This window comes from Heterodontus francisci, chromosome 21 (assembly GCF_036365525.1).
Source record: "Heterodontus francisci isolate sHetFra1 chromosome 21, sHetFra1.hap1, whole genome shotgun sequence".
NCBI classification, from domain to species: domain Eukaryota; kingdom Metazoa; phylum Chordata; class Chondrichthyes; order Heterodontiformes; family Heterodontidae; genus Heterodontus; species Heterodontus francisci.
Window position 1 is genome coordinate 41,572,511 of NC_090391.1, and position 72,089 is coordinate 41,644,599.

The window sequence follows — 72,089 nt, forward strand, 5'->3', positions numbered from 1 at the left end:
ACTATCCACTCTGTCCATGCCGCTCACAACTTTGTAAACCTCTATCAATACGCCCCTCCACCTCCGTCGTTCCAGTGAAAACAATCAGAGTTTATTAACCTCTCCTCATAGCTAATGCCCTCCAGACCAGGCAAAATCCTGGTAAACCTCTTCTGTACCCTCTCCAAAGCCTCCACGTCCTTCTGGTAGTGTGGCAACCAGAATTGCACGCAATATTCTAAGTGCAGCCTAACTAAAGTTTTGTACAGCTGCAGCATGACTTGCCTATTTTTATACTCTATGCCCCGACCGATGAAGGCAAGCAATGTGTATGCCTTCTTGACTACCTTATCCACCTGCGTTGCCACTTTCAGTGACCTGTGGTCCTGTACGCCCAGATCTCTCTGCCTACCAATAATCCTAAGGGTTCTGCCATTTACTGTATACTTCCCACCTGCATTCGACCTTCCAAAATGCATTACCTCACATTTGTTCGGATTAAACTCCATCTGCCATTTCTCCACCCAAGTCTCCAACTGATCTATATGCTGCTGTATCCTCTGACAATCCTCATCACTGTCCACAACTCCACCAACCTTTGTGTTGTCCGCAAACTTACTAATCAGACCAGCTACATTTTCCTCCACGTCATTTATATATAATATAAACAGCAAAGGTCCCAACACTGATCTCTGCGGAACACCACTAATCACATCCCTCCATTCAGAAAAGCACCCTTCCACTGCTACCCTCTGTCTTCTTTGACCGAGCCAATTCTGTATCCATCTTGCCAGCTCACCTCTGATCCCATTTGACTTCACCTTTTGTATCAGTCTGTCATGAGGGAACTTGTCAAAGGCTTTACTGAAGTCCATATAGATAACATCCACTGCCCTTCCTTCATCAATCATCTTCGTCACTTCCTCAAAAAACTCAATTAAATTAGTGAGACATGACCTCCCCTTCTCAAAACCATGCTGCCTCTCGCTAAAAAGTCCATTTGTTTCCAAATGGCAGGAAATCCTGTCCCGAAGAATCCTCTCCAATAATTTCCCTTGCCACTGACGTAAGGCTCACCGGCCTATAATTTCCTGGATTATCCTCGCTACCCTTCTTAAACAAAGGAAAAACATTGCCTATTCTCCAGTCCTCTGAGACGACACCTGTAGCCAATGAGGATGCAAAGATTTCTGTCAAGGCTCCAGCAATTTCTTCCCTTGCCTCCCTCAGTATTCTGGGGTAGATGACTGAACAATGAACTGCCCTAACCAAAAGCACCAACATAAAACATCCAGTTTAAGGCCGGCACACGCCAAAAAATGGATTTAAAAAAGTTATAATTAAAAGGGCCAGTCATGCTCTGAAATTATTGAACTCAATGTTCAGTCCAGAAGTCTGTCGAATGCCTAATCGGACAATGAGGAGCTGTTCCCCGAGCTGGCGTTGATGTTCACTGGAACACCGCGGAAGGTCAAACGCTGATTGCGTGACCACCTGGTGGAACACCTTCGCTCAGTCCAAAAGCATGACCCCGAGCTTCTGGTCGCTTGTCATTTCAACACCCCCTCCCCAATCCCTGTTCTAATGCTCACAATTCTGTCCTTTTGATACCACCTTACCCCCGCTTTTTTTGCTTAAAACCTATTATATTTCTTACCTTTGCCAGTTCTGATGAAAAAATCACAGACCTGAAATGTTCACTCTTCTTCTCTCTCCACAGATGCTGCCGGACCTGCTGAGTATTTCCTGCACTTTCTTTTTTTATTTCAGATTGACAGCATCTACAGTATTTTGCTTTGATTCAACTACATCTTTTCTTCAGCCCGAAAAGCATTCATTAATCACTACTCTCTGTTTCTTGTCACATAACCAATTTGGTTTCATGTTGCTACTGTCCTTTTTAGTCGATGAGCTATAACTTTGCTCACAGATCTTTTGCGTGGCACTTCATCAAAGGCCTTTTGGAATTCCATTTCCACAACATCAACAGCATTGCCCTCATCAAGCTTCCGTTTTACCTCTCCAAAAAACTCCAGCAAGCTAGTTAGCCAGTTGCACAGTGGTGCAATGGTCAGCAACGCAGCCTTCCAGCTCTCGCAACCCAGGTTCAATTCTGGGTATCTGACAGTGCGGAGTTTGCAAGTTCTCCCTGTGACCATGTGGATTTTCGCTGGATGCTCTGGTTTCCTCCCACAGCCAAAAACTTACAGGTTGACAGGTAAATTGGCCATTGTAAATTGCCCCTAGTGTAGATAGGTGGTAAGCAGTGTGGGATTACTGTCGGATTAGTGTAAATGGGTGGTTGTTGGTCGGCGCAGACTCGGTGGGCTGAAGGGCCTGTTTCAGTGCTGTGTCTCTAAATAAATACATGCCATTTCCCCTGAACAAATACGTGCTAGATTTCCTGAGTTAACCCACAGTTTTTCATGTGCCTATTAATTTTGTCCCGAATGTGACACTAAGGATGCCAACAGACTGGCTGAATCTCAGACTGTTACCAGGCAGAAAGATGGAATCAATAGCAAGGGAACAGAGTTCGAGTGGGGAATGAAAACAATGGCTTCAGTCTTCCCAATATTTAATTGAAGGAAATTTCTGCTCATCCATTACTGGATGTTGGATAAGCAGTCTGATAATTTAACAACAGTGGAGGAGTGTAGAGAGCTGGTGGTGGTGAGGTAAAGTTGATGGAGTTCTTTGATAAAACAATGGAGAGGGTTGATGCGGGTGATGTGATTGAAGTTAAATATATGGACTTTCAAAAGGTGTTTGATCAAGCGACATTCAATAGACAGGTGTGGAAAACTCAAGTGGGTGTCCTGCACAATGTGCTCGATGTGGCAGTGCAGCTCACGCCATTTTATGGATCCAAACTTCCACAGCACCAGTGGAGCTGGGGAGACGGACTGTGTGGTCAGGGAGAGAGACAGAGGGAAAGAAACTCACTTGAAAAAGGGGAATTAGAAAAAGCCTTTAAGATGAACAAGTTTCAGGAATATTGGAAATGGAAAGGAGATTGCGATAATCAAAGCGGGGAGGCCATGAAGAGATTTGGTCACACAAGCGAGAATATTAAAAATGAGGCGTTACTGGACCAAGAGCCAATGTTGGTCAGTGAGCACAGGGATGTTTGGTGAAAAGAATTTAGTGTTTATTAGAAGATGGCAGCAAAGTTTTGGATCATCACAAGGTTACAGAATATGGTAGACCAGCCAGGAGTATGTTATAATAGTCAAGTCGCGAGGTAAGAGTCAGGTCCGATAGCCAAAATGGACAATTTCTCCTTTTGACACATTATACTCCATTTGCCAGATCATTGCCCACTCACTTAACCTATTTATATCCATTTGTAACCTCATTATGTCCTCTTCAGAACTTACCTTCTCACTATCTTTTAGTCATTAGCAAATTTAGCCAGCATACCTTCGGTCCATTCATCAAAATAATCTGTATAAATTGTAAAACGTTGAGGCCCCAGCACTGATCCCTGTGGCACACCACTCGATACATCTGGCCAAAAAGAAAATTACCCATTTCTGCCTCCTTTCTGTTTCCTGTTATCCGACCAATCTTCTATCCATGCCCATATGTTAACACCTAAACCATGAACTTTTTATTTTCCGCAATGACCTTTGAAGTGGCACCTTATTAAATGTCTTCGGGAAATCTAAGTACTGTACATCCACCGTTTCCCCTTTATCCACTGTACATGCTACTTCTTCAAAGGACTCCAATAAATTGGTTAAACATGATTTCCCTTCCACAAAAACATGCTGACTCTCTCTGTTCACCTTGATTTTTTCTAATACAACGTCTCTAATAATAGCTTCTAACATCTGATCCATAGCCAGAAATCCTTTCTCACCTGTCACAGGTCATATGTCTATTACGTCTATCCTGATGTTGTGCTGTATTTGAATTGTCATTCCTCAATAAACTGCTGTTGACACTTCGGCCTCCTTTTGGTTAATCTGTGACCCTAGATCAGATCTTACAGTGGTATCGGAGACGGAACAGAGTTCATGTCAAAGTCCTGCCTACCTTTTATATGATCCTGCATAATGGATAGTGGTTACGGTGCAGTAAGTAATGTGCTCAAAGGTTATCAGCAGTAATTGATTATTCATATATTGTATATTGTTGAACATTAAAACATACCCCTACTCTGGTGTCCAGTGCACCCTCAATATTCATGATTAAAATATCAGAGGAGTGTGACCAGATACCTCTGATGACCCTCAGGGGCAGGCGATACTCGGGTCGGTGCTGAGTGTATTCACAACCCATAAAGATAACTTAAAAACATGAGCAGACCTGAAGAAATTAACTGACCATTGCATGCTCCATGAAGCAGTATTCTTACCGAGCTGAGATTATATCATATATTCCAGACACTATCAGGTCATTGTTATACCAGGGTGTAGTTCACAAAGGCACATTCACTACTAACTGCCCGATTTAGCCGGTTAGAAAACCGGATGGCAGCTGGTAACTGACTATTGACCACCACAAACTCAACTCAGTCACACATGTGTGGACCCGGTTGCCTGAGAGGCACCCACCCTACTCTGCCGGATTCCCAATTGCAGGGTCGTCTTCTCCACCTTGGATATCTCTAATGGTTATTGGAGTATCCCAGTTAAACTAGAGAAGCAATTTAAATTCACACTCACGTCTGAGGGCCAGAGATATCCCTGGACATGTCTGTCACAAGGGGTTGCACAATAACCCCACTATTTTCCACAAACGTATGGCCGGGGCCCTTATGAGCATTTCACTGTGTTCCTACTTTCTGCAATATGTCGATGATCTTCTCCTCATCACCACAGACCGTGTCCAGACATTTAACCCTTTTACAGGAACTACTGCAGTTACTTTGGGAGCTGGACTAAAAGACCATCCACGTAAGGCCCAGCTGGTGTTAGATCGTGTCACCTTTCTAGGTGCCCAGATTGGATCATCCAGCGTCAGCCAGAGCAACATCAGGTTGATACCATCCAGTGTCTACCCCTGTCCACCTCAAAGACTGCCCTGTGTCCTATCCTCAGACTGGTGGCGTATTAGTGGATCTTCATGCTGTGTTTATCCCTGTCCACCTCAAAGACTGCCCTGTGTACCCTCCTCAGGCTGGTGGGGTACCAGCAGACCCTCATCCAGTGTCGACCCGTCCACCTCAAAGACTGCCCTGTGTCCTATCCTCAGACTGGTAGGGTATCAGTGGACTCTCATTCAGTGTCTTACCCCTGTCCACCTCAAAGACTGCCCTGTGTCCTATCCTCAGACTGGTGGGGTATCAGTGGACCCTCATCCAGAGTCTTACCCCTGTCCACCTCAAAGACTGCCCTGTGTTCTATCTTCAGGTTGGTTGGGTTTTAGCAGACCCTCATCCAGTACTACCCCTGTCCACATCAAAGGCTGCCCTGTGTCCTATCCTCAGACTGGTGGGGTATCAGTGGACCCTCATCCAGTGTCTATTCCTGTCCACCTCAAAGACTGCCCTGTGTCCTATCCTCAGACTGGTGGGGTATCAGTGGACCCTCATCCAGTGTCTACCCCTGTCCACCTCAAAGACTGCCCTGTGTCCTATCCTCAGACTGGTGGGGTATCAGTGGACCCTCATGCAGTGTCTATCCCTGTCCACCTCAAAGACTGCCCTGTGTCCTATCCTCAGACTGGTGGGGTATCAGCGGGCCCTCATCTAGTGTCTACCCCTGTCCACCACAAAGACTGCCCTGTGTCCTATCATCAGGCTGGTGGGGTATCAGTGGACACCCATCCCTAGATTTTCAGAGACTGTGACTCCTCTTTCTGAACCACCTAATGGTGAGGCTGACCAGGTTTAACCCAGACTGAAGAGAACACGGAAGCAGTAACACAATTGAGGACATCTGTCGCCCAGGCAACATGTCTTATCTCACCTAACCCTGACAAGACTTTCCACATGGAGGCGGGGGACACACATAAAAGCCTTGCTGCTATCTATGCAGAGAAAACCAGGAGAATCTAATCCCCATTGTGAATGACTCCAGAATTTTGAGTGGGTCTGAACTGATTTATTCTGTTTGTGAAGGAAAGTTGTTAACCACGTTCTGGGGCATCAAACATTTCACTTACATTATGGGGTTCAACAGGGTGATACTGCCCAGTCCATTATAAACGTTCATGGAATATGAAAGCTATGATAATTGTATTCCCCTGTCATTGACCCATGAAGTCATAACGGCACAGAATGAGGCCATTCAGCCCATCGAGCCCATGCCAGCACTCTGTAGAGAAATCCAGTCCGTCTCATTCTCCTGCTCAACTCCTGTAGCCCTGCACAGATATATCGCTCAAGTCTCACCCAATTTCCTTTGAAATCAGTGATCATTTCTGCTTGCACCACCCTCGTAGTCAGCGAGTTTCTGGTCATTACATACGAACATTCGAATTTGGTGAGTTGTAGGCCATTTTCCCGCTCGAGCCTGCTCCACCATTTGAAAGGATCATGGCTGATCTGATTGTATCCTCAACTCGACTTGTCTGATCACTTACTCTAACCTTTGACTCCATTATCAATCATAAATCGATTGAACCCAGCCATAAAAATATTCAATGACCCATCCTCCACTACTGCCAGGGAAGAGAATTTCGCAGACTAAAGAGTCTCTGAGAGGAAAATAAATCTCCTCATCTTATTCTTAAATGTGAGACCCCCTAATTTCAAACCTATGCCCCCCACCCCCTAGTTCTAATCTCTGTCATAGGGGGAATCATCCTCTCCACATCCACCCTGCCATGTCCCCTAATGAACTTACCTGTTTCAATGAGATTACCTCTCATTCTTCTGGACTCCAAGCGATACAGGCCCGACCTGTCCAACCTTTCATCATAACATATCCCCTTGAGTCCTGGAATCAGTCGAGCAAACCTTCTCTGAACTGATTCTAATGCAATGTTTTACTTCCTTCAGTCAGGAAATCAAAACTGCAGCCAGACCTGCTGAGTATTTCCAGCACTGTGTTTTCATTTCAGATTTACAGGCTCTGCAGTATTTTGATTTAATTTCCCTTGAACGAAATCCTGTTGACGCTACCTGATCACATGAACAGTTTCTCAGTGCAGTACTGTAACCTCCTTCATAATAGATTCTTGCATTTTCCCTATGGCAGATGTTAGGCTAACTGGCGTGTAGTTTCCTGTTTTCTGTCTCCCCCCTTCCTTGAAAAAGAAGTTACATTGCAATTTTACAAGCAATGCATTCACTATTTCAGCAGCTACTTCTTTCAAGACCCTAGGATGCAGCTTTTAGTTCTGATAGTTTGCTCTGCACCCTTTCCCTTGTGACTGTAACTGTTTTAAGTTTCTCCCTCCCTTTCACCTCCTGTATTTCTGGGATATTACCCGTGTCTTCTACAGTGAACCAGGCACAAAATATCTGTTTAACGCTTCCCTCATTTCCTTATTTCTTATTAATTCCCCGTATCCAATGTCTATAGGACCAAAGCTAAATTTAGTTATTCTTTTATTTTAAATACCTGTAAAGATTCTTACTTTCCGTTTTCATATTTCCAGCTAGCTTTCTCTCATACTCTAATTTTTCCCTGTGTATTTTTTCTCGTCAATCTTTGCTGGTTTTTACATTATGTCCAATCCTCTGACGTAACAACAAACTCCCTAAAATGTTTTGTTTTTTTTCGTTAATTTGGTGCGATCCATAACTTTCTTAGTTTGCCCTGGATGGTGCCTGCTTCTCATTGAGTCTTTCCTTCTCACTGGAATATATCTTTGCTGAGTGTTATGAAATATCTCTCGAAGTGTCTGTCACTGCATCTCCACACTCCTCCCCTTTAACCTAATTTCCTAGTTCATTTTAGTGAACTCTGCCTTCGGACCTTTGCAATTGTCTTTATGTATATTTCAAAAAAATAGTCTTAGACGTACATTTCTCACCCTCAAACTGAGTGAAAAATTCAATTATGTTATGAACGCTGCTACCGAGAAACTCCGTTACAAACTAATCTTCCAAGCTAACTTCGCTGATCGGATTCGTCCAATCGTGACGTAGAATGACATCACCCAAGATTAATGCAGTACATTTGGTCCTGTACACACTGACGTGCAGTGTAACAGCTGTTACGAGGCCTATAACCTGCTCGCATAAGAGACTTCATAAGTTTTTTATTTCTTATCTCTACCCAAACTGATTCTTTCCCTTGATCTTTAGAACTAAGATCATCTCTCACAATTGTACTAATGTCTTCCTTAATTAACAGAGCGAACTCACCATCTTTTCCTAGCTTCCTGTCCTTTCAAACTGTCAAGTACTCTTGGATATTGAGGTGCCAGCCTTGGGCACTCCGCAGCTTTGTCTCTTTAATGGTAATCAGATCATTTTTATTTCTTTTTTAGTTTGTACTGACAATCCATCCGTTTTGTTACAAATGCCAAAAGCGTTTAGGTATAAAGTCATTAGTTTGTCTTTTTACTCTTTATGCAAACTTTGGCCCTATCTGCTGGTGAACCCTTATGTTTGTACCCTCTGTCCCTTCGTGCTACAATCTGATTATTATCCTTATTGCTACCTTGCTCTATTGCCTTCTCCTTTCCCTTTGTTTTGCCACATCTTTCTTACATGACCTATCCTCCCACTGTTCATCTGAAACGCCCTCTCTTCTGCCTAGCTGCATGACTCACCAGAACGCTGGTCCCAGAACAATTCAGATGAAGACTGTCCTTACGGTGCAATACCCACTTTCCCCACTACTGCTGCCATTGCCCCAAGAATCGAAACCCGTTCTGCCCAATACAATCTTTGAGCCACGCCTTCAACTCCCTAATCTTATTTAACCCATGTCAAGGTGCTCGTGGCTTAGGAACCATTGTGGCTCTGTATTTTAATTTAGCCATTAGCTGTTCATGCACCCTGTGCAGAAGCTCTTTCCTAGTTATATCTTTGTCGTTGGTACCTATGTGGACCACTACAACTGGATCCTCCCCTTCCCACTGCAATCTCCTCTCCATCCCTGAGCAGATATCCTAAAACCTGGCACCGGCCAGGAAACACAGCCTTCTGGACTCAACCGCTCATCTGCAGCGAGCTATGCCAATCCCCCTGACTACACTATTTCCTATTAACCCTACATTCCTATTTATTCCCCTGCTTGAGTGTCTTCCTGCACCACGGTGCCATGGTACAGCAAACTGCTTAAAAAAAAAGTTCTTCCTCACATCCCCTTTCATTTCTTTCCCAAAAGCTGGTCTATGTCCCGAGTCCTTCTACTATCAGGTTATGTGAACAGATTTTCCGTGCTTCACTTATCGCAACCTGTCATAATTTTGTACTCCTCCAACAAATCTCCCCTTAATCTTCTTTCTCCCAAGGGGAACAAACTCAGCTTTTCCAACCTAACATTGGAGCTAAAATCCCCCATCCCTGGAATTATTTTGGTAAATCTCCTCTGCACCCTCTCAAGGACCCTCATATCCCCCCTAAAGTGTGGTGAAATGAACAGGGCGCAATACTGCAGTGGTGGCCTAAGCAGACCTTTGAAATACGCAACACAGCATCGATGGTGGAGCCCATCTCTTGGTCTGATACTCACAGCCACCAGATCAAATACTTGCACTGTGTCTACCTTAGAGGCTGGGATAGAGTTGCAATCTGCAGGTGGCGAGTCACCGAGCATGAGTGAGCTGAAGCCAGGCCAGGGGAAAGGACAGTTCATGTGTCAGCTCACTGGAGGGCGAGGTCACAAACGAGTTGTAGTACACAGAACTCAGATGTGAACATTGCTGGAGCAGCATGCAGGAGAATGCTGATGGACATGTACACTGAGATACTTTGTCCATTCACAGGCCTGTCAGACAGTCTGTTGTCACTGTCAAGGGACATGGAGCAGTCTGGCTCCAACATGGCACAGGACATTGCACAGAGCTTGAAGCCCATTCTTTCCCCTGTGGAAGTGGTCACTAACTCCATGACATCACTAGTGGACCCAGCCGTGATAAAGTGTCTGGTGAACATTGTCTCAGCTTTCACTGCAGCACAGACAGCAGACACCCAACGTCTCAGTGCTGCAGTGGAAGCTCAGAATGAGTTCGCGATCCATGCTTGCTGCCATGCACGATCAGACTGCTGTCATCATGGCTTAGGATCTCAGTGTTCAAAGGGGCTTTCAGGCTCTCACAGAAGTTCAGCAATCTGTGACCCGATAGATTACTGGGATTGCTGAGGAGTCGCCCCGTGCGAGTGGCAGTATCTCCGTGGAGCAGGAACACACTGTCCTTTCCTCCACTCCACCAGTGTTTGCTGTTACCCATCATCCAGCCCCGGCTGCTGCTGCCCATGTCGAGGTGGTGCAATCCGAATATGAGCCCTCAAGGCCCAGAGCTGCTCGAGGACGTCCTGCAAGGCCATCTACAGTCTCCCCCAGTGAAAGTCAGCAGCCTTCCGCCAGCCATGCTGCAGCCATTTGGGAAGCACTGTGTAAGAGCACGAGGCAAGTCGAGGGAACCCACAAGACAAGGAACTAGTGGAATACACAAGGGCGAATAGTTCTGCTTTGTTTGTACAATTGTATGTGTTGCTGGATAAAAATGTTAATGGAAAGGTTTTTGTTGGTGTTTGTTATTGCGGGATGTCGACTAAGGGGACGCTGTGATGAGGCATTTTAGATGGGTGTAATCGTGGAGAATGGGGGATCCATGATGGGAAAGGGAAGTTGTCCCATGGGAACTGGAATCTTAACAGACACTCTCCAACGGTCTGCCTAGGTCAAAGGCATCCAGGAAATATAGAATCACAGAACGGTTAAAGCACAGAATGAGACAACATAACCCATCCTGTCTGTGCCTGCCGAAAAACGATCCATATATTCAAATACCATCCTCCAGCAGTTGGTCCGTAGCCCTGCAGATTACGACACTACTATGATATTAGGATTGATCTAATGTAACAATTATCCAGAATATTTTACACAATATATTAGTTACCATGCATAATTCAACAATCAATCAGAATATGCCATGTATTAGGGATGTCTAATTTGTCCAAAAAAAGAAGAAACTGGAAAAGTTTACACTCTATATTAGTTACCATGTCTAATTTAACAATTGACCAGTATATCATACCCTTTGTATTCGTGATAACATCTAATTTAACAATCAACTGGAAAATTTTACGCTCCATATTAGTTATCATGTCTAATTTAACAATTAATCAGCAAATTATACCCTGTGTAACGGATGGCATATAATATAACAATTAACTGGAACATTTTAAACTCCAGGGGCTGAATTTTACCAGCCCCTCAACACTGCGGGCCCGGCGCCGGAGCCAGTAAAACGCCGCGGGAAGTGGCTCGCCACCACCCACGATATCGAGAAGGGCCCGCTGCTTATTACAGGCGGTGGTGTACCTCAGTGCGACTCCCCAGCCACATGGTGGTGGCACCACAATTAGCATATGATAAAACGTACTTACCTTTACTGATTATGTGGCCCGCCGCTTCTCCACTAAAACTTCGAGAATTCTGACAACTGGGAGGCTGTTACGTGCCGTCCCGTTCACGATTTGAAAAGCCTGCAGGTCCTCAGAGGCATACGTGGTCGCCAGTAATGTTAAGTTCTGTTATTCAGGTGTTTCACTCTGCAGAACTGAAGGGTGAAAGGAGGGGGCTTTTCAGGGGTCTAACTCTTAATTCTTAAAGGGAAGAGGGAAGGATGATACACTGGGGTCTCACTCTGCACTCTAGAAGAGAGGGGTTTAGGATTACTGGAGGGAAGGCTGTGCTGGCATGAAGGGAGGTACTGTGTACCATCCACCATTTAAAAGTGTACGCTCTGTGTTTGTGATGGGGCAATGACACACTAGGCACCCTATGTGTGGGGAGCCTGTCAGAAATGGCAGGAACATTAAGGTTTTATGGATGATGAGGGCAATCGATTCAGCTGGTAGGATCTTGATGTGGTCATACTGTGCCACTCTGAGTTCTAGCCAAGATGGGCAATGCCGTGGTTCGCCACATATTTGATCCAGGAAAGCAGCTGATGTACCCATAACACCAATCCATGCCCTGTTAGGAACCTTCAAAAACATGCAGGGTTCAACTTTATTTATCACATGGAAATAGGTATGGCTCATCCTACATTGTGTGATCCTCTGCACGTGAGGGTCCGTATGCGCGGGAGGCAATACCAACAGGCAGGACCGATCCACGTCGAGGCCCCAGATCGTGTGCAGCAGCCCCCAAGAAGAGCTCCCCATTACATTTGCCGTGCATCAGCAGGCCTCACATGACATGCCATTGGATGTAGAGCAGCAGTGTCACAGGAAATTGTGCATATAGAGAGAGTGGTGACACATCTCTGTGCCCTGCTCAAGGATGACCAGCAGCACACGGCATCCAGTGGAAATCCCATGCCTTTGCTCCTCATAGCAACAGCGGTTATCAAGCCTGACGCCTCTGCAGCCTTTTCGGAGCCGACCAGAGACCTTTATGAGGTCACACAGTCAGCAGTGCACCGCTGCATCAGGGAGGTCACCAATGCCCTGCACCAGAGGGCCAGTGAGGATGTCCACTTCAGGACGGACTCTCACAGCTAGGCCCACAGGACTATTGATTCGACACCATTGCCTGAGAACCATAGGTTGTGATGTTAATAGTATGCACTCATGTAGCCATCAGGCCTCCCGACAGGCTACCAGCTGCAGACGTCAACATTAAAGGAACCCTTTCAATCTAGGTGAAGCTGGTATGTGAACACCGCAGATGCTTGCAGCGAATGTGTGACCGCTTCTCAGGCAGCTGCCATGACACCTGAGTCTTGATCCAGTCCCAGTTGTTACTGCTGTTCACTGAACTGGATCAGATGGAGGGGTGGCTTCTCGGAGATAAGGGCTATCCTTTGCCGACATGGCTCTGGAACATTTTACGCTCCATATTGGCTCTCATGTCTAACAATTAACCAAAATATTATACCTTGTGTATTAGGGAAGACATTTAATTTAACAATGAACTGGATTGCTTCACAGTCTCTATTGGTTATAATGCCTAATTTAACAACTAACCAGAAAATTCTATACCGTGTATTAGGTTTGGCATATAATTTAACAATTAAATGTATCATTTTATACTACATATTAGTTGTCGTGCCTAATTTAACAATTAACCAGACTGTCCTCTGTTTATTAGGGACGAGTCTAATTTATCCAAAAAAATTGGAACGTTTTACACTCTGTATTAGTTATCATGCCTCATTTAGCAATTAACCAGAATATTATACCCTGTGTGTTAGCAATTACATCTAATTTAGCAATTAACTGTAACCTTTTACACTCCATCTTAGGGATCGTGTCTCATATAACAATTATTCAGAATATAAAATCATAGACACATCGAAAATAGGAGCAGGAGTCGACCATTCGGCCCAATGAACCTGCTCCACCATTCATTATGATCATGGATGATCATCGAACTCAGTTGCCTGCTCCAGTGTATAACCTCACATTTATCCACATTATACTGCATCTGCCATGCATTGGCACACTCACTCAACTTGTCCAAGTCACCCTGACGTCTCTCTGCATCCTCTTCACAACACACCCTCCCACCCAGTTGTGTGTCATCTGCAGATCTGGAGATATTACATTCAGTTCCCTTATCTAAATAATTAATATATATTGTGTATAGCTGGGGTCCTAGAACAGATCCCGGCGGTACTCCACTAGTCACTGCCTTCCATTCAGAAAAAGACCCAATTATCCCTAGTCTTTGTTTCCTGTCTGCCAATCAATTTCTATCCATCGAAATTGACTACCTCCATTCCCATGCACTTTAATTTTACATGCTAATCTCTCATGGGGGACTTTGTTGAAAGCCTTCTGAAAGAGAAAATAAACTACATCGACTGGCTGCCCCTCATCAACTCTACTAGTTACATCCTCGAAGAATTCGAGTAGATTTTTCAAGCATGATTTCCCTTTCGTAAATCCATCCTGACTCTGCCCGATTCTACCACTGTTCTCCAAGTGCTCTGACATAAAATCTTTGATAATGGACTCTAGAATTTTCCCCACGATGGACGTCAGGCTGACTGGTCTATAATTCCTTGCTTTCTCTTTACCTCCCTTTTTATGTATTGGAGTTAAATTAGCTACCCTCCAATCTGTACGAACTGTTCCAGATCTACAGAATCTTGTGAGATGTCCACCAATGCATCCATTATTTCCAGGGCCACTTCCTTAAGTACTCTGGGAGGCAGACCATCAGGCCCTGGGAATTTATCGGCCTTCAATCCCATCAATTTCCCAACATAATGTCTCTACTCATACTGATTTCCTTCAGTTCCTCTCTCACACGAAACCCTGCGTTCCCCAACATTTCTGGTATGGTATTTCTGTTCACCTTTGTGAAGTAGAACCAAATTATGCATTTAGTTGATCAAAAATTTATTTGTTCCCCATAATAAATGTCCCTGTTTATATCTTGTGCAATAGCGTGACATATAATTAAAATATTAATTGGAACATTTTGCTCTCCATATTAGTTATCATGGCTAATTTTACAATTGACCAGAATAGTATACCCTGTGTGGTAGGGATGCCATTGAATTTAACCATTAGCTGTAATGTTTTACACTCTGTTAGTTATGTCTAATTTAACTATTAACTAGACTATTACACCTTTGTATTACGGATTACAACTACTTTAACCATTAACTGGAACATTTTAACACTCCATATTAGTCATCATGTCTAATTTAATAATTAACCAGAAAAGTCTATCCCGTGTATTCGAGATGGCATATAATGTAACAATTAAATGTAACATTTTATGCTACCTATTAATTGTCATGCCTAATAGCCCCTGTTTATTGGGAACGAGTCTAATGTATCAAAAACTGGAACGTTTTAAACTTTATTAGTTATCATGCCTAACTTAGCAATTAACCAGATTATACACTGTGTGTTAGGAATGAAATCTACTTTAACAATTAACTAACCTTTTACACTCCATATTATCTATCGTGTTTAATTTAACAAATAACCAGAAAGTTATAACCTGTTTATTAAGGATGACATATAATCTAACAATTAACTGGAACATTTTACACTCTGTATTAGTTATCGTCCCTAGTTTAAGAATTAACCATAATATTATACCCTGTGTATTTGGGATGACATTTAATTTAACAATGAACAGGAACGTTTTACACTCTGTTATTAATCATGCCCAATTTAACAATTATCCAAAATATTATCCCGTGTATTAGGGATGACATCTCATTAAACAATGAACAGGAACGTTTTACACTCTACATTAGTTTTCCATCCTTCTTTAACAATTGACCATAATATTACACCCTCTTTATTGGAGATGACATCAAATTTAACAATTAACCAGATTATACCTGAATATTAGCGATGGCATCTAACTTAACAAATTACCAAAACATTTTACTGTAAATGTTAGTTATTATGCCTAATTCAACAACGAACCAGAATACCCCTGTTCATTAGTGGTAGCTAATTTAACAATTAACTGGAACATTTTACAACCCATATTAGTTATCATGCTTAATTTATTAACCATAATATTATCCCCTGTGTATTAGGGATGACTTTATATAACTATCAAACAGAGCATTTTACTGTAAATGTTAGTTATCATGCCTAAATTAAGAATTAACAAGATTGTGCCCTGTGCATTTGGAACAAAACCTAAGTTCACAGTTAACTGGAACGTTTTACACTCTATATTAGATATCATGCCTACTTTAACCATTACCTAGAATATTGCCCTCTTTGTATTAAAGACGACATCTAATTTAACAAAAAATTGCAATGTGTTACCCTCTATATTAGTTATCATGCATATTTGAACAATTAATATCCGTAAAAAAGCTTATGGGACTAAAATGTGACATATCTCCAGGACGTGATGGGATATATCCTGGGGTTCTAAAAGAGATAGTTGCAGAGATATTCAATGCACTGGTTATGATTTTCCAAAATTCCCTGGATTCTGACACAGGCCCAGCAGATTGGAAGTTAACAAATGAAAACCCCTGCTCAACAAAGGAGGGACAGAGGACACAGGAAGCCACAGGCCAGTTAGCCAAACGTCAGTGGTTGGGAAAATGCTGAAATCTATTATTAAGGAAGTCTTAGCCATGCACGTAAAAATGTACAGTGTGACTAGAACAAGTCAATGTGGTTTTACTAAAGAGAAATCCTGTTTGACAAATTTATTAGAGTTTCTCTAAGGATGTAACTAGCAGGGCTGTTAAAGGGGGACTGGTTTGATTTCCAAAAGGCGTTCTGTAAGTTTAGTTTTTAGTTTAGAGATACAGCACTGAAACAGGCCCTTCTGTCCACCGAGTCCATGCCGACCATCAACCACCCATTTATACTAATCCTACACTAATTCCAAATTCCGACTACATCCCCACCTGTCCCTCTATTTCCCTACCACCTACCTATACTCGGGGCAATTGCTAATGGCCAATTTACCTATCAACCTGCAAGTCTTTGGCATGTGGGAGGAAACGGGAGCACCCGGAGGAAACCCACGCAGACACAGGGAGAACTTGCAAACTCCACACAGGCAGAACCCAGAATTGAACCCGGGTCGCTGTGAGGCTGTGGTGCTAACCACTGCGCCACTGTGCCGCCCCAAGGTTCTACACTTGAAGGTTAATGGGCAAGATAAGGGCACCTGGATTTGGAGGCAATATATTAGCACGGATAGAGGCTTGGCTAATTGATAGAAAGTAATGAGTCGGCATAAAAAGGGGCATTTTGGCTGGCAGTGAACACTGGAGTACCACAAGGATCAGTGCTGACACCTCAACTATTTAAAATCCGTATTAATGACTAAGACTATTGTATCGATGTTAGCTGATGATACAAAGGGAGGCAGAAATGAACACTGTGAGAAGAACACAGAAAGGCAGCAACGAGATACAGACAGGTTAAGTGAATGGACAACAAGCTGGCAGATGGACTCTCATGTGGGGAGGTGTGAAGTTATTCACTTTATTCATAAGAATAGAAAAGCAGGATATATTTTAAATGTAAAAACAAATCTTCTAAATGTTGATGTTCAGAGAGATTTTGAGGTGCTGGTGCAAAGATCACAGACAGATAGCATGCTGGTACAGAAAGCAGTTAGGGAGGTATGTGGCATGTTTGCCTTTATTGCAAGGGGATGGGAATACAAGAAAAAACAGTTTTGCTACAATTGTACAGGGTTTTGGTGAGACCACACCTAGAATACTGTGTGCTGTTGTGGTCTCCATATTTAAATCATTGAAGGCAGTACAGTGAAGGTTCACTAGATTGGTGTCTGGGATGAGGCGTTGTCCTGTGATGAGACACTGAGTAAATTGGGTCTATCGTCTCCGGTGTTTAGACGAATGAGAGGTGACGTTATTGATACATACACGATTCTGAAGGGACTTGACAGGGTGGATAGTGAGAGGTCATTGCCCTGGCTGGGATAAGCAGATGATCATTTGGGACCGAGATGAAAATATGTATTTAAACTCGAAGCAATGTGAATCCTTTGAATTCTTTACACCAGAGAAATGTAGATGTTCCATCATTGAATGTATTTTAAGGCGAAGATGGACAGATTTTGGTGTCTCAAAGAATCAAGGGATATGGGAGCAGGCAGGAAAGTGAAGAGCAAGATTAGCCATGATTATATTGAATGGTGGAGCAGGCTCGACGTGGCATATGGTCTATTCCTGCTCCTATTTCTTATCTTCGTGTCTAATATCATCCTGTCAACCTCCCTGTTACCTTCTCCAAGGTCATTACATCCTTATGAAAGTATGGTGCTGGGAATTATTCACAATACTCCAGCTGAGGACGGACCAGTGAAGTGCAAAGGTTTCGAACGAGATCCTTGCTTTTTTAAAGGATTGCCTACATTTGCAAAACCAAATATCCGTAACGGTTTCTTAACTGCGATATCAACTTGCCCTGTTACATTCAAAGATTTGTCTCTATGTTCCCTAGGTACCTCTGCTCTTGGACCCCACTCAGAATAGCATCATCTATATTCCACTGCAACAGCATGTGTTTTTCTAGATTTAGTTCATGGACTGTGAGTGTCACTGGCTAGGCCAGCATTTATTTCACGTCCCTCATTGCCCTTGAAAAGGTGGTGGTGAGCTGCCTTCTTGAACTGCTGCAGTTTGTGTGGTGTAGGGGCACCCACAGTGCTATTTTACTGCAACAGTTAAAAACAACTGAATGGATTGCTCAGCCAATTTAGAGGGCAGGTCAAAGTCAAGCACATTGTTGTGGGTCTGGAGTCACATGTAGGCCAGACCAGGTAAGGTCAGCAGATTTCCAGCACTGAAATGTATTAGTGAACCAGATGGGAGTTTACAACAATCTAGCAATTACCTGATCATTATTAATGAGTCGAGCTTTTCAAATTCAACATTCATTTAATTGAATTTAATTTCTTCCAGCTGCAATGGTGGGATTTGAACCGATGTCTCCACAGCATTCGTCCAGGACTCTGGATTACCAGCCCAGTAACATTAACATTATGCTGCCGTCCCCATATTGTTTTCACAAAGTAGTTCACTTCACACATATCCAAATTAAATTGTATCTCCCATGCTCCTGTCTATTTCACCAGTCTGCCTCCGTCACATTTCAGTCTGTTACTGTCTTACTCACTATTCACTACATTGTTAACTGTTGTATCACCTGCAAACTTCAAAATTATGTACCATATACCCAAGTCCAATTATATATAAGAATATATAAAGGTGGAGATTTTCCTGCAGATATATAAAACCCTGTCTATATCACATTTGGAGGACTGTGTACAGCTCCAGGTAGAGCATCTTAGAAAATATATATTGGCTATTGAAGGGGAGTAACACAGAATCACCAGAATCATATGAGGGCACCAGGGGTTAAATTGTGTGGTAAGGTTATATAAACTAGGCTTGTATTCTCTGGAATATGGCTGCTTCTGGCGGGCAGCCATAAAGTCGGGGCTAAAGGGTGGCGAGTCGAAGAGACTTAGCAGTTGCAGGAAAAAAGATAGAAGCGCAAGGGGAGAGCCAACTGTGTAACAGCCACGACAAAAAAAAATCTGCAGCACCTGTGCAAGAGCCTGTCACTCCAGAATTGGCCTTTATAGCCACTCCAGGCGCTGCTTCACAAACCACTGACCATCTCCAGGCGCTTACACATTGTCTCTCGAGATAAGGAGCCCAAAGAAGGCTACAGAAACGAGGCTTGTATTCTCTGGAATATAGCAGGTTCAGAGATGATTCCAACTGAGTGAGGGTTTTAGGACTCTGAAAAGTATCGAGAAGGGAGATAGAAAGTTTATTTTCTAGTCGGGGAATCAAGGACAAGGGGATGTGATCTTAAAATCAGAACCAGACTGCAAAGGAGAGAAAATAAGGGAAGGGAGTTCGAAGACAATTCAACCAGGATCATCGTGAATAGTGGAGTATAATCGAGGGTATAACAGCCCTATCCCGTTCCTATGTTCCTACCTGTACGTTATACCCAATATCAGTATCGACCTCTCCCAGTGTAGGTAAAATAAAGAGCTTCATCTACATTACCCTAACAGTGAGCTCCCACTTTATACCTGGTGTCAGTAACGAGCACTCCCAGTGTAGGTAAAATAAAGAGCTCCCTCTACATTACCCTGACAGTCAATCCACAATTTCTAACCAGTGTCAGTATCGAGCACTCCCAGTGTAGGTGCCAAACAGAGCTCCCTCGACATTAACCTGACAGTGAATCCACATTTATAACCAGTGTCAGTATCGAGCTCTCCCAGTGTAGGCACAATGCAGAGCTCCCACTATATTACCATGACAGTGAATCCCCACTTTATACCCTGTGTCAGCATCGTGTATTCGCAGTGTAGGTACAATACAGAGCTCCCTCTACATTACCCTGACAGTGAACCCCATTATATACCCAGTGTCTGTATCAAGCACTCCCAGTGTAGGTCTAATGTAGATCTCCCTCTACATTGCCAAAACAGTGAACCCCACGATATACTCAGTGTCAGTATCGAGCACTCCAAGTGTAGGTACAATACAGAGCTCCCTCTACATTACCCTGACAGCGAACCTCATTATATACCCAGTGCCAGTATCAAGCAATTCCAGGGTAGGTATAATACAGAGCTCGCTCTGCATTACGCTGACAGTGAACTCCCAATTTATACCCAGTGACAGTATTGACCACTCCCAGTATAGACAAATGTAGAGTGAGCTCTGTATTATAGCGACCATTACCATTGATCCTCATTCCCCCTGCTCGTTCTGCTGGGAAAGTTAAGATCAGCGGTCAAATGCTATTTAAAATAATGGAACCGGAGGTCAGTGACCCATTAACAAATTATCCTTGGTCCATGACTATTAACACCCACAATGACCAGAATCAGTGACCCGCTACCCACAATCCCGTTTCCAGTCCGGTCACCTCAGTGATGAGCTGTTTTGACCAATCAGCTGCCTGTGTGTCCATGATATACCCACTGTCTTCTCAGTAGCTGGATATTCCTCGGTCCAGCTCCCTGACATCACCAGAGCGGTCAGAGCGCGGACTAAGGAAGGGACAATCAAAAGAGAGTAGCGACAGAATCAAGATCCATCAGAGGCCTGTGCAGAAAGAGACGTTTAACACAGGTATGATACTGAGTACCACACACAGAGCACAGGAAGATACCAGGCCCCATCCCCGGCCTGTGCTGAGTGAGCTGCTCTCAGCCAGTGAGTTACTGAGCCCCACGCAGAGCACAGGAAAATCCCAGGCTCCATTCCTGACTTGTGATAATGAGATATTTTTCAAAGGTATGGGTAGTGAGCTCCTCACATACAGCACAGAAAGATTCCAGGCACGATAAACAACCTGTGCTGAGTCACTGTTATGGGTACTGAGCTCCACCAACAGAGGACAGGATAATCCCAGGCTCCATCCCCAGCCTGTGCTGAGTAAGCTGCTCACCAAAAGTGTAGTACTGAGCTGCACACACAGAGCACAGGATGATCCCAGGCCCCATCCTCAGTCTGTGCTTACTCTACCCCCTGTTCACTGTGGGTGATTTGATCTCACTGTGGTGTGTATGAAGACTCGATTTATCCATCTCCTGTGTCACTGTCCGTGTGTTGGCCATCTTCAATGTATTTGATATGCGAATGGGGCAGAACAATCTGCTCACTCAGGTACACCCAGACTGACTGCGAAAGAGAGAGGAGGGAATTAGATGTACATAATTAAAGGTACATATCCGGTATGGTATCGAGCTCCAGGCAGAGATCAGGAAGATCCCAGACTCTATCCTTAACCTGTGCTGAATGAGTACCCCCTAACCTAGCACATGCAAACTGACTCAGGTTAAGAGCTCAGAATAAAACAGCTGAATCTTAGACGGCCTAACAGAAACAGTGATACTGTGGGATAAATAGTTACACAGTTACAGACTGTTCAGAAACACTCACTCACTAGTTTATTAGAATAAGGTAGAACTCAGCTTCAATGCACAAGACCACCAAATCTGACCACATTTTCTGTGAGAAATTATGAATTTAGGTTGTCATGGAGTGAGCAGTTCATTGGACGCCGGATTTCCACACAAAGAAAACCTGCTCTGAGACTCTCAGCTTACATTATCCTATTACTGCCAGTCAGTTAAACACAGCAGTATCCATGGAAAACAATATATTTAAGTATGAAATAAATAAATAGAAATATGAAGGAGGGACAGACCAAACGATCCAATAATGCAATCTCTGTCACTTCAAACATCAAACTGTCCGATCGGACAAGCCTAAAAGATTGAGACACAGACAGGTAAACTGACCTGTTTAACTGCATGGGTCAGGTTCAATAATGAAAATTCAATTCACTGCAGTGGGGAACAAATTTCTGCTTCTCAAAAAAAAGATTTTTAAAATTAATGTCTCAGAAAATTAGAACTTATTCCAAATTCATTCTTCACAAATCTGAACACGGGACAATTATAATGCGCAAGAGTTAGTGGTTGCAGGGAGAGGCCTTTCTACTGGAACAGCCCCAGATCAGGACCACGTACAGATGGATAGAGAAACAGATTAACATCAAAGTACCTGCGGCTCAAAGGGATTCCACAAATCACTGAAATGGAAATCAGATCGCCACAAATAAGGACTCGTCCACAAAACAAATCGAGAGAATTCCCCATCTCAGGTTATGAGGGAGTGTCCATAAAAGACTTACTTTGAGATAAAAGCAAATACAGACTTATTTAAATGCTAATAGTTGTTCACAATTCTTTGGAGAAACATCCATAAAAACAATAAAGAAACGATCAGATCAACTCTGGAAAAATCACTATCCAATTATTAAAGAAATAACCAATGATCTACAGAACAATCACTGTCCAATTATTAAAGGACTGACCGTAAATCACCTACAGAACAATCACCATCCAGTTATTAAAGGACTGACCGTAAATCACCTACAGAACAATCACTGTCAATTATTAAAGGAGTGACGGTAAATCACCTACGGAACAATCACTACCCAATTATTAAAGGTCTGACCATAATTCATCCACAAAACAATCACGATCCATTTATTAAAGGACTGACCACAAATCACCGACAGAACATTCTCCATCCGAATAACGGTTAACAGTCAATAAATCTCCTCAGAAACAATTTCGAGTTATATATTAAGGGAACAATGATAAATCTTGCTTGGAGCAGTCTCTGCCCCTGTGCTGTTCCCACTTTTTTTTTAGATTCATTCATGGGATGTGGACGTCGCTGTCTATGCTCGCATTTATTGCCCATTCCGAATTGCCATTCATAAGGTGGTGGTCAGCTACCATCTTGAACCCCTGTCCATGTGAGGTAGTTACATGCATAGTGCTGTTCGGAAGGGAGTTCCAGTATTTTTACCCAGCGACAGTGAAGGAAAGGCGATGTAGTTCCAAGTCAGGAAGCTGTGTGACTTGGACAGGAACTTGAAGCTGGTGATGTTCCCATGCACCTACTGCCCTTGTCCTTCGGGGTGGTAGAGGTCGCGGGTTTGGAAGGTGCTGTCCAAGGAGCCCTGGTTTGCTGCTGCAGTGCATCTTGAATATCGTACATACTGCTGCTACTGTGCGTCGGTGGTGAAGGGAGTGAATGTTTGTAGATGGGGTGACAATCAAGCGGGCCACTTTGTTCTGGATGGTGTCAAACCTCTTGAGTGCTTTTGGAGCTGCACCAATCCAGGCAAGTGGAGAGTTTTCCATCACACTCCTGACTTGTGCCTTGTAGATAGTGGACAGGTTTTGGGGAGTGAGGAGGTGAGTTACTCACCGCAGGATTCCAAGCCTCTGACCTACTCTTGCAGCCACGCTATTTATATTGCTACTCCAGTTCAGTTTCTGGTAATTGGTAGCCCCCAGGATGTTGATAGTGGGGTATTCAGCGATGGTAATGCCGTTGAATGTCAAGGGGGGATTGTTAGATTATCTCTTGTTGGATATGGTCATCGTCTGACACTTGTGTGGCACAAATGGTACTTGCCACATATCCTCCCAAGGCTGGATATTGTCCAGGTCTTTCTGCATTTCCACACAGACTGCTTCAGTAGTTGCGGAGTCCTGAATGGTGCTGAACATTGTGCATTCATCAGTGAGCATCCCCACTTCTGACCTTTTGATTGAAGGAAGGTCATTGATGAAGCAGCTGCAGATGGTTGGGCCTAGGACACTACCCTGAGGAACTCCTGCACTGATGTGCTGGAGCTCAGATAATTGACTTCCAACAACAACAGCCATCTTCCTTTACACTAGGTATGACTCCAAACAGCAGCGAGTATTCACCCTATTCCCATTGACTTCAGTTTTGCTTGGGCTCCTTGATGCTATACTCGGTCAAATGCTGCCTTGATATCAAGGGATGAAACTCTCACCTCACCTCTTGAGCTCAGCTCATTTGTCCATATCTGAACCAAGGCTGTAATGAGGACAGGTGCTGAGTGGCCCTGCTGGAACCCAAACTGAGTATCGGTCTGCAGGTTATTGCTAAGCAGGTGCTGCTTGAAGGCATTGTTGATGACATCTTCCATTCCTTTACTGATGAGTGAGAGTTGACTGATGGGGCGGTCATTGGTCGGGTTGGATTTGTCCTGCTTTTTGCTTACAGGACATACCTGGGCAATTTTCCACATTTCCTGGTAGATGCCAATGTTGTAGCTGTACTGGAACAGCTTGGCTAGGGTCACGGCAAGTTCTGCAGCACAGGTGCTCAGTACTATTGCCAGAATATTGTTAGGGCCCATAGCCTTTGAAATATCCAGTGCCTTCAGTCGTTTCTTGATATCATGCGGGGTGAATCTAATTGGCTGAAGTCTGGCATCTGTGATTCTGGGGAACTCAGGAGGAGGCCGAGAGGGCCTATCAACCCGTAACGTTTGGCTGAATATTGTTACAAATGCTTCAGCCTTATCTTTTGCAGTGACTTGCTTTTTTCCCCCAACATTGAAGATGGGGATATTTGTGGAGCCACCTCCTCCAGTTAGTTGTTTAATTGTCCACCACCATTTACGACTGGATGTGGCAGGACTTCATGTTGCTTACGCAGTTTGGCACACAGATAGTCCTGTTTTGTAGCTTCAACAGGTTGATACCTCATTTTGAGGTATGCCTGGTGCTGCTCCTGGCATGCTCTTCTGCACTTTTCATTGAACCAGGGTTGCTCCCCTGACTTAATGGTAATGGTCGTATGGCGTATATGCCAGGCCATGAGGTTACACATTGTAATTGAGTACACTTCTGCTGCTGCTGATGGCCCACAGTGCCTCATGGCTGCCCAGTTTAGCCTTGATAGATCTGTTCGAAATCTATGCCATTTAGCACGGTGACAGTGCCACACAACATAATGGACGCTACCCTAAATGTGAAGGCAGGGCTTCGACTCCACAAGTACTATGCGGTGGTCACTCGTCCCAATACTGACATGGACAGATGCATTTGCGGCAGGCAGATTGGTGAGGACGAGGTCCAGTATGTTTTTCCCACGTGTTGAGTCCCTCACCACCTGCTTCAGACCCAGTCTAGCAGCTAAGTCCTTTAGGACTCGACCAGCCCAGTCAGTAATGTTGCTACTGAGCTACTTTGGCGATGGGCATTGAAGCCCCCCCCCTCACCCAGAGTACATTTTATGCCCTTGCTACCCTCAGTGCTTCCTCCATGGTGAACACCATGGAGGAGTACTGACTCAACAGCTGTGGGCGGTAGATGGTAATAAGCAGGAGGTTTCTTTGCCCATATCTGACCTGATGCCATGAGAGTGCTATTGGTTAGTCCTTGGATTGACATTCTAACACTTGGAGTTTACATACATGATGGGGTCTGTTAAAGAGGACAGCCACATCCCAAAGTGTAGTGCATAATTTTTGAAAGGACACACTAACATTTGGAGATGTATACCAAATATTCACAGTTAAAGAGGACAGCTGTATCAAGAGTGCATTAAATCAGCCGTGAAATGGTCATTTTAACAATTAGGTTTTAAGTGCTAAATCACCAATTTAAAGGAGGACTGCCGCATCCCAGAGTGCAGTAGATCAGTTCTGAGAGGGATGTTGCAATATTTGGAATTTAATTACTAAATGAACACATTTAAAGCGAACATCAACATCCCACAGTGCACTGGATCAGTACTGAGAGATACAGTCTTAGGTTTGCAGCTTAATTACTTAATGGTTACAATTTAAGAGGGCAGCCTCATTGCAGCATGCAATGGAGCTGCTCTGAGAGCGACTCAGTAACACTTGGAATTCAATTACTGAATGGTCACGTTTAAAGAGAACTGCCACATCCCAGAGTGGAGTAGATCTGTCCTGAGAGGGACATACTAACATTTGGAATTTAGTTACTGAGTGGTCACTGTTCGAAGAGAACTACCACATCCCAGAGTGCAGTATATCAGTGCTAAAAGGGACACTCTAATATTTGGATCTAAGTTAGTGAGTAGACGCAGTTACAGAGGACAGTGGCAAACAAGAGTGTTGTGAAAACAGAGACAGTAGCAGTTGAAATTTAATAACAGGGCGGCGCAACATCGAGGGCCGAAGGGCCTGTACTGCGCTGTAATGTTCTAAATTCTAAACATGATGGTCAGAGTTAAAGAGGGCAGCTAAATCCCAGCATGTAGTCGATCAATCCTGAGAGATATTTATGGCATTTTAAGTTTAGTTACTGAATGGGTACTGTTAAAGTGGACAGATTCACTCCAGGATGCAGTAGAGCAGCTTTGAGAGTCACTCTAACATTTAGAATATAATTAATAAATAATCACAGTTAAAACACACGCCTGGGACATCCTAGAGAGCAGCAGTTCAGTCCTGAAAGAGACACTGTAACATTTTGAATGTAATTACTGAATGGTGGCAGTAAAAGATGGCAAATACATCCCAGAGTGCATTAGAAAAGGGAGAGTTTCGATCATTTGCACTGTATTTATCATAAACATAGCTAAAGTGGACAGCCGCATTCCAAAGTGCAGTAAAACGGTCCTGGGAAGGACACTGTAGCATTTTCTGAAGCAGCTCCTGATATCCAAAATTGAAGGGGACAGCCACACCCCAGAGTGCAGTCGATACGTTCTGAGGGATAGTCAAACATGTGGAGTTTACTTACCGAATGGGCACAGTCAATGTTGACAGATCATTCCACGGTGCAGTAGAGCAACTGTAAGAGAGATACTCCAACTTTTGGAAATTAATTACTGAATGAAGATTGTTAAAGAGGATAACAACATCCCAACGTTCAGTAGATCAGTCGAGAGAGGGACACGTGAACATTTGGAGTTTAACTATGGAATAGAAAAGCATATATATTAGGCAACCGCATCCAAGAGTGAAAGGGACACTCCGACATTTGGAATTCAATTACTCAATGGTCACAGTTAAAATGACAGCCACATTACAGGGAGCATTTTTAAAAAGCCCTAAGGTGACGGCCTAACAACTGTAATTTAATTACTAAATGTCCATCGTTAAAGAGGACCGCTAGATTCCAAGGAACAGCTGCGTAGCCCTGAGAGAGACAGTCAAACACTTGGAATTTAGTTACTGAATGGACACTGCTAAAGAGGTCAACCATATCCCAGAGTGCAGTTGGTCAGTGTTAAGAGAAACACTCTTATATTTGGAGTATAATTTCAGTACACACGGTAATAGAGGAAAGCCTTGTCCATGATTACAGTAGGACAGCTGTGACAAAGAAACTCTAACAGTTTGGATTTAGTTACTGAACGGTCACAGTTCAAGGGAACGAAATCGCAGAGAGCAGTGAAACATTTCTGAGAGAGACACTCTAACATTTGGAACTTAATTATTGAATGGTGACAGTTAAAAGGGACATTCCAAGTTCAGTAGAAAAGCCCGAAGAGAAACACTGTAACATTTAGTGTTTAATTAATGAATTGACATTATTAAAGCGAAGAGCCACATTGCAGGGTGCAATAGAGCGGCTCTTAGAGCCACATTCTACATTTGGAACTTAATTACAGAATAGTCACACTTAAAGAAGACAGGAGCATCCCAGATTGCAGTTGAAAAGCCCTGTCAGAGATCATCTAACTTTTGGAGTTTAATTACTGAATGGATTCAGTTGAATAAAGGAGCCGTATCCAAGATTAAGTAGAACATTCCTGAAAAAGACAATCTAAGAGCTGGCATTTAATAACTGGATCGCCACCGTTAAAGGTGCCATTCACATCCGAGAGAGGTGTGGAACAGTCTGAGAGAGACTTGCAAACATTTGGAATTTAATTACTGAGTGCACACAGCTAAAGAGGAAACCTCATTCCAAGTGGCAGCAGAGCAAGTCTGAGTCAGGCATGTAAACGTTTGGAATTAAAACAGTAAATGGTCACAATTAAAGTGAATATCCACATCCCAGAGAGCAGTAGATCAGTCCTGAGAGAGGCACTCTAACATCTGGATTTTAATTACTGAATGGAAACTGTTAAAGAAGATAGTCTCATTCAAGATTGTAGTTTAACCTCCCCGAAAGAGACACTCCAACAGTTGGAATTTATATACTTACTGACCACAGTTAAAGTGGATAGTTACACCCAGAGAGCAGTGGAGCAGCTCTGTGACAGACACTGTCACATTTGGAATTTAATGACTGAAGGGTTGCTGTTAAAGAGGAAAGCCACATCCCAAAGTGCTCTTGATCAGACCTGAGAGATACTCGAGAACATTTGAAGCTTAATTACTGAATGGCCAAGTTCAAGACGACAAACTCATTCCACGGTGCAGTTGAGCAGCTCTGAGAGCGACTTACTCGCCACTGGAATTTAATTACTGAATGGTCACAGTTAACGAGGACAACCACATCCCAGATGCAGTGGAAAATACCTGAGGGAGGCATTCTAAAATATTTCAATATTTGGAGATTACTTACTGACAGAGTTATATTTAATTACAGAGTTAAAGAGGGCAGCCTCATTCCAAGGTCCGGTAGATCAGCTCTGAGAGCGACTCTTTTCCATTGAAACCTAAGCACTGAAAGGACAGGCACATCCCAGAGTGTGGTAGAAAGTCCTTGAGCGCGACCCTCCAACATTTAGCAATTAATTGCTGAATGGCCGCAGTTAAAGAGGGCAGCCACGCAACGTGCAGTAGATGAGGCCTGAGAGGAACACTCTAATGTTTGTAATTTAATTACATAATGTTCACAATTAAGGAGGACAGCCACATCCCACAGTGCTGTAGATAATTCCTGAGAGAGAGACTGAAACATTTGAAATATAATCCATGAATGAACACGGTTAAAGAGGACAGCCATGTCCCAAACATCAGTAAACCGGTCCGGAGAGGGACCCTGTAACGTTTGGAATTTGTATCACAAGGCAGAGTTAACTCGATATTGTAATCTGTTTGCACAAATTTTAAAAAATCGTTTTCAACGATGTTGCAATCTTACTGTCCCGGTGGAGATCCCACGAGTTATTAACTACAGGCTCTGGGAATGCATCACCACAATGTTTAATACAGACAGGTTGCCTGCAGAATGAACGGCCAGATCAATTCACACTGAAAATGCGTGAAACATTTGCCAATGTAGTGAAAAGATATTACCTGATCCTTGCCATGTTTGGTGTTCCTGGTAAGTGACCACAGCCATTGAAGATGTGTAAATCTCCGTTTGGCCTTCCCTCCAGTTTTACTCTGTGGCATATGATGTTACATGCTAATCTAGCAGTTTCTGTTATGCAAGAACCTGATCGGCAATATCATATCCTTACGTCATATGTATTTAACATTCTTGAACATGTCTGCTGTTGTATTTAATTTCCACATTTGATAATGAACCTTTCTTTGAAAATATTAGGCTATCTGAATTATCAGGTTATTGCATTTAGTGGAATATCGTGCAATATTGAATTAGCCTTCAGTGAAGTCAACACCCTGACTGAAGAAATTAGCGGGAATAAGAGTCAGTGTAGACCAATTAATGGGAATACGTGCCACTGTAGTATTGTAGCGACTGTGGTCACTAACAGGAGTGGAATACCTGATACCAATGGTCATGCATTACTCGGAGTATGTGTCACTGCTGAACTTTACTGTGTGTGGATCACTAACCAGAATGGAACATATGACCCCAGTGGCCATGTACTACTTGGGCTATCTGTGGATGTAGAATTTTACTGAGTACAATTATGCAGGCCATTTTTATTGTGGAATCATTATTTCAAGCGACTGATCTATCCATTACATGGAGCTGCCTCTGCTTTTCTGAATCTAATTGATTGAAATGGGGATGATTTTTTGCTGATACCATGATAATAATTATAACAATAGAAATGTATTCATATCGCTTAGTCTCCTATTAAATTGCTGAAACACACACATATAAAGAACAAAGAACAAAGAACAGTACAGTACAGGAACAGGCCATTCGGCCCTCCAATCCTGCGCCGATCTTGATGCCTGCCTAAACTAACACCTTCTGCACTTCCGGTGCTCATATCCCTCTCTTCTCTTCCTATTCATATATTTGTCAAGATGTCTCTTAAACGTCCCTATAGTATCTGCTTCCACCACCTCCCCTGGCAGCAGGTTCCAGGTACATACCACCCTCTGTGCAAAAGACCTGCCTCGCACATCCCCTCTAAACATTGCCCCTCACACCTTAAAGCTATGTCCTCCAGTAACTGAATCTTCCACCCTGGGAAAAAGCCTCTGACTATCCACTCTGTCCATGCCGCTCATAACTTTGTAAACCTCTTTCATGTCACTCCTCCACCTCCGTCGTTCCGGTGAAAACAGTCCGAGTTTTTCCAACCTCTCCTCATAGCTAATGCCCTCCAGACCAGGCAGCATCCTGGTAAACCTCCTCTGTACGCTCTCCAAAGCTTCCACGTCCCTCTGGTAGTGTGGCGACCAGAATTGCACGCAATATTCTAAGTGTGGCCTAACTAAGTTCTGTACAGCTGCAACAATTTTCATACTCTATGCCCTGACCGATGAAGGCAAGCATGCCGTATGCCTTCTTGACCACTCCATTGACCTCCGTTGCCACCCCAGTGACCTGTGGACATGCAGGCACAGAGCTCTCTGCCTGTCAACATTCCAAAGGGTTCTGCTATCCAACGTATACCTCCCACCTGCACCAGACCCTCCAAAATGCATTACCTCACACCCGTCTGGATTAAACACCATCTGCCATTTCTCTGCCCAAGTCTCCAACCGATCCACACCCTGCTGTATCCTCTGACAATCCCGGTCATTATCCGCAACCCCACCAACCTTTGTGTCATCCGCAAACTTGCCAATCAGACCAGCTAAATTTTCCTCCAAATCATTTATATATGCGACAAACAGCAAAGGTCCCAGCACTGATCCCCGCGGAAGACCACCAGCCACATCCCTCCACCCAGAAAAACACCCATTAACTGAAACCCTCCGTCTTCTATGACCGAGCCAATTCTGTATCCATCCAGCCAGCCCACCTCTGATCCCGTGTGCCTCCACCCCCTGCACCAGTCTGCCCTACGGGACTCTGTCAAAAGCTTCACTAAAGTCCACACAGATAACATCTACTGCCCTTCCCCCATCAATCATCTTCGTCACCTCCTCAAGAAACCCAATCAAATTAGTAAGACACGACCTCCCCTTCACAAAACCATGCTGTCTCTCGCTAATAAGTTCATTTGTTTCCAAATGGAAGTAAATCCTGTCCCGCATAATCCTCTCTAATAGTTTATCTACCACTGACGTAAGGGTCACCGGCCTATAATTTCCTGGATTATCCCTGCCACCCTTCTTAAACAATGGCACAATATTGGCTATTCTCCAGTCCTCTGGGACCTCACCCGTAGTCAATGAGGATGCAAAGATATCTGTCAAGGCCCCAGCAATTTCTTCCCTTGCCTCCCTGAGTATTCTAGGGTAGATCCCATCAGGCCTGGGGACTTATCTACCTTAATGCTTTGCAAGACACCCAACACCTCCTCCTTTAGGATAATGAGATGAATGAGACTATCTGCACTCCCTTCCCTGGGCTCAACTTCCACCAAGTCCTTCTCTTTGGTGAATACTGATGCAAAGTACTCATTTAGTACCTCGCCCATTTCCTCTGGCTCCACACATAGATTCCCATCTCTGCCCTTGAGTGGGCCAACCCTTTCCCTGGTTACCCTCTTGCTCTTTATATACGTAGAAAAAGCCTTGGGATTTTCCTTAATCCTGTTTGCCAATGACTTTTCATGACCCCTTTTAGCACTCCTAACTCCTTGCTTAAGTTCCATCCTACTGTCTTTATATTCCTCAAGTCCTTCATCTGTTCCTAGCCTTCCAGCCCTTACAAATGCTTCCTTTTTCTTTTTGACTAGGCTCACAATATCCCGTGTTATCCAAGCTTCCCGAAACTTGCCAAACTTGTCTTTCTTCCTCACAGGAACATGCTGGATCTGGATTCTAATCAGCTGACGTTTGAAAGACTCCCACATGTCAGATAATTTCCCTTTCTGTTGTGCATCAATATTCTCTTTGTAATATTTAGCCCAGAGCTGGACACATCACGCAAAGTGCTGTACAGTTAACATTCCACTTTGTTTAATATCAGCTCCTTTCTTTCAATTACACTCATCTGGAAATGGACTCCAGTGCTTTCTTTGCATTTTATGGTCTTGTTAGACTGTGCTGCGACTGGTAATGATTTGTGAATCTGTTCCCCTGAATCCTTTGCCCCTCTACCCCATTCAGGCACAGGACCAAACAGATTTTGAGATTACATGCGTGGCTAAAAGAGTAGTATGGAAAGAAGGGGTTTGGATTCATGGGACACTGAATTCAATGCTCAGTGAAGAGGGAGATATTCAGCTGGAATGGGCTCCAGTTACACGGCCTGGACCAGTGTCATGGCCAATCATATAACTACGGTTGTGGACGGTGCTATAAACTGGTGAGGGGTGTAAAGGTTTGGCTGAAGCATGATTAAGAAATCCAAAAGAGAAACGTCGAGACAACGGAACAACGTAGCAATGTGGGTAAAGCGAATTGGAGTGAGACAGAAAGGGACAGACAGTTTAACACTAATTGCCGATCACCAGATAAGGTCAATGGAGGGAAATACAGTAATATAAAAAAGATTAAATGTTCTTCATCTGAATGCCTGAAGAATCTTCAGTGCAATAGATGAAGTACTGGCAGAAACAGAGATAAAAGTTTAGATTTAATGTCGAGTATAGAAACATGATTACAAGGTGACCAAACTTGGGAAATAAATATTCCAGGGTACACAATAATTCGAAAAGACAGACAACATGGAAAAGGAGGAGGGGTGGCATTGATAGCAATGGATGACATTAGGACATCAGTGAAAAAGGATCTGGGCTCATACGAACACAATGTATACCCGGTATGGGTGGAGATTAGGAATAGCAAGAGTTAGAAAATGCCGTTGGGAATAGTTTATAAGCCCCATAAACAATTGTTGTACCATTGAGTAGAGCTATTAACAATAAAATATTGGAGCATGTAACAAAGGCAATGCAATACTTGTGGAGGACATTAATCTTCAATTAATTTGAGACTATGAAATTGGCAAGGATGGTCCAGAAGATGAGTTTGTACAATATTTTTATGACATTTTCCTGGAGCAATACGTTGTGGAACCAGATAGGGATAACGTTATTTTTGACCTAGTATTTTGTAATTAGGCAGATTTAATTAATCATGTCATAGTGAATGGTGCGCTGGAAAATAGTGATCATAATATCATTCATGTCCATGTTACGTTGGAAAGTGACATACTCTAAAAACGTTAAACTTAACAAAACCAATTGTATAGGTAGGAAGGGGAGCGGGTAAGGTTGATTGGATAAATATAATAAAAATTATAGCGGTTACCAAACAGTGGGAAACATTTAACAATCATGTCAAAATGTTCAACAAATATATCCCAAAGGAAAACAAAAGGTCAACATGAAAGATCAATCTGTGGTGTACGGAGGAAGTTAAGTGTAGTATTCCATTAAAAGAAGAGACGTATCCTCTTGGAAATATCTGTAGCCCTTCTCAGTATTGGGAACGTTTTCGATACCAACAATGGGCCACCCAAAAAATTGATCAAAATGGGAACATAGAACGAGAGAAAAATAGCCAGAAAAACAAAAACAGATCGTAAGAAACTTTATAGGTATTTTAAAAAAAGAAGAGAGTAACTAAAGTTAACGTTGGTACCTTAGAAGCAGGGACAGTAAAGATTATCATGGCGAATAAGGAAATAGCAGAGGCATTGAGCAAATATTTTGCAGCGGTCTTCGTAGTAGAAGACACACGTTGCACTCCAGAAGTAAACAGTCACCTAAGGGCTCACAAAGGTGAGGAAATAAAGCTATTTAATATCAGCATATAAAGGAAAAAAATATTGGAGAGACCTAAGGGACTATAACCCAATAAATACCTGGAACCTGATTGCCTACACTCTAGGATTCTAAACCAAAAGCTGCAAAGATACTGGATGTGCCACCTACACTTTGCCAAAATTCCATACATCCTGGAATGGTTCCATCAGATAGAAATTTGCAAATGTAATCCCACTTTTCAAGAAAGGAGGGAACGAGAGAACAGGGAAATCCAGGCCAATTACCCTGACATCTGTCGCTGGGAAAGTGCTGGAATATATAATTAAGGATGTCTTAACAATTCACTTAAAAAACAAAACGCAATATTATAACACAAAGTCAGCATGGTTTCACGGAAGGGAAATCCTGTTTGCAAAATGTTTCAGAGTTTTTTGAGGATGTACCTAATTGGATAGATAAAGGGGAATCAGGAGATCCTGAATAGCTTCCCCCCCATCCCCTAAAAAAAAGACAGCCAATAGTGTGAAGCACAGAAGTGTAATGGGCAAGATGAGGGTTCATGCAGTTGTGGGTAATATATTAGCGTGGATACATGATTAGTTAAAGGACATGAAGCAAAAAGACAGAATAAATGAGGAATTTTCAAGTTGGCAGGAAGTGGTTAGTGGAGCATCATGCGAACATAGGAACATACGAATTAGGCGCTGATGTTGGCCATTTGGCCGCTAATACAGCTCTGCCATTCAATAAAATCATGGCCGGTCTGTTTGTTTTCGAATTCCTCACTACCATCTATCCTCAATAATCTTTGATGCCCTTACTTAACAAAAACCTATCGACCTCTGCCTTAAAAATATTCAATGACCCCACCTCCAAAACCTTCTGAGGCAGCGAGTTCCAAAATCACACAATCATCTGAAAAAGCAGTCTCCTCCTCTCTGTCATAATAGGGCGACCCCTAATGTTAAATCATTGCCCTTTAATTCTGGACCCACCCACAGGAGGAAAGGTCTTTTCTGCATCCACCTTATCAAGACCGTTCAGGATCTTATATACTTCAATAACATCTCCCACTATTAACATCCTAGAGATTACCATTGACCAGAAACTTCACTGCAATAGGCATATAAATACCGTGGTACAAGAGCAGGTCACAGGCTGGGAATCCTGCGGCGAGTAACTCACCTCCTGACTGCCCAAAGCCTGTACACCATCTACAAAACAGAAGTCAGGAGTGTGATGGAGTACTTTGCCTGGATAAGTACAGCGCCAACAACACTCAAAAAGCTCGACACCATCCAGCACAAAGCAGCCCACTTGATTGGCACACCATCCACAAACATTCACTCCCTCCACCACCGACGCACAGTGGCAGCAGTGTGTACCACCCAGAAGATGCATTTCAACAACGCAGCAAGCTCCTTAGACAGCATCTTCCAAACCTGCGACCTCTACCAACTAGAAGGACAAAGGCAGCAAATGCATGGGAACACCATCACCTGCAAGCTCCCCTCCAAGTCACACACCATCCTGACTTGGAACTATATCGCCGTTTCTTCACTGTCGCTGGGTCAAAATCGTTGAACTCCCTTCCTAACGGCACTGTGGGTGTCCCTACCCCACATGGACTACAGCGGTTCAAGAAGGCAGCTCACCACCGCCTTCTCAAGGAAAATTTGGGATGGACAATAAATGCTGACCTGGCCAGCGGCGCCCACATCCCATGAATGAATAATAATACAAGCAATGTTTTGTGACTCATACACTAGAACACCTAGCACTCTCTGCACTTCGGAATTCTGCAGTCATTCTCCATTTAAGTCTTAGTCTTTTTCATTATTATTATTCGTGCCAAAGTGAATAACTTCACATTTTCCCACATTATACCCGATCTGCCAATTTTTTTTGCCCACTCACTCAAGCTACCTATATCGGTCTGCAGCCTCCTTCTGTCCTCGTCGGAACATACTTTACTACCTATCCTTGTGTCGCAAGGATCTGTGCTGGGCTATCAGCTATTTATAAGCTGTCTTAATGACTTAGATGAAGAGATGGAGAGTAATCTATATATGTTTGATGACGATGCAAACAAGGTGGAAATGCAGATTGTGAGGACACAGAGGGGCTGAAAAAATATATTAAAAGGTTAAGTGATCGGGAAACAACATGTCAGGTAGAGTATGATATGGAGAAGTGTGAAGGTATTAACTTTGGTCGTAAGAAAAGAAGTAAAGGATATTTTTGATAGGTGTGAGCGTTGTAAATGTTTTTTTTTATTTAGAGATACAGCACTGAAACAGGCCCTTTGGCCCACCGAGTCTGCGCTGACCAACAACCACCCATTTATACTAATCCTACATTAATCCCATATTCTCTACCACATCCCCACCATTCTCCTACCCCTTACCTAAACTAGGGGCAATTCACAATGGCCAATTCACGTATCACCCTGCAAATCTTTTGGAGGTGGGAGGAAACTGCAGCACCCGGTGGAAACCCACGCAGACATAGGGAGAACGTGCAAACTCCGCACAGGCAGTACCCAGAACTGAACCCGGGTCGCTGGAGCTGTGAAGCTGCGGTGCTAACCACTGCGCTACTGTGCCACCCTAAATGTTAATGTCCAGAAACACTTCTGCGTGCTCATACATAGAATGCAGGAAGTTAGCATTCAGATACAGAAAACAGTTAGGAAGGCAAATGGAATGTTGCCTTTATTAAAAGGGGATTGAAGTACAGGAATAAAAACGCTTTGGTGAAACCACATCTGGAATACTTCCTGCAGTTTTGGTCTCCATATAAACAAACAGATAGATTTGCATTGGAAGTGGTAGAGTATAAATTCACTAGACTGGTTTCTGGGATCAGCGGGTTGTCCATTAATGAAAGGCTGAGTAAATTGTTCTTATGTTACTGGAGTTTGGAAGAATGAGAGGTGATGTCATGGAATCACATAACATTTTGAAGGGACTTGATAGGGTAGACGCTGAGAGACTTTTTTTACTGGTCTCAAGATATGGGACCGGTTATGTAGGACGGAAGTAAGGCGGAAATTCTTCAAAGAATTGTGAATGCTTAGAATTCTCTGCCCCAGAGGATTATGGATGTTCCATTGTTGAATGCAGTTACAATTAGGCAGATTATTGGTCTCTTCAGGGAACTAAGGAATATGTGGAGTGGGCGGGAAACTGGAATTGAAGTATCAGATCAGTATTGACCATATTGAATGGTGGCGCAGGTTCGACCAATTATATTCTCATACTCCTGCTCCTATTTCTTGTGTTCTGGTGTTCTTAGGGCGCTTAATTTCGATGAAGCATTTGGGATGCTTAATTGTTCAAGCAACATTCAACACTTCACCCTTAGCTATATTAACATTTATTGCCATTTAGATGCCCATTGTGCCAGTTTACTAATTATTATTATTAATTCCATTAGCTATTTTATCACATTCCTCCTCTATATTAACTGTAATTTCAATTCAGATTTGCTTGAAAAATTGGGAATTGTGTTTCTTCTTCCCAGTTCCAGATCATTTATGTAAATAGTAAGTAACAGTGTTCCCAGTGATGATCCATGTGGAACATCAGTTCCCACCTTCCAACAATCTGAGGAAATACCTTAAGCCCTACTCCCTGTGTCCTGTTCCTGTAGCCAGCTTGCTGTCCATTCTGCCTCGTGCCCCCAACCCATTTCCACATACCCCGAGATTAGCCATGTGGCTGCTACGTGGTACCAGAGCGAAGGTCTTTATAAATATACCTTACATCTACTGTAATAGGCTTATCTACTCTTTCTAGTATTGTTAAAATAATTCAATAATGTTGTTCATGTATGATCTTCAGTTTGCAATATGTGCTGACTGCTCTGTATTATCTTATGTATTTAAAGATAGTTTCCTGTTCCCTCTTTGGATACGGATTCCATTATCTTTCCTATCAACTGGAGTGATGATAAGTGGCCTGATTCTTTGGAATTGTTCTGTATTCTGTTTTAAATACAAGAAGCACATTAGCAGTCCCTGAGTCTGCTGCACTATTTTCTGTTCTGATGATTATTAATGAACAGATAATTGTGTCTCTGCTATCTCTTCCCTATATTTTTAGTATTTGCGGATGCAATCCATCTGAACAAGAGAGTTAATCAGCTCTTTGATTATTTTATCAAATATATCGCCATTTTCTACCTTAAGTGTCTTGAAGTTTCTTGTTGAATTTATTCAGTATTATTTGAGTTTAGTTCTTCCCTCAGAGATATTACTTCCTTATTCAGGCTTTTAATGCTGATGCACTGGTTAATTCTGCCCTGACTGTCCCACAACACGGGAGACTTCCCTCCTGAATAGCTTGGAGATGCAATGCAGAAGTCCATTTACATTCCTGTCCATGACAGTCTGCCGCTGTCTGTTCCAAAGCTCAGTAAACCCGAGTTGCCCTAATCTCACAGTGGATGGGACCTTTCCTGACAGACACCAGAAGACAGTTGTCATATCCTTCTGGTACATTGCGAGAGCCCCATTTGGAATTGATTAGTTTAGTTTAATTCACTTGCCATTTTTGCTAGAACTCCACTTTTCCTCAGCTCTTCAGCTCTGCGATTGAAAACCTCTGCAGGTTTCTGATCCTGATCCCTGTGCAGGGACCCTTTTGTAGAGTATATGTGTGTTCATCTCATGTGTAAACATTGAGATATTCCACACTCAAATGGTGTCACTATGCATGGGTCCTAGCTTTTTTTTTTCTTTGTATAGGTTACATGAACCATTCTTTTTTTCCAAGTTATTTAGGTCAGCTCTTCACATATTTTACTGATACTTTGATGACTGTGCTGACGCCATTTCTTTTTTTCCCTTGAAATAGGAAACTTCATCAAATTTGCGGCTTATTTCCACTCCTCCCTCATCTTCACATGGGCTCTTCCAGTCACTTCTCTTCTTTTTCCAGATGGATGAAATGTGAATTATTGTGAAGTGATGCACGGTGTAGGAAAAAAAGAATGGCAGAGTATTTCTTAAATGGTGAGAGGTTGGGAAGTGTTGATGTCCAAAGGGACCTGGGTGTCCTTGTTCATGAGTCACTGAAAGCTAGTACACAGGTGCAGCGAATAATAAGGAATGCAAGTGGCATCTTGGCCTTCATTACAAAGGAATTTCAGTACGGGGCGAAGTCGCCTTGTTGCAATTGTATAGTGCCTTGGTGGGCTCGCAATGGAGTATTGTGTACAGTTGTGGTCTCCTCATCTAAGGATTGATAAACATGCCATTGAAAGAGTGCAGTATGGGTTCACCAGACTAATAGCTGTTGTGGGATGGTCTTATGAAGAGGAATTGCAGAAACTGTGCCTGTATTCTCTACAGTTTTCCAAGAATGAGAGGTGATTCTATTGAAACTTGCAAAATCTTTACAGGGCATGACAGGGTAGGTGTGGATAGGATGTTTCTTCTGTTTGGTGAGGGTATAACCCTGAGACTCTGTCTCAGAATAAGGGGCTGGCCATTTAGGCCTGGGATAAGGAGGAATTTCTTTACTCAGAGGTTGATGAATCTTTGGAATTCTTTACCCCAGAGGGCTGTTGAAGCTCAATTATTGAGCATGTTCAAGACCAAAATCGATAGATTTCTGAATATTAATGCCTTCAAGGGATATGAGGATAGTTCAGAAAAATGAAGCAGCGGTGGATGATTATCCATGATCAGCTTGAATGGCGGAGTAGGCTTGATGGGCTGAATGAACTACTGGTACTCCAATTTCCTATTTTCTTATGTTCCTATGTTCCTTCCTAGACCTGTCTATCTCCATTCTTGTGGATTGTCTGCCCACAAATATTTACTATTACCATAACAATTCCCACAGGTACCTTAATTATACTTCTCCACTGCACTTCCTAGAACGAGTTTCTTCAATTTTCCCAGTTTCTCCATCTCCATTCCATCTGTTCTGACGAAGCTACCTTTCACACCAGTAGTTCCGAAATGTTCATTATTGCTCAGCTGAGGAATCCCCCTTCAGCGTGGGCCCTCGAGCCTGTCCATCTCATTTCACCCCATTATTGCCGTCACCCCTTCCCCTCCATGCCATAACCATGATAATCTTCCCTTTGCCCTCGCCATCCACGCCTGCCAGTCTGCACATTTAATGCAACGTCCTCCAACATTTCTGCTACATCCAGCTAAGTCCAGGAACAACCCTATATTTTGCTCCCATCTCAATCACTCCACCAATCATGGCTCACTGCTGAACTCCTTAATGACCCCCAACCTTGATCCTCTTCACATCGCACATTCCAGTGCAAGCACAGGAGATGTAACACCTGCTTTTCTACTTCCTTCTTTCAGACTGTTCAAGGCCCCAAGCACACCTTCCAGGTGAAATATTGATTTCCTTGTACTTGTGACAATTTACTAACTGTGTTCGACGCTCGCGATGGAGAGGAGCAAACACATTGTTTTGCTGAACTCCTCCATGTGGTCTTCAAGTGAGAACCAGAATTTCCGGTCACTTGTCTATTTAATTCTACATCCCACTCGTACTCTGACCTCTCTACCCTCGACATCCAGTGCAAGACAACGAGTAATAAAACTGGATATTTAGATTATTCATTTTATTGCCTGCCAGTTTCAAGTTTGGGATTAAAACTTCAGATTATAAACATTGCTTCCACTTTCTCGGATCGTCTGTGCAGGAGGACAGCTACCCAAGTGTTACTAGGACTGGAGAGGGTGTGGGCTGATACTGGGAGTGGGGATCACTGATTGGTACACAGCCTGTAGGCTCATCCACACCTCAGGGTTCTACCCATACATTGCTGTCTTTGATCTTGGTCCCTGGAGATTTCTACTCCTTGCCAGATTTTCCATGTCCCCGTCTCTACTATTCTGCTGTACCAATTTACACCTCCTTTGGAACCAACCTTTAATACTTTACTTGCCCAATTCACCTTGCATCATCACCCCTTTGCCACTGAATTACTCTGGCCCTCCATCCGACCCTTCCCCAAATACCCTAAATTATTGTTGTTCTTTCAGTGATTTAATCTGTTAATCTCTGATGTATTCTATTTCTGATGACAGCCTATTAGCCTTGAAACATTAACTCTGTTTTATTCTCCAGAGTTTGCCTGACCTTCTGTGTGTTTTCAGCATGTTCCTGTTTGTTTGTTTTTTAAATCAGATTTATAGCAGTTGCCATCTATCATTGTGAGCCATCTGAGGCTGAGGCTGAGACTGAGTGCTAGGGGCTGCGCCTGATCCTTAACCAGGGATGGGAGCTCCTATCCTGTAGTGGCTTTCACGACTCGCGATGGGGAGAGGTAGGGAGCCTGATGCTCAACTCCGGGGAGGTGTCTCCTATCTTTGTGCATGTTCCAAGTCTGGGGAGATGGGAGGGGCGAGTTAATGCCTGATCTAAGACACGTTGGCGGAGTCTGATTCTCATTGCGTCAAAACCCAGAGGGGTTCTGATCACAGGAGGGTGGTCCAATCCCGGCAGGCAGGTCTGATACTCGGTTGCAAATGCCCGATCATATGGGGGTGGTGTAAATTTCTGGTGGGGTATGCAGTCACTGGTGCAGATGTTCTTTATCATGAGGCAGTGGTCAAATCCCGGGGGGGGGGGGGGTGGTGGGCTGAAGTTTCTTTTTCTTTTCTTTCTTTTGGGCCTCCTTATCTCGAAAGACAATGGATACGCGCCTGGAGGTGGTCAGTGGTTTGTGAAGCAGCTCCTGGAGTGGCTATAAAGGCCAATTCTGGAGTGACAGGCTCTTCCACAGGTGCTGCAGAGAAATTTGTTTGTTGGGGCTGTTGCACAGTTGGCTCTCCCCTTGCGCCTCTGTCTTTTTTCCTGCCAACTACTAAGTCTCTTCGACTCGCCACAATTTAGCCCTGTCTTTATGGCTGCCCGCCAGCTCTGGCGAATGCTGGTAACTGACTCCCACGACTTGTGATCAATGTCACACGATTTCATGTCGCGTTTGCAGACGTCTTTATAACGGAGACATGGACGGCCGGTGGGTCTGATACCAGTGGCGAGCTCGCTGTACAATGTGTCTTTGGGGATCCTGCCATCTTCCATGCGGCTCACATGGCCAAGCCATCTCAAGCGCCGCTGACTCAGTAGTGTGTATAAGCTGGGGGTGTTGGCCGCTTCAAGGACTTCTGTGTTGGAGATATAGTCCTGCCACCTGATGCCAAGTATTCTCCGAAGGCAGCGAAGATGGAATGAATTGAGACGTCGCTCTTGGCTGGCATACGTTGTCCAGGCCTCGCTGCCGTAGAGCAAGGTACTGAGGACACAGGCCTGATACACTCGGACTTTTGTGTTCCGTGTCAGTGCGCCATTTTCCACACTCTCTTGGCCAGTCTGGACATAGCAGTGGAAGCCTTACCCATGCGCTTGTTGATTTCTGCATTCTAGAGACAGGTTACTGGTGATAGTTGAGCCTAGGTAGGTGAACTCTTGAACCACTTCCAGAGCGTGGTCGCCAATATTGATGGATGGAGCATTTCTGACATCCTGCCCCATGATGTTCGTTTTCTTGAGGCTGATGGTTAGGCCAAATTCATTGCAGGCAGATGCAAACCTGTCGATGAGACTCTGCAGGCATTCTTCAGTGTGAGATGTTAAAGCAGCATCGTCAGCAAAGAGGAGTTCTCTGATGAGGACTTTCCGTACTTTGGACTTCGCTGTTAGACGGGCAAGGTTGAACAACCTGCCCCCTGATCTTGTGTGGAGGAAAGTTCCTTCTTCAGAGGATTTGAACGCATGTGAAAGCAGCAGGGAGAAGAAAATCCCAAAAAGTGTGGGTGCGAGAACACAGCCCTGTTTCACACCACTCAGGATGGGAAAGGGCTGAAGTACTGCTCACCAATTCCAGGTGTCATTGTGTGTTGTGAGGGGTTAACTGAGGAAACCCAGCCAGTCAGAGTTAAACATGCAAAACCAATTAAATCAGAGACTTCCAGCCCCTTTTAAATATTTAATTGGGTATCCAGTACCTGGGAGAGGTTGTCTCCCGGCCCCTGACCTAACTCTGTTCGATCCAGGATTGGGCGGTTTGCAGGTGGGTTGTGGTCAGAGTTAAGGTTTTTAAATAAAAGCCTCTGACTTGCCTCAAGCTCATCCGTATTTTGTGCGAAATTTCTGTCCTAACTGTTTGGGTCAGACACCGAGAACACTGGATCTGTAATTTCCAGTTTCTTTCTAATCTCTCTTTTACAGTTAATTTACTGGCGCTTGGGATCCTGACCCGGGCAAAGTGCAGTGTCTTTACCTGCACCATTCACTACCTGGTGACCATGGCAACAGCGGATCTCCTGGTCGTTAGCGCTAATGGTATACTGTGGCGGATCAGATATTATTATCTCCTGAGTTCTTTTCTGAATATCACTCCTGTGTGTAGTGCTATTATTGCCCTGTTACGTGCAGCAAGAGACTGTTCTGTCTGGTTCACCGCCACTTTCACATTTGATCCATTTGTTGCCATTTGTTGCCAGAAGCTGAAAAGTAAATATAACACTGAGAAAACTGCGGCTGTGGTTCTCGCAACAACCTGCACTCTGCTCCCTTTCTAAAACGTCCCCCACTACTTTATATTTGAACCTGGAGAGATAATTGACAATGTACCATGGTTCTGTCCTATGAAGTCAACCTATTATACTGAGCCAGATGGGTGGGATATGACTGGTTTGATAAAGTTTTAAGCCCATTGCTCCCACTCACTTTCATTCTGTTACTCAATGCTCAGACATACAACCACATTTTCGTGGCTAGTCGAGTCCGTAAGGGACTGAGAGGTCAGGAGAAGGGAGAGAACCACAGTGACCCCGAGATCGAGAGCAGAAGGAAATCTGCGATTCAACTCTTCACCATATCCGGCAGCTTCATACCTCTGTGGTTGGCGTATTTCATAGAATTTATAAAATATAAAATTACAGGTGAAGATACTGGTGATTACAATGATTCTGAATGTATATTTCGATGTGTCGGATATATGCTGCTGAATTTAAGTTGCTGCACTAAACACATTTATTTATGGGGTGATTCAGTCCAAGTTCAGAAAGCAGGTCTTAAGTGTGGTAAAGTATCCAGTTACAGCAATTATTGCATTAATTAATAAACAAAACAACTGAAAGTGGTCCAGAGGCGGGTCCAGTGTTTCCAGTCCATGAATATAATATATATCCACAAACGGTAAGAGGTGACCGATAGCTGGATCTCCCAAAATACATTGGTGGGGGTGGTCACACATGGCAATTAGCAGAGGGATGGTGGGATAGTGGTGACCTGGAGCTCGTTCATAGACAAAATACACTGGAGGGGAGGGTCACCCACGCAAAGAGCAGCAGAGCAGAAGGCTATATTTGACCTACAGCTGGATCACCAGAAATACACTGGCGGAAGGGGGCGGAGTCCCACATGACAAACAGCATGTTGTCGGCGAGAAAGAGGTGACTGACAGCGGGATGACCCCAAATAAACTTGGGGGTGTGTCACATACAGCAAAGGACAGCGGTGTGGTGGGCAAGAGGTGATCAGCAGCTGGATGACCGGAAATACAGCAGTGGGGGCGGTGGTTTACACATGGCAAAGAGCAGCGGAGCAGCAAGCAGGAGCTGACATTAGGTAGGCCACAAGGAAAGCGGCCAGGAGGAAAGTTAGGGAGCCCCTTGCTTGACAGGAGGTATAACAGCAGCCACAGTCTTCCCTCCATCTCAACTTGTTTGATTCTCAACTCTGCACATCTGCTGAGAAAAAAATAAACATGTTCGTACAAAAGTCAAAATGGTGCAGATGCTTAAAATATTCTCGTGTTAGTTGATCATTTTATTTTGTGTTATGTTTGGTAATACTTTATTGAGTTGTTCTTGCTCTCAGCTATCCCCTCCTCCACCGACCACCCACCACCGCCCCCCTGCCCCCGCATCACCACCCACCCCCCCACCACACACACACACACAGACACACACACACACACGCACTCAGAGCGGTTACTGAAATCTATCTATCTCTCTGCATGAGTTAAAGGATGGTGTGGTGTGGTCAGGGGCGTTTGAATCTGGACAAGTCTGCTGATGGGCTCGGATCGGGGGATGGGTTCTGGAGGAGACGAAGAGGGGCTAACTCAGCACAAGTCCAAACAACCTCAGTGTCTTAGCATGGCGAGGCGGATGTATGGGGCCGAGTCCCTTCTTGGCTTCCATATTAGCTTATGCTGTAAACCCTTGAGCCCTTTTTCTTGCACTTACTGCCCAATCTCCTACATCCTTTACAGCTCTCAAGTCCTCAACGATGTTGTTGTTTCCCGCATCCATGCCCATCTTTCACTGAACCCCATGTTTGACTGCTTCCAGTCAGGTTTCAGTCTTTTCCACAGTATTGAAACATCTCATCAACGCCACTAAATGAGAGGCTATGTGATGGTGACAAAGATAAACTTTCCCTGCTCGTCCTTCGTGACCTGTCTACAGCCGTTGATACGGTTGACCACACCATTCTCCTTCAACACATCTCCACTGTCGTCCAGCTGGCTGGGACCGCTCTCACCTGGTTCCCTTCTTATCTATATAATCACTTGCAATGACTTATATTCCTGCTTCTGCACCGTGATATCTGCTGTTCCTTAAGGATCAATTGTCTCCATCCCTCAGCCTGGCACGAAGCTGAGGTTGAACCAGACTATTCACAATCTTGGTATCATATTTAAGCCTAAGAATGAACTTGTGACCACATAATCATGTCATCGCAAAGGCCACCTATTTCCATTGTCCGACTTCACCACTGACTCAGCTTATCAGCGGCTGTAACCTTCATCCCTGCCTTTTCTTCCTCATCACACGGCTCTTCCATTCCCGGCTGGCCTTCCACATTCCAACTTCTGTTAAAAATACCCCCTGCACGTTTTCTTACTTGCACCATGTCGGATTAACCAATTACACCCTGTGTTTGGTGGCCTATTTTGGCTCCCAGACTAGTAATGACTCTATTTTAAAATATTCGTGCTTGTTTTTACATCCTTCCATAGATTGGCTCCTTTCCCAGCAATCTAGAAAACGCTACACCACCCTCCAGCTCCTCCGTCACTGCAACACTCACTGTCTCTGTAATCTTCTCCAGTGCCTATAGCACTCCATATCTCTGTAATCTCTCCAGTCCCTACTACACTCCCTCTCTCTGTTAGCTCCTCCATCATTTCTGTAGCCGGTCCTTCACCAAGAACACATTCAACTCAAAGGGAGTCAACATTTAACATTCAAACGATGGTACTGTAAAGAAGTGGTTTGCAATGGACAATTGTTGGAAATCGGCTAGGTCTTATATCCCAGGATCCCACACTACTATGAAAGCCGGATTTTGAAAATAAGCAAGCTGTAAATTGAAAGGAAACACTAAAACAATGGAATGACTTGATGGATATGCAACGCAAGGGAGAGCTGATGCAACCACACCACACAGTGGTATGTGTCTGTCCAGATTTCAGTTATTTAGCTCGACAAGTGAACTCCTGTCGCCGAAAGGTAATGAGATGTGGGACACCCTTGTTAATCCGAAAAACGGTTTCATTCGGGTGATAACCATTCACCAATATGATGATGTTAATAAGCTGGAATCTGTCCCCTGGCACTTAATATGCTAATGGTCTAACGTAAACCCAGGATGTGGAAACGTTTCAACATTTAAGAAGTTGCAAATCAGAAGCAGGAGGGTTTTGCATCAATCATTGACATGGGTATAATATTTGTACTGTAAGAAACGTGTATTTATGAACCAGAGCAGCGACTTGCAAGAGAACCATGAGTGGAATTGATCATTCACACAGATGAGAACATAGTTCGCTGAGTAATCGACAGGGTGAGTGCAGTTCGGAAATTAATGGGCATCGTTGTGAGTATCGATTTAACTTGAAGGGAACAGTGTGCTGATATCGAAATGTTAGCAGTCGTACAATAAACTGTTAAAAGAATTGCGAGTGTATTGACTTGTGATCCTTGATTATTTTCACTGCCCAGACGGGTTCAGGTCGGACGTTAGAGTGTGGAGTAGAAGAGGGGAGATGCGAGTTCATCTAACTGCAGCTTTAGAGTCGCAAGTGGTGCCTGCTATAGAAAATTGAAGACAGTGTAGAACAGTATTTGGGTAACAAATTACTTTTGAAAGAGAGATACATGCGGGCCATCACAGCTGCGTCCAAATATTGAAAAGACGCTTAGGCATGAAAGAAAACTCATATATCAGGAGGCTATCCCAGTTTCCGTGGTTCCCGTGGATACCAACGACGTGGATAGGATTGGAAAGAGGTTCTGTATGGAAGGTATGAGAAACTAGGGGCTAAATTTAAAAAAACATAACTTCAAATCTGTGGATAATACCTGAAAGACAAATAAACTGACGTGTGGTAAATATGATTAGAGAGTTAAACCAGTGGCTTCGAGACCGGTATGGCAGAAATGGGTTTTGATTCGTGGCGCACTGGCACAAGCAATGAGCAAAATAGGACCTGAACCGATGGGACTGTCTTCTACTAAACAGTGCAGGGACCAATGTTCTGTCAAGCTGTATAACTAAAGCAGCAGAGAGGGTTTAAAGTAAATCGTGGGGGCTAGAGATCAAGTGAGCGAAGATATGAAAAAAATATGGAGAGAGGACGAGGCAAGAGAACCAGGTGGCAGAATGGGAAAAAATAATCAAAGCATGGTAAGAAGGGACAGAATGTACAAAATTATAAGCTAAGGCTAACGGTTATGCAAGTAGTAAACCAGAAGTAAAGGCTCTGTATTTGAATATGTGTAATATTCATGGAAAAACAAATTAATTGATCGCTCAAGTAGAAATAAATATGTATGATCTGATAGCCAGTACAGAGACATGGCCGCAAAATAACAAGGGTACATGACACCGGAATGACAGAAAACTGGGAAATGGGGGAGGGGTGGCTCTGCTAATTAAGGATGATAGTACCACAACAGGGAGAGGTGACCTTAGTTCTAGAAAACATGATATAGGATCAGTTTGGATACAGATAAGGAACAGTAAAGGTGGGATGTCACTTGTGGGTGCAGTTTACAGCCCGCATAACAGTGAGCACACTGGAGGACGTGGTGCACAGGAAGAAGTACAGGAGATTGTGAGAAAGGTATGGCGAAGATCATGGGTGATTTTAATCTAGAGACAGCTTGCACCAATCAGACTGGCGAATCAAGCTTGGAAGATTAATTCATAGAGCAGCACATTCCAGAGCCAATGAGATAGCAGGTTATTCCAGATATGGTCATGTTTAACGAGACAGGATTAATTTATTATCACATAGTATAGTGGCCACTAGGTAGCAGTGATGACAGCATGTTTGAATTTCCCATTCAGTTTGAGACTGAGGAGAGTGGATCTAATACTTGTGTTTTAAATTTAGATAAGGATAATTATGAGGGTTTGAAGACAGAGTTAAACAGGGAAATTAGGTTAAGGACAGGTCAGTAGAAATGCAGTGGCAGACATTTAAGGAGATATTTCATAACACTCAGCAAAGATACATTCCAGTGAGAAAGAAAAGCTCTAAGGGAAGGGCACACCATCCATGGCTTACTAAGGAAGTTAAAGATAGTATCAAATTGAGTGAAAATGCTTATAATTCAGCGAAGAGTAGTGGCAGGTCAGAAGATTGGACAGAATATTTAAAAAAATACCAAATGAATAATGAGAGAGAAATTAGATTACAAGAGAAAGCTAACTAAAAATGTAACAACGGATAGCAAGAATTCCTTCAGTTATTTGAAAAGGGAAAAAATAAGTAAATCGAGTGTTGGTCCTCTCAAAAGTAAGTGTGGGGAGTTACTTATGGAAAGTAAGGAAATGGTGGATGCATTAAACATATTTTTGCATTCTGTCTTCACTGTATAGAATACAAATAACAACCCAGAGATAATTGTGAATCAAGAGATTTACCTATTGGCTTGTGGGAGGAACCGGAGCACCCGGAGAAAACCTACGCAGACACAGGGAGAACTTGCAAACTCCACCCGGGTCCCAGGAGTTGTGAGGCTGCGGTGCTAACCACTGCGCCACTGTGCCGCCCATAAATTGCCACTAGTATAGGTAGGTGGTAGGGAAATATAGGGACAGGTGGGGATGTTTGGTAGGAATATGGGATTAGTGTAGGATTAGTATAAATGGGTGGTTGATGTTCGGCATAGACTCGGTAGGCCGAAGGGCCTGTTTGAGTGCTGTATCTCTAATCTAAAAAAAAAGAGTTGTAAAGAGGGAGCGACTTAAAACAACTGTCATCACCGAGGAAGGGGTCCTGAGATAATTATTGGACCTAAAATCTGACAAGTCCACAGGTGTTGTTCTTCATGTTAGGGTATTAAAATAATTCTCTGCTGAGATGGTGGATGCATTGGCTTTAATTTTCCAACGCTCCCTAGGTAATGGAAAGTTCCCATCAGACTGGAAAATAGCAAATGTAACTCTGCTATTCAAGAAAAGAGGAAGGCAGAAAGCCGGTTTTTACATAGCAGTGAGTTTAATGTCTGTCTATGGGAAAATACTGGAATCTATTATTAAGGAGTTCATAGCAGGTCATTTAGGGAATTTCAGTGTAATCAGGCAGAGTCAACCTGGTTTTGAGAGGGTAAATCGTGTCGGAATAATTTATTTGAGTTATTTGAGGAAGTAACAAGCAACCTGGATAAAGCAGAACCTGTGGGTGTGGTGTACTTAGATTTCCACAAGGTATATGACAAGGATTCACATCAAAGGTTACTACATAAAATACGAGCCAATGATAAATGAGGTAAATATTAGCATGGCTAGAGTATTTGTTAGCTAACAGGAAGCAGATATTATGGATAAATGAGGCATTCTCAGTTTGGAAAGTTGTAACGAGAGAAGTCCAAGGGGAATCAGTGCTGGAGCCTCAACTGTTTGCAATCTATATTTTGGATGAAGGGACTTAATGTATGGTTGCTAAATTTGCAGATGACTGAAATATACATCAGCGAGTACGTTGTGAAGAAGACATAAGGAGTCTTCAAAAGCCTAGAAATAGGTTAAATGAGTGGACACAATTTGTAGTTGGAGTATAATGTGAGAAAGTCTGAACTTGTCCACGTTGGCTAGTAAACAGAAAAGCAACATATTATTTAAATGGAGAGAGATTGCAGGACTCTGAGATGCAGAGGGATCTGAGTGGCCTAGTGCACGAAATACACAGCAAAAGTTAGTATGCAGGTACTGCAAGTGATTAAGAAGGCACATGAAATGTTGCCGTTTGATGCAATGGGGATGGAACACAAAAGTAGAGTTGTTTTGCGAGAAATACCTTGTATAAGGCATTGCTGAAACCACATCGAGAGTATTGTGCACTGTTTGGCGTGTTTGTTTAAGAAAGGGTATAATTGCTTTGGAAGCAGTTCAGAGAAGATTCATTCGACTGATTCCTGAGAGGAAAAGGGTTATCTAATGAGGAAAGTTTGGAAAGGATGGGTCTGTATTCATTGGAGTTTAGAAGAATGAGAGGTGATCTTATTGAAACACAAAATATCCTGAGGGACCTGTTCAGGGTGGATATTGATAGGATGCTTTCCCTTGTAAGAGAGCTTGAAATTACGAGGCATAATTTAAAATAAGGTGTTGCCCAATTCAGACATAGATACGTAGATTGCTTTTTTTTCTCTCGGCAGATCCTTACTGTGTGGAACTCTCTTCCCAGGAGATCGGCAGAGACAAGGTCATTAGCTTTTTTTTAAGACAGAGGTAGACAGATTCTTGACAAATGACGGAGTCAAAGGGAACTGGGGCAGGAAGGAAAGTCGAGTTGAGTCCACCAACAGATCAGCCATAATCTTACTGAATTACGGAACAGAATTGAGGGGCCGAATAGCCTGCTCCTAGTTCATAGGTTCATGGGAAATACAGGCTGTGTGAGTGTCAGAGTAGAGGTGAAAATGCACCAGTTGGCACAGTAACATCAGTGATATGCAGAACGTTTGCAGGAGAAGGTTAAAAGATTGCTGGAAAAGGATGCACTCCGAGCTAGATTGATGAAAGAATTGTTCGAGTGTGGAAAGGAGACAGAAGGGAAAAGATGGAGATAAGCTACAGCTGCCAAGACATACAGAAGGGTGACTTGTAACAGGAACGCAGACAACTGTGGGAAAAATTGGACAGTGAATGGGAAGAAAATGGTTGAGGTTCTCACAGGAGTGTGGTGATTTAAAGGCGGCATTCCGCGTGCTGCGAGAGGGGCACACCGAACTCGATACCTGTGCAGGCTTTTCAGTAGGTGAGGAAGAGATGGAATGGTATGGCCGGGGCCGTGGAAGAATGCAATGTGTTAGATAAGTGGTGGGAAAAGGTAGAAATGGAAGTTCTTGAAGTTGAAGCGATAGGTGGTGGTGATATAGAGAGAGATGTAATGTGCCCAGTGCGGCGCAAGCAAATGACACTGGTAGCTGGGGAAGCCCGGTAATGTCTAATCATGATGCAATTCATACTCTTCGCAATGAATGGAAGCAACAACGAATGCACAAATATTCAGATGGGGAGTAGAAGGGCACCCTTCTGTATTTAGAGCCGATGGCTGTGATACAAGATTTTGACGAATCTGAGAAAATGAGGTATTTCCCTTTAGGTCTGGATGAAGTGTTCTTGGCCGAGCTACCAAAAGACCCAAGTATCCCTGAAGGCAGTAATTTGTGACAATACTAAGCGGTACTTTCGAGAAGAACATGGCACCAATAATGTACGGAAAGCAGGAACACCCAAAAGCTGTTGCGAGCAGATTATGACCAGATTACAAAGAACCATAAGGAGGAGGGTTGGATAGGAAATAACTGGCAGGAGACAGTCTCCACTAATGGTTAAGAGCTCTTATATACTGCACAGAAGCTGTCAGTAATTCAGCTAAGACAGCATTTGACTTGGGAGACGTCGACATGAGTGAAGCTCAGGAGCAGGCAGATCATGCTTTTGGAGGATAAACAGGGCAAACAGGCTATTAACAGGTTAGAAAGCGGCAAGAAATGAAAAGTGCAGGTGATGAAACTCCAGGCAACTCCAAATGGGCCCCTAAACAGTGCCAGGACGACAGTTGAGAAATGCAGGTGCAAAACCAGTGGAAATGTGATTGTAAGCAGCCATATAGAGATAACAGGTAATGGAATAATTTTAGGAAATGCAGTCATCTTGCAGGGGAGTGCAATTCATCAAGCAATAGGGAAGGACTGAGAAAGGATCCTGACAGTGAGGGATCTCAGGATGGAATAGCGCATCTTGCTCATTCCATGGAGAAGGAAGTAAGCCAGGATGGAGGTAAATGCAATTTCAACAAGGGAGGAAAGGAAGGGGAACCTAAGCTGGAACTCTTTTCACCCTCTGAGCATTTAAGGAGTTGTAACAACCAGCCATTATAACTGTGCCCACATGGCAGTCATGGAAGACCGACAGTAGGTTTACTAGTAGAAGGAAAGAAAGGGTAAAAATGATCGATAAAGGGATGTCACATATGTTTGTCCAGGCAAAGGATCCGTGGAAGCCCAATTGATCTAGCGGTGAACCGTACATTTTGGGAGAATTAATGGTAAAACGCTGGCTGGCACGGTATGAAAATCTCTTTGAATGCAAGTGGGCCAAGCGAAACAGAAAGGTTATGCATAATAATGAATTGGGGTGAGGAGAGAGGCATATTGGCATGAGACTGGATGGAAGCAAATGGGTTGGTGTTAAAGCTAATAATCACGTTTTATGGAAGGGGGAATAATGGACAGTGCATTCTGCTGCACGTGCAAGGAAAGATGTGCTTGCTTTCAGGAAAAAGGATATAGGACTCGGAGGCATCAGTAAAAAGAAGCCCAGAGTATGGTAAAGCCATTATAGGGCAGGAGAAGGCAGAGTATTCTCAACACAGAGACGACATTAGGTGAAAAACAGGAATATAGGTAGTATTGGAATGAGAACCTATGAAAACCCCACAAAGGCAATATAATTTCCCTAGAGAAGCAGAAAGGGATTTAAAGGTAGCAGTAACGTCCTTTGTGGATCAGAAGGCCTTAATACCTCTGGTGACACACGTGCATTCAACAATGTGACCTATAGAAATCAACTGGATCTTGGAGGATGACGATAGTTTATATGGTATCAAATAAAACATTCAAGCATGTGCCCCAATGATTGTTGCTGTTGCAGATTTGCTTGGCATTAGACAAAGGTGCATGAACGTATACACTGTACTTGATATTTCTGTCAGGTTTTGATCTATTCCAATGAAGAACGAAGATCGGTACAAATCTGCATTTACCCTTAAGGAGCAGAAGTACATTTGGACATGTCTGCCACAAAGTTTTCATGATATTCCCTTGATATCCAATCAGTAAATGGCTCCGTGTTTTGAAGCGTTCTCTGGCAGGGAGAAGCTGATCCAGTATGTGAATGATTTATTAATATTCCCACAGATTCTTGAGGAAACTCTGGTATTACTGAAGGAATTGTTGCAGCTTTTGCCGAGATAGGGGTGAACGAAAACTCTAAAAAGGCCGAATAGGACAAATGGAGGTACAAATACTGGAGCTCAGACTGAGACGAGAGAGAAAGGCATAGATGACACAAAATGGAAAGCAGTACAAGAGTTGCAGATACCAGAAGACGTTTCGGCTTTCTGATTTTTTTTTTAAGATTGATGGGATATTGCCGTGAGTTTAAAGAAAGTTATGCAGTTATAGCTGGTCGATTGAGCACATGAACATGAAAGTGGAGCGTACAATGTGAGAGTTTTTCATACACTTCAGGAAAACCTGCAAACAGCCCTAACTTTGGGAACAACAGACCCTTTACAGAATTTCTGGCTAGATGGAAGCTAGTGTATGTGTTCTGTTTTTACAATTAGCCCATGTGAAACTTAGACTAGTAGCGTACATTAACTCCGGTTGAAATTGTGCACTCAGCATGTGAGTGGCATGTTTTGGCTACGTTTTGGACAGTTAAGCACTTTGTTGTATTTATGTGAACCGCCAGAACGACCCTGACAACGCGGAGTCGGTGACGTAGTGGCAATGTCATTGAAGTACTAATCCAGAAGCCCAGGCTAATGATTTGGGGACATGGGTTCAAATCCTGGCGCTGCAACTGGTGACATGTAGATTTAATCAACAACAATGTGGAATGGAAAGCTAGTATCAGTAATAATACCATAAAACTAGCATTGATTTGTCACTAAAATAATGGAAATAACACCAATGCCCTTGAGGGAAGGAAATTCGGTGTCCTTACCCAATCTGGCCTACATGTGACTCCAAACTAAATGGCCAAACAAGCGATTCAGTTGTCAACCGTTAATAGGGATGGGCGAAAAATGCTCGCCTTGGCAGTGATGCCCACAATGTCACGGAAGAATAGAAAAATACATCCTCAAGCGAGACTATTAGTGGACGGGAGAATTAAAAAAAAACACAGATGGCATCTCGCTTTATTCTGATCATATGTTGTTGAGGTCATGTGATGTCAGGGTGGCACCATTGAACCACCCGGCCCTCGCAGTACGTATGGATTACATGGGACCACCACATAATTGTACAGTAGACGTAATGTGTAAAGTGGAAATAGGATTTAAGAACGGCATTCACCCGCAGGGGAGAATCATATGGTATTTGACTAATGAGATAGCTGCATCAATGAATTTACTGAATGATCTGAGTGCACAGAATGCGGAGTTCGCTGCTGTATCACCCAGCAACACAGCCAACCGAGTCACCAAAACCATATCCTGTTTGTTCAGATCCTATGTTTGTTTGTAACTCACTTATAGAATTGATAGCAATCTGGGGAAAAATCAATCACAGTGGTATATTTGGTATAACGATTTTAGAATTTTAAATGGTTCCCAACGCCAATCAAATGGAACTGTACAAACCCCAAAAGCACCAACAGAGAATGGGAAGGACTGTTATGAGACTGATAAAATGGTAGACCATGGAAGATGAGGGTGTAGCTTTGTTGATACAGCCACAGGGACAGCCATGAGGGCCGGCAGTATCAGTCTCACCCCATAGAAAAATGACAACAGGAGGGGCCACCAGTAAGGGAGAGAGCCCAAATTGTGCTAGCCCTAATGGCCCAAAATGTAAATTGATAATTCATAAATGTCAATGGCTGATTTGTATATTGTGTAAATAACTGCTTGCTTTTTAACCTATTGGATCAACAGACCCTGGATAGTGTAATAGGGACAAATGCAGAACGAACCTTTGTTGATGTTTTTTTTTTTCAGGAAGAGAAATGCAAAGAAGGAATCGCTGAAAAGTGTTAGCGCTTCTCTTGGGAATAATATAGTGTGAAGCCCAGAATCCTGCTTCTCAACCGTCCCCTACCACATTCAATTGCTGTACACGTGTACCCATAGGTCCCTCAGCTTTTGCACTCCCTTTGGGATTAACGCCTTGATCTTATATTGCCCGAACACGTAATTCCCACCAAAATGATCACTTCACTAATATAGAGGTTCCACTGCGACGAGTTTCATTTGAATCACATTTAGACCAGTGTTCTGGTGAATCGAATAACTAGCACTGTAGAGAGGGTTTTCAACTAGATTAGAAGAATTCCTCTGTACATCTCCTGAACGAAGTGCTTCTGAAATATCCCAGTGACCCGTCTATGTGTATTCGGATCCCAGACTCTATGCCATCTGGAACAGAACATATCTTATTCTTTCAACTAAATAATGGGGGGGGGGGAGGAATTCAGTGAGAGGAAATTTATAACGTTAAGGAGATAGTACTAGGCATTATTGCAGAGCCACAATACGAATAATAATAACCGTAGTGTGCTCGGAAGGAACGGAGTGTACAAACATAAGTGTGCGCCAGCATGTAGGGCCAGAGTGGGAAAAATGCTTTAAAAAAGGACAGAATGGAATGCACCTGAATTAGTAACGAGGTTGATGAATCAATGACACATCGAAGACGAATTGTTGCAAGGTGACCAAGGCCACAAACTAAATAGTCAAGGTATATGTGACATTTCGAAAGGATGACGAAGAAAGGAAAAGTGTGCTGGCTTTGTTAGTAAATGATAAGGTTAGTACAGTACTGAGAAATGATCCTCGCTCAGATGATCAAGATGCCAAATCACTCTGGCTGGATATAAGAAATAGCAAGCAAAGTAAGTCACTGGTGGGAGTACTTCCCCCTCATCCTCAGCACCAACATTAGCTACACTAGAGGCAGAAGTATCAATCACAACATAATTGGGATTTGTAGGAATGACACTGCAATTATCGTGGGCGATTTTAATCATCATATAGATTGTGTTATGACAGTGCTTCTATTTTTCTTTATATTTCATTGAAGACTCATGTTTTGGAATTGTGGTGAGGGATTTTTTGGAGGACTGACGTGATTCCATGGAAGCTGGACTTTGTTCTTTAAAGGGTCACTGGAAGGACTCAGCTTCCAACAAGATTTACTGGATGTCACATTACTTCAGCTAAGTAAACGGCAGGTGCCTTCTGACTTTAAGTGCTGTTTACAAGAACAGTGACGTGTCAGGATTTATGGTGCTCAATAGTGAGGCTCAATTTTGAACTATTATTTTGAGTCAATTGAGGGTAAGCCTGCTAAGAGATAAGCACTCCACTCATCTGTTCTCCACCTCTCTGAGAAACCCTAAAACATCCATTGTGCTACAGTAAAAATCCCTGATGTCGCATTTTCCCTGAGAAGTTGCGAGAAGACTTCCTCTGTACATCTCCTGAACGAAGTGCTTTTGAAAATATCCCAGTGGCCCGTCTATTTGGACAAGGATGCCAGACTGTATCCCACCTGGAAAATAACGTATCCTATCCTTGTTCTTCTACAATTAACAAGTACATTGGACAAAACATTTTTTTTAAATTTTTGCCTTTAACAAGTATGTGCATGTATGTATGTTTGGTATTTTGAAGGGAATATACATTTCAAACTGTGTCTTACTGCTTTGCATCTTTATTGGCTAAGTCCTGTTATATATATATATATATATATATATATATATATATATATATATATATGTGTGTGTGTGTGTATATACATCTATATATATATATATATATATATAAACTTTGGTTGTTTATTAAAGAACCCGGGTTGATGTATCTTATTCCAAAATAACAATGGAGTATATAATTGGCCGTACTGGTTACTGGTACACGTTTAAATATATGTTCTGACCTGTGGAGAATTAGAATTAAAGGAAGACAGTGCATTTCTCCCACCTCCATCATAACATACAATTGGGGGTTCTGTGTGGGATAACCAATAGCTAATTGCGTGCAATTGTGGTGGAGTAATCATAACTGTAAAGGGGAAAATGAAAACACCAGGTTTCATGTACGTTAGCGTAAAGTTTACACTGCTGGAATGGCTTTGTCAGTTGTTACGACCTAACTCGGAAGGAAGGATTTATCCCTGAGTTATTTGGAACACTTAACCAAGGCGAGGTTAACAGGAATTTGCTGAACATTTGGCGTTAAAGTTAAACCAAGGGCAGACATACTTGAGGAAATAGTACAGCACTGAAAATTGGAAGAAGGGAAACGCAATCCAGACGATAATTCAGTTGAATTAGCCAGACTTCAGTTGGAGTTGAAGCTGTTTGAACAAGAACGAGATATAAGAAAACTTGTACTACAATTACAAAAGGAAATAGAAGTGAGGCTGGAGACAGAAACAGAAGAGAAAAGGAAGAAAGTGAGGAAGAAAGGGTATTCGAATTGAAGAAGCTAGAACTCTAAAAGAGGGTGGGCTTGACGCCAGTGAAAATTTTGGTGAGGAAAGAACAGACTTCAATCCAGGCCCCACTGGAGAGCTGTTTAAATTTCTGCAAACCCTCCTTAAGTTTGAGGAAAGGGATGTAGAGACACTTTTTATTTCTTTCTAAACAATAGCTAGACAGATGAAGTGACTGAAGGAAAGCTGGACACTACTGATGCACAGCAGCTTGATTGGCAGAGCTCATGAAGTTTAAGCCATGCTTTCTGAAGAGGCGTCTGCAGATTATAAGATGGCAAAAAGGCAATTCTCGCTGCTTATGAGTAGCTCCCTGAGCGTACAGGCCGAAAGCTTGGGAAACTCTGGAAACAGCTTGGGCAGACTTACATAAAATTTGAAAGGGTAAAGCAAATTAACTCTGATCGTTGAATGTGGAAACTAAAGACAGAGGCCACATATGAGATCGTTAGCGAAATAATTCAACCAGAAGAATTAAAAAAAAATAACTTCCTCCATCAGTAACAACGAATGTTGAGAGCCAGAAGGTTTCAACAGACTGTCAGACAACTGAGATTGCTGATGGTTACAAGACTGTTTATGCGCCCAAATCTGTTGTCCGTCACTCTCATAAACCCGAGAACGATAGAATGTGGCAGGGTGAAAAGAAGGCACGTAGACAGGGGCAGCGCCCAGACATCTCCTCTCAGGCCAGAAAGGAAGACGCTGAGGGTAGACGTGAGGTCTGTAAGCCTAAGTGTTTCCATTGTCACAAGGTGGGACACCTTTGTGAAAAATGCTGGAACTTGTGAGGTAAACCCATGGGACATATTGGGGTTCACAAAGCCAATGCAGAGAAAGGGGCTCTGATCAAGAGTATGACAGATCAGGCTGTAGTTCTGACTGCAGCTGCCAGGTCAAGTACAACGATCACAGGGAGTGCACGGGATGTGAACAAAATACTTCAGAGTTATAGGGAATTTCAGTCAAAAGGAAAAGCAGCTCCTTATCCATCAAGGAGGCAGGTAAACCTCTAGTTATACATAGGGATACAGGATACAACCAAACTCTTCTGCGAGGCAAAGGCATAAATTTTCCACCAGAGAGTTCACAGCTTGCCAAGGTTTTAGTGAATGGCATCGGCGGGGTGTATCAAACCATACCTTTGTATCAGGCAAAACTTGAGTGTGACTTAATTTCTGGAACTGGAACTGTCAGAGTTGTCCATAATTAACCTGTAGATGTGGTTGAACTGATCTTGGGTAATGATTTTGCTCGAAGGAAAGACCAACGAAGTCAAAGAGACAGAACAGTTGCAGGAAAAGGTCCCAGGAGTTTTTCCGGCACGTGGGTTGACCTGAGCAATGGCTAAACATTGTCAGAGGACAACTTGACACTGCAGCTGGATATCTCAAAGTGGAATTCTGGTTAGGAAGTGGAGACATCCTTACAGACCTGCGGATGAAGACTGGACAATTGTTTACCAAATAATGGTACCTGCCAAGTATCGCCAAGAAATATTAAGGATAGCCGATGAAATTCCAATGATGGGACATGTGGGGATCCGGAAGACCCAAACACTTATAAGTAGATATTTCTACTAGCCTGGTCTTTTCAATGACGTGGTTCAGTTTAGTAAAACGTGCTATACGTGATAGTTTGTGTGATAACCGCAACCTGCCAAAAAACCCACACCTCGAATTCCCATACCAGTTTTTGGGCAAACATATTTGAGGATGTTGGCAGATTTTGTAGGACCTTTACCGAAAACAAAAGTGGGACATCAATATACTCACAATTATGGATATGAAGTCTGCGTTTCCAGAGGTCATTCCCTTGAGAACAATTTTGGCTAAGATAGCCGAGAGAAGTCAACCATGTTCTTCACTAGATATGGGTTACCAGCAGAGTTTCAGTCGGATGAAGGCTCCAATTTTATGTCAAAAATGTCCACAAAGTTATGAGTATCCTGAGTATAACACAGTTAAATTCGTCTGTCTACCACCTAGAGACACAAGCGGCTTTATAACGGCACAATCAGATGCCCAAAACGATGATCAGGGCATAATGTCATGAATATCACCATGATTGGGATTAAGGGTTGGAATTTGTTTTTTCTACCACTAGGCATCCATGTAATGAATCTACCAGTTTGGGTACCTTTGAATTAGTTTAGGGACATGAGGTAGGAGGTCCTGTAAAACTAATCAAATAATAGTTTTGAGAACAGATGGACGAATCTTCCATGTTAGATTATGTTTGCATTTCTGCAAATGGCTGCTGAGAGCCTGCAAAGTGCATCAGGAGCACCTTAAAAGTTTGAATATTGTTGAAAACATACGTTTTGTTAAAGCATTTCGTCTTGTATTCATTAGGACAAATCGAATGAATACCAATGTAAGTGAAAGCAACAAAGTTATACCGTATTAGAAGAGAGTGCCAATTGGCTGGCGTTGGTATTTGAACCAGTTTATGGTAATTTCAGTTAACAGCCAAACTTTGTTTGAAATGTAAACCAGTCAGCTTGACGTTGATTTGTCAAGACTTTGCCCAGAGGAATGAACAAGCAATGGCTGACACTTATTTTGTTTCTCTGAAACAGACGCAATGTGTGTATATATTCTTTCCATCTGGAAGGAACAGGACGCTGTGCATTAAGATATGTAGCTTCCAGTGGACACAAATGCACCACATGTGTCGCTATGGTGACATATATAAGGTGACTGCACAAGTTAAGTGCCCATGATGTTGTTACTGATATATTAGCATGTATAGAGGATTGATGAGAAAAAAATAGCAGAAAGTTGGGTAAATGGATCATGTTCTGCTTGGCACACTATAACTAATGAGGTTCCACAGAGATCCGAGTTGAAGGCTCAACTGTTTATGACATATGTTAATGGTATATGTCATGTATCACTATCCCTTTCTAATTTTTGCTTACAATGCCTTTGATACTTCGATCGTCAGCAAATTTGGATATGTGGCTTTCAATTACAACATCGAAGTTATTAATAAAGATGGTGAACATTTCAGGCCCAAACCAGATCCTTGCACAACATCAATATCTACGGCCTACAAATTAGATTACTGTCCATTACCCCTCCACTCCGTCTGCTCCCACTCAGCCAATTTCTTAACTCGGCTAAAAAATGCTGTCAACTCCATTCACTTTACCCCCAGTTAACAGGCTCTTATGAGGAGCTTTATCACTCTCTTATGGAAGTAACAATATATCCCATACACGTAAGAAACAAATGATGTGTCTAGAGGAGTGAGAAATCACAGCAGCAGAATCATTGCAAACATTTTCTCTCTTGAAGAAGAATGGGAGCAGGTGTTTGAATCTTAAATTGCTGACTTAATATTGAGTCTGGAATGCCATAAAATGCTTTATCAAGCACATTGTGTACCTACTCAAAAACCAATTTGTTTAGTTCAACTTCATTTACCCTTTACAATTCCATGCTAATTCTCTCTGATCAACTCATATTTTTGCAACCCGTCAGACATTCTGTTCCTAATAACTAATTCTTGCAAATTTCCCCACTGAAGACATTGGACTAATACTCTATTACTTCCTCGTGGCCAGGTACGGCCTGATGTCATTGTACCGGAAATATGACAATGTGCCCGCAGGATTGGAAGCTCAAGGAATGAGGCCAAATGCCAGAAGGTGCAGCTATGCTGTGAATTGTATCAGTTGCCCACAACTGGGGCTGTATGAATAAGTTGGCACGTGGCACAATTTTGGTAATGTGGCCTGTGGTCAGCAGCAGCAGCGTCGATCAGAATTCATCAGGAAATGAGTCATGCAGCAGTTGTAAGTACATCAGACATTGTGCAGCAGTGCAGGGAATCATTACACAGTCCATTATCTGAACACATGAACGTACGAATTAGGAGCAGGAGTAGGCCATTCGGCACCATCGAGCCTGATCTGCCACTAAATCATGGTTGATTTGATTGTGGCCTCAACTCCACTTTCCCACCTACCCCCGATACCCTTTGATCCTCTTGTTAGTCAAGAATGTATCTACCACTACCTTAAACGAAATCAATGACCCTTCCTCCACCGCTGTCTGGGGATGAGAGCAACAAAGACACACAAGTATCGGAGAGAAAAAATAAAAGAACAAACTCCTCATCTCCATCTTAAATTAGCTACCCCTTATTTTTAAGCTCTGTCCCCTTATTCTAGTCTCTCCCACAAGGGGAAACTTTCTTTCAGGATCCGCCCTGCCAGTTCCCCTCAGGTTCTTTTACGTTTCAATAAGATCACTTCTCATTCTTCTAAACACCTGTTCAACATGTCTTCATTTGAGAAACACCCCGATCCCAGGTATCAGTCAAGTGAACACCATCAGAACAAGGATCACAAAGCAAGGCCTGGGGCATCACACACTGAACATCAGAACATGGAACATAAAACAGGTCCTAATACAATATGCACTATTCATCAGAACAGGCATCTTAGAGCTGGACTGAATGCATAACATACCGAACATCAGAACAGTGAACATAAAACATGTCCCAATACAACACACACTATTCATCAGAACGGGGATCATACAGATGGACTTAATGTATAATATACCGAACATCAGAACCGTAAATATAAAACAGGTCCCAATACAACACACACTGTTCATTAGAACAGGGATCATACAGCTGGACAGAATGTATAACATACCGAACATCAGAATAGTGAACAGAAAACAGGTCCCAATACAACACACACTGTTCATCAGAACAGGGATCATACAGCTAGACTGAGTGTATAACATACCGAACATCGGAACAGGGAAGGGGGAAGCAAGTCCAATACAAAACGCACTGAACATAAGTATAGGGATTGTACAGCATGAGCCAGCAAATAACACACTGAAAATTAGAGCAGGGAAAATAAAGCAGGTCATAGTATATCCCGCTGTCCATCGGAACAGGGATCATACAGCAGGACCTAGTACATAACATACCGAACATCAGAACAGGGAAGGTAAAGCAGCTCCAATACAAAACACACTGCATGTAAGAGCAAGGGTCATGCAGCAGGTCCCAGCACAACAAACATTGAACTTCAGAAGAGAAATCAGAGAGCAGCTGCCTGCACAGCACAGGTTTACCATCAGGACAAGGATGATACAACAGGGTTCTGTGTATGACGCCATTAACATTAGAGCAGGAATCATACAACAGCCCCCAGAATATCAGACATGGATTCGCTGAACAAGGGTCATACAGCACGTCTCAGTACGTCACAATGTCCATCAGATCAGTGATAATAACTTAGGGCACATTATGTCCCACCCTTTACATTAGAACATGTGCCATACAGCATGTGCCAGTACAACATGCAATGAGGATCCAAACAATGGTCATACAGCAGATTCCATGACATCACACAATGAGCATCAGAAACGGGATCAAACAGCAGATCTCATTACATCACGTTCGTCATTTCTAATGAAAAATAACAGGTCTGAAAGTTTCGTTGTGTTTCTCGCTCCACAGATGCTGCCAGACCCGCTGCGTGTTTCGAACATTTCCTATTTTTATTTCAGATTTCCATAATCCACAGTTTTTACTTTTGTACCAGCTCTTTAACTGGCATTTTCTATCATTAGAGGGCGTTCTGCTGCATCATATTCCTTCATCAGAGTGACAAAAGGACTGCTTTTGAGCCAACGACTTTTGAGAAAACTCTGGGTAACGCTTTATGCTTTAGGGTAAAGCCTTAAGACAATGTGTACCGTGGCTGAACCAAGTGGTATTAATGTGAATCACGAAAGGCTGGCAACCTTGAAGGATGAAAACTAGGGAAATGGTTAATTTGGGGAGAGACATCAGAGGAAGTAGATAAGAACAGAAGAACATAGAACTAGGAGAAGGAGTAGGCAATTCAGCCCCTCGAGCCTGCTCCGCCATTCAAAATGATCATGGCTGATCTCATCTTGGCCTCAACTCCACTTTCCTGCCCGTTCTCCATAAGTCTTCAACCCATTTCTAATTAAAAATATGTCTATCTCCTCCTTAAATTCACTCAATGTCGTGGTATCGACCGCACTCTGGGGTAATGAATTCCACAGACTCACGGCCCTTTGAGAGAAGTAATTTCTCCTAATCTCTGTTTTAAATCTGCTACTCCTTATCCTACAACTATGACCTCTTGTTCTAAATTGCCCCACCAGAGGAATCATCCTCTCCAAGTCTACTTTGTCGATCCCTTTAATCATCTTATATTCCTCAATTAGATCTCCTCTCATTCTTCTAAACTCCAGAGAGTAAAGGCCTAATCTGCTCAATCTTTCTTCATATCACAAACCCCTCATCTCTGGAAGCAATCTAGTGAACATCTTCTGAACTGCCTCCAGGGCAACTACTTCCCTTCTCAAGTAAGGGGACCAAAACTGTACAATACTCCAGGTGTGGTCTCACTACCGCCTTGTACAGTTGCAGCCACACTTCCCTACTTTTATACTCTATTCCTTTCACAATAAATTCCAAAATTCCATTTTGTCTTCCTTTTACCTGCTGTACCTGCATACTACTTTTCAGCGAATCATGCACGAGGACACCCAGATTCCTCTGCACCAATTCACTCTGAAGTTTCTCTCCATCTAGATGATAATTTGCCTTTTTATTCTTCTGACCAAGATGGGTAACCTCACACCTATCCACGGTAAACTCCACCTGCCACATTTTGGCATATTCACCGAACCTATCTATATCCATTTGAAAATTTCGTATTTCTTCATTGCAACTTATTATCCCGCCCATTTTAGCGCCATCTGTGAATTTGGCATTAGTACCTTCTATTCCTGCATACAAGTCATCAATACATATTGTAAATAATTGTTGCCCAAGGACCGAACCTGTGGCACGCCACTAATTACATCCTGGGAGTCAGAAAAAAGACCCATTTATCCCAACTCTCTGTTTTTTGCTAGTTAGCTAAAACCTCTATTCAAGCAAATATATTGCCCCAAACCCCATGTGACCTTACCTTGTGTATTAACCTTTTGTGCGGCACCTTATCAAATGCCTTCTGGAAGTCCAGATATGCTAAATCTGTAGGATCCCCATCATCCACATAAGAATAAGTTCATGCAGGCTGGACGGTAATCCAATTACTATTGTTTTCATCTCTGCATTGAAATATACCTCACCCGTGGGCGATTAGGCCTCACTTGTTTTGATCATTAGGTCCTATGCCCTATGTCTAATTGACAGCGTGTTCTTTGGCCTCATTTAGGTTATTACTTATACAAAATGCAACGCAGAACAATATGGAGGGCTATGGGTAAAGAGCAGTTTTTTGTTCAGCTAACTGGCTAGCACAAGAAACGATGGGCCAACTGGTCTACTTCTGTGATGCATATTCCTCTAATTATAAAAAATTAATTTGCATTTACATAGAAGTTTCACAAGCGCAGGCAAACCATTTGTTGCAACGTTAGAAATGTGACAACCAACTTGAACATGCCAAGGTCCACTTCAGTAAGGATAATGACCAGATCATTTGTTTGAGAGATGTTGCTTGTTAGATAAATGTTGGCCTGACACAGGGCGGATCTCTCCCTTGTTCTTCAAAATATTGTCTGTGCAATCTGCACCTTCCACCTGAGAGACAGCCAGGAATAATATTTCATCCGAAACACAGCACCTCCGACAGTGCAGCACTTCATCAGTACAGTACTGGTCTGTCAGCTGAGATTTTCCACTCTACACTAGTCTTTAGACCAATGCTTCTGTGACGCAGAGGCGCGAGAGCTACTATTGAGCCGCCTCTGATATTATCTATTTCTTGTGTTCACCTCGATAGCTTGCACCCATCATGACTTTACAAGGAGGTCGATTCAAGAGATCTCGACCACAAGAAGAGTGGATATAGACTGGAGACAGTTCACACACCGCTCCTATAAGGTAACATTGGTAGACTGCAGATCGAGCATTGGTTGGAGGCCACCAATATGAGCTACTCAGATACCGATTCTGCTGCATGAGATGCAAATTGGACTACCAAGGAAAACTGCTTGTTTTGTTTAGGTGAGTCATTTCTCCTACAGATATTTGTGCCACATAGAATAGAGGCTTTCCTCATTAAACAAACTGAGATTCGGTTGTGAAGTGGACACGTTTACACAAATTCACACTCACAGACAAACCGGATAACTAAAGTATCCTCGCGTTCAATTTTACAAAAATGATCAGTTGTTTGATTGATCTGACCAACCGTTCACTGACCTTAACAGTAAAAACAATAGAGGTGGTCATGGTGATAACTTACGAACACATCACTATGATTGAAAAAGCGGAAGATATGAAGCTGGATCCTTTTCTCCAGGGTTCTTGGGGTGAGGAAGAAAGAAAATCTGAGGAATGTTTAAATCAACGGTTATCTCCACGCAGACCTTGATTGAATCAGATCCATCCCGACCTTTTTCCCAATGGCATCACTGTTGGTGAAACAGCACTGACATCCATCCTGAGTTCAGAAGCCACATGCCAAAAGCTGCCAAATACCCAAGCATCAAGTGTCCTGACTTCAGCCCAGACAGAATATTGTGCCTATGCACGTAACTTCCCATCATCTTCTAGGCAGTCAATAATTTAAAGTGTATCTTAGAGTTCCATTCTATCATAATACACACAATCCTTGTTTCTATTTCATTCCTGTTACCGGATAGGTGGCAAACATTTGGGTGCCTCACTGCAATGTGCTGTTCCACAGCAGGGATATCACTTCCAAATGCCCTGCTGAGCTCTCCAGACTCACTCATTTTTCTATCAGTCGAGTCTGACCAATACGCCTAACTCTCTGCCCTGGCCCTGTGCCAGGTCAGCTTTACCCATTGTTCCTAATCCAATCGGTCCTCTAGACGAGAAAACTCCACGAAGTACCTCAGCCCTTAGTTCTACCCCTCTCACTCCTCTACCAGAGAACCTGATGAGGTGCTTTTTGGACAGGCTGAGTCAAACCTGGTATATTTGGAGGAGGACTGACAGAATGGCCAAAAGAATATTTATGGCTATTATTTACATGGACTTCAGAACTCGTTTGAGAACATCTCTAATACAGTTGGCCGAAGTCTAAAGTAGAAGCTCATGGAATTGAAGGAAACATTGTTGACCTGGATAGGAAAATGGTTAAGCAAAATACAGAGAGTATGAAAAACGCAAAGGAATAGTCATTGCCAAAACTTGAGAAAAGGACACAAAAACAAGAAATGCTGGATTCACTCAGCAGGTCTGGCAGCATCTGTGGAAAGAGAAGCAGAGTTAACGTTTCGGGTCAGTGACCCTTCTTCGGAACTGACATTTGTCAGTTCCGAAGAAGGGTCACTGACCCGAAACGTTAACTCTGCTTCTCTTTCCACAGATGCTGCCAGACCTGCTGAGTGAATCCAGCATTTCTTGTTTTTGTTTCAGATTTCCAGCATCCGCAGTATTTTGCTTTTATTGAGAAAAGGACATGTGTTCGTGCCTCTATTATTCATGACATGGAATGTGAGATTTGATAAGATAGGATGTTTTACACCCCCTTCTCAGGTGCAAAAGATTTGGCAGCATAACAGCTTGTTGTGAATCGACATTATTGAGAGAAAGGTGAAAACAAGTTTGTTAAGCTTTCAGATAAGCCATTGTCACAAACTCGGACAATAATTAACAGCTGAACACATATATTGCCCATAGTAGAGACTGGATAACAGATTGCATGGCTCTTTCTCTTGGAGCTTTTGCTCTTCAAGTTTTCCTTGTCGGTCTCTCTTGTCTCTTGTTCGAAAATTCTCTGCTGTGCAGTGTCAAAAACAGTGCTTTTTTTATCCTGGCAATTTTCCATTTAGCCCTCCACTCTCCCAATCAGTGATTGGTCTTGTATTAACGCATGCCTTTCTCAACCAATCAAGGATCATTTTTTGATGGTTGATAACCTTTTGGATTTGCACAAGTAGCACCCCTTTCTTTAGATTACATTATCTCAATGCTTTTACATTTCTACATTCCTAACCTAATTACATGACAATTCGACACAGAAGCTGTTTTCGCTGTCGGCTCTCAACGTCTCACCCTTCTGCTGCAAGTAAACATTTTAATGCTGGACGCTATTTCCCAGAATCCTGCTGGCTTGACATCTTGGCTTCAATGTGCCTTATTTCCTAAGTCTTTTTTTTCTACTTTTCCATGCTACAAAGAAAGGTTCTAATACATCTAAATGCAAGTTTATGATAATAATTTAGTTGCTAGTTTATAATAACTGGATTTGAACATTGAGTACTCTGGTTAGTAACTTTTAGTAACCTAATAATCTTACAAGCTGATAGGATAGAAATCCACATATCCAAATCTGCGATGGCACAAAGATAGGCAACAGTGTATGCAATGTAGATGTAAGCATGAATTTTCAAAGACATATTGATGTATTCAGCGAATGAACAAAACGGTGGAAAATGGATGGCATGGTAGGAAAACGGGATGGCATCTACTTTGGAACTTAAAAGCATCAAAGCATCACGTTCTGAATGGTGAGGAGAGAGAAACAGTAGAGGGCAAAAAAGACTTGAATGTCCTGGTAGAAGGATCATTTACATGTCATGAACAGAGGCAGCAAATAATCAAAATGACAAATGGAATGCAGCGTTTATATCGAGATCACTAAAATACATGAGTGACTGCCCTTGACATCAAGACAGCATTCGACCGAGAATAGCGGCAAGGAATCCGAGCAAAACTACAGTCAATGGGAATCAGAGGGTAAACTCTCCATTGGTTGTAGTCATGCCTAGCACAAAGGAAGATGGTTGTGCGTGTTGAAGGTCAATCATCTGAGCTCCAGGACATCACTGCAGGAGCTCCTCAGGGTAGTGTCCTAGGCCTAACCATCTTCAGCTGCTTCATCCATGACCTTCCTTCAACCATAAGGTCAGAAGTGGAGATGTTCGCTGATGATTGCACAATGTTCAGCACCATTCGCGACACCTCAGATACTGAAGCAGTCCGTGTCGAAATGCAGCAAGACCTGTACAATATCCAGGCTTGGGCTGATAAGTGGCAAGTAACATTCGCGTCACACAAGTGCCAGGCAATGACCATCTCCAACAAGAGAGAATCTAACCATCTCCACCTGACATTCAATGGCATTACCATCGCTGAATCCCCCACTAGCAACATCCTAGAGGCTAGTATTGATAAGAAATTGAACTGGAGTAACCATATAAATAGCATGGCTACAGGAGCACGTCAGGGGCTAGTAATCCTGCGGCGAGCAACTTATCTCCTGTCTCCCCAAAGCCTGTCCACCCTCTACAAGGCACACGTCTGGAGTGTGATGGAATACTCTCCAATGCATAGATGGATGCAGCTCCAACAACACTCAAGAAGCTCGACGCCATCAAGGACAAAGCAGCCCGCTTGATTGGCACCCCATTCACAAACATTCACTCCCTCAATCACCGACGCACAGTAGCAGCAGTGTGTACCATCTACAAGATGCACTTCAGCAGCGCACCAAGACTCCTGAGACAGCACCTTCCAAACCTGCGAGCTCGACCAACTAGAAGGACAAGGACAGCAAATGCATGGGAACAACGCCACCTGCAAGTTCCCCTCCAAGTCACACACCATCTTGACTTGGAACTATATCGCCGTTCCTTCACTGTCGCTGGTTCAAATCCTGGAACTTTCTTCCTAACAACACTGTGGGTGGACCTACCCCACTTGGACTGCAGCGGTTCAAGAAGGCAACTGACCACCACCTTCTCAAGGACAATTAGGGATGGACAATAAATGCTGGCCTAACCAACAACGCCCACAGCCCATGAATGAATAATAAAAAAAAGAAGTCATGCTTTGCCAATACTAAGCCCTTGTTGGACCACACTCGGAAGCTCTAAACATTTCTGGGTAACACCTGACCCAGCATTATTTGACCATGGAGCGACTGCAGTGATGATTTAAAATGCAATCCAAGGTTCAAGTTACGATGATATATTGCACAATCTGTGGTTAAATTCCCTGGAATTTAGAAGTTAAATGGTGATTTGCCATATTTTATTTTATATGCTAGATGGCACAGAAAGAATAGATGGAGATATTATTTCTCCTCCTTCGGGAGTAGCGCAATATGGGGCATAGTTTAAAAATTAGAGACAGATCTTTCAGGAGAGCGGTGCAGAAATATTTCTTCATGCAAAAGTTGTTCAAACTTTGGAACTGTCTTCTGCAAATGACGATTCACACCGGCTTGATTATTATTTTTAAAACTTTGGTTGATAAATATTTATTAACCATAGGTGTCAAATGATATGGGGAAATGTGAGTATATAGCGTTAGCTGCAGATCAGCTATTAACAGCCGACTCCTGTCCGTTTGTTTTTATCTTCCAATGTGAGCAGTCCTCCGAGTAGGTCCATTCACTGTGATAGCAGGGAGAATCATAAGTTCTCCCAGACCTCAATCCTGGCCCACGGATTCTGTTATCAGGTGAACATCATGAGTGCGCTGTTCCCCCGTCCTGACTCTCGCCCACTATCATGGGCTGCACAGTGGCACAGTGGTTAGCACCTCAGCATCACAGCTCCAGCGACCCGGGTTCAATTCTGGGTACTGCCTGTGTGGAGTTCGCAAGTTCTCCCTGTGTCTGCGTGGGTTTTCTCCGGTTTCCTGCCAAAAGACTTGCAGGTTAGTAGGTAAATTGACCATTATAAAAAAAAATCCCCTAGTATAGGTAAGTGGTAGGGAAATATAGGGGCAGGTGGGGATGTGGTAGGAATATGGGATTAGTGTAGGATTAGTATAAATGGGTGGTTGATGGTCGGGTCTGTGGGCCGAAGGGCCTGTTTCAGTGCTGTATCTCAAAACTAATCAGTGTGAACCCCATAAGTGACACTTAACGTCGTTCCTGCTTACTCTTCCTTTCAGTACGATGAGTTCCCTCAGCCTTCCATCATTTTCCAGTTCTGTTTTCCTAGGGGGATGAATCGTGTATTATGAATCTTTTTCAGCATGCATTCGTTACTCCAGCCATTAAGTAGGTAGAATGCTGGTTCGCTGATTTGGTGTTTGCGCAATTTAGCATAGCTCCTTCAGGGTGATGTTGCTTTGCGATCATTTTCAGCATGGGCATGCAAATTCTAACAAGTTATCAACCCTGTTTGCAGGGAAACATCTTTAATGTATCAGACATATCCTCTGATCATACTACTGATACGGTATTGGTACGTTCCTAACCGGTCAAACAGCCCCAGGTCTCAAGGTCCTGCTCGCTTTGCAACGTATATTTATATTCGTAATGTTTGCCAATATCATCACCTTCTATAAGAACATGGGTGATGCCTGAGACTGCAATAACTACCGTGGAATCTCCCTGCTCAGCATAGTGGGGAAAGTCTTCGCTCGAGTTGCTCTAAACTGGCTCCAGAAGCTGGCTGAGCGTGTCTACCCAGAGGCACAGTGTGGTTTCCGAGCACAGAGATCTACCATTGACATGCTGTTCTCCCTTCACCAGCTACAGGAGAAATGACGTGAACAACAGATGCCCCTCTACGTTGCTTTCATTGATCTCACCAAAGCCTTTGACCTCGTCAGCAGACGTGGACTCTTCAGACTACTAGAAAAGATCGGATGTCCACCAAGGCTACTAAGTATCATCACCTCATTCCATGACAATATAAAAGGCATAATTCAGCATAGCAGCACCTCATCAGACCCCTTACCTATCCTGAGTGGCGTGAAACAAGGCTGCGTTCTCGCACCCACACTGTTTGAGATCTTCTTCTCCTTACTGCTCTCACGTGCGTTCAAGTCTTCAGAAGAAGGAATTTTCCTCCACTCAAGATCAGGTGGCAGGTTGTTCAACCTTGCCCGTCTAAGAGCGAAGACCAAAGTATGGAATGCCCTCATCAGGGAACTCCACTTTTCCGACGATGCTGCATTAAAAGCTCACACATAAGAAGGGTCACTGACCCGAAACGTTGACTCTGCTTCTCTTTTCACAGATGCTGCCAGACCTGCTGAGTGGTTCCAGCATTTCTTGTTTTTATTTCAGATTTCCAGCATCCGCAGTATTTTGCTTTTATCACACATGAGAATGTCTGCAGAAACTCATCGACAGGATTGCGGCTGCCTGCAACGAATTTGGCCTAACCATCAGCCTCAAGAGAACGAACATCATGGGACAGGACGTCAGAAATGCTCCATCCAACAATATCGGCCACCACGCTCTGGAAGTGGTTCAAGAGTTCACCTACCTAGGCTCAACTATCACCAATAACCTGTCTCCCGATGCAGAAATCAACAAGTGCATGGGAAAGGCTTCCACTGCTATGTCCAGACTGGCCAAGAGAGTGTGGGAAAATGGCGCACTGACACGGAACAAACAAGTCCGAGTGTATCAAGCCTTTGCCCTCAGTACCTTGCTCGATGGCAGCAAGGCCTGGACACCGTATGTCTGATAAAAGCGACGTCTCAATTCATTCCATCTTCGCTGCCTCCGGACAATCCTTGGCATCAGGTGGCAGGACCGTATCTCCAACAC